General features: G+C 38.0%; 8 protein-coding genes and 1 long non-coding RNA gene across 14 annotated transcripts; 7 read left to right on the top strand and 2 right to left on the bottom strand.

The window, feature by feature from the left end:
* The first annotated feature begins 2,610 nt into the window (after window positions 1-2,610).
* LOC141830562 (sucrose transport protein SUT1-like) lies at window positions 2,611-5,468 on the top strand. Its single transcript, XM_074717969.1, has 14 exons — window positions 2,611-2,805; window positions 2,964-3,029; window positions 3,130-3,228; window positions 3,330-3,394; window positions 3,525-3,609; window positions 3,711-3,744; window positions 3,818-3,917; window positions 4,049-4,124; window positions 4,202-4,381; window positions 4,478-4,621; window positions 4,715-4,948; window positions 5,014-5,077; window positions 5,176-5,219; window positions 5,295-5,468. Exons 1-14 carry the CDS (start codon window positions 2,611-2,613, stop codon window positions 5,466-5,468), a joined length of 1,560 nt encoding a protein of 519 aa, XP_074574070.1.
* Window positions 5,469-10,522: 5,054 nt separating this feature from the next.
* Window positions 10,523-11,941, top strand: LOC141830703 (plasma membrane-associated cation-binding protein 1-like). The gene is made up of 5 exons (XM_074718120.1): window positions 10,523-10,628; window positions 10,719-10,862; window positions 10,969-11,058; window positions 11,149-11,233; window positions 11,318-11,941. Exons 2-5 carry the CDS (start codon window positions 10,752-10,754, stop codon window positions 11,680-11,682), a joined length of 651 nt encoding a protein of 216 aa, XP_074574221.1. The 5' UTR covers window positions 10,523-10,628; window positions 10,719-10,751; the 3' UTR covers window positions 11,683-11,941.
* A 7,989-nt stretch (window positions 11,942-19,930) lies between these two features.
* LOC141830828 (rho guanine nucleotide exchange factor 8-like) lies at window positions 19,931-21,920 on the top strand. 5 transcript variants are annotated; one of them, XM_074718264.1, is made up of 7 exons: window positions 19,931-20,052; window positions 20,118-20,251; window positions 20,369-20,511; window positions 20,586-20,660; window positions 20,738-21,010; window positions 21,100-21,423; window positions 21,498-21,920. In XM_074718264.1, the coding sequence occupies exons 2-7, from the start codon at window positions 20,137-20,139 to the stop codon at window positions 21,918-21,920; spliced, it is 1,353 nt and encodes a 450-aa protein (XP_074574365.1). In that variant the 5' UTR covers window positions 19,931-20,052; window positions 20,118-20,136. The 5 variants fall into 5 exon arrangements, with proteins under 5 accessions (XP_074574365.1, XP_074574369.1, XP_074574366.1 ...); XM_074718268.1 differs by having other exon boundaries at window positions 19,934-20,004; XM_074718265.1 differs by having other exon boundaries at window positions 19,946-20,040.
* Window positions 21,921-22,416: 496 nt separating this feature from the next.
* LOC141830766 (uncharacterized) lies at window positions 22,417-29,561 on the bottom strand. The gene is made up of 7 exons (XM_074718190.1): window positions 28,905-29,561; window positions 26,095-26,429; window positions 25,076-25,415; window positions 24,128-24,276; window positions 23,855-23,948; window positions 23,433-23,504; window positions 22,417-22,682 (listed from the first exon to the last, which is right to left on the bottom strand). Exons 1-7 carry the CDS (start codon window positions 29,463-29,465, stop codon window positions 22,638-22,640), a joined length of 1,596 nt encoding a protein of 531 aa, XP_074574291.1. The 5' UTR covers window positions 29,466-29,561; the 3' UTR covers window positions 22,417-22,637.
* Window positions 29,562-29,701: 140 nt separating this feature from the next.
* On the top strand, window positions 29,702-35,247 carry LOC141830407 (uncharacterized). The gene is made up of 3 exons (XM_074717840.1): window positions 29,702-30,023; window positions 31,968-32,059; window positions 34,706-35,247. The coding sequence occupies exons 1-3, from the start codon at window positions 29,871-29,873 to the stop codon at window positions 35,133-35,135; spliced, it is 675 nt and encodes a 224-aa protein (XP_074573941.1). The 5' UTR covers window positions 29,702-29,870; the 3' UTR covers window positions 35,136-35,247.
* Window positions 35,248-36,219: 972 nt separating this feature from the next.
* LOC141830406 (proline-rich receptor-like protein kinase PERK15) lies at window positions 36,220-40,275 on the bottom strand. Its single transcript, XM_074717839.1, has 8 exons — window positions 39,565-40,275; window positions 38,835-39,398; window positions 38,086-38,172; window positions 37,908-37,978; window positions 37,574-37,650; window positions 37,201-37,348; window positions 36,957-37,118; window positions 36,220-36,701 (listed from the first exon to the last, which is right to left on the bottom strand). Exons 1-8 carry the CDS (start codon window positions 40,073-40,075, stop codon window positions 36,450-36,452), a joined length of 1,872 nt encoding a protein of 623 aa, XP_074573940.1. The 5' UTR covers window positions 40,076-40,275; the 3' UTR covers window positions 36,220-36,449.
* Window positions 40,276-45,972: 5,697 nt separating this feature from the next.
* Window positions 45,973-47,236, top strand: LOC141830319 (uncharacterized). Of its 2 annotated transcripts, none has more exons than XR_012601963.1 (5): window positions 45,973-46,169; window positions 46,269-46,358; window positions 46,424-46,603; window positions 46,687-46,761; window positions 46,996-47,236. It is a non-coding gene; the product is annotated as an uncharacterized LOC141830319 (long non-coding RNA). The 2 variants fall into 2 exon arrangements; XR_012601962.1 differs by having other exon boundaries at window positions 46,684-46,761.
* Window positions 47,237-56,282: 9,046 nt separating this feature from the next.
* On the top strand, window positions 56,283-57,642 carry LOC141830990 (WRKY transcription factor 22-like). Its single transcript, XM_074718441.1, has 3 exons — window positions 56,283-56,686; window positions 56,761-56,874; window positions 56,958-57,642. The coding sequence occupies exons 1-3, from the start codon at window positions 56,283-56,285 to the stop codon at window positions 57,499-57,501; spliced, it is 1,062 nt and encodes a 353-aa protein (XP_074574542.1). The 3' UTR covers window positions 57,502-57,642.
* Window positions 57,643-64,404: 6,762 nt separating this feature from the next.
* Window positions 64,405-69,421, top strand: LOC141830939 (uncharacterized). Its single transcript, XM_074718389.1, has 2 exons — window positions 64,405-64,901; window positions 68,766-69,421. Exons 1-2 carry the CDS (start codon window positions 64,456-64,458, stop codon window positions 69,271-69,273), a joined length of 954 nt encoding a protein of 317 aa, XP_074574490.1. The 5' UTR covers window positions 64,405-64,455; the 3' UTR covers window positions 69,274-69,421.
* Window positions 69,422-69,634: the final 213 nt, after the last annotated feature.

Genomic DNA, 69,634 nt, shown 5'->3' with positions numbered 1-69,634 from the left:
AAAAACTCAAATTTATATATACTAAACAAGGTCTCTATCATTCAAGGCAAGCATAACATGTGCATGACTTCACGACTTATGGTTAGAACTAAACAAGGTCTCTACTATTTAAAGCAATTAAGCACAACATGTGGGAAGGAAAATTTGGGGAAAGGGTGGGGAAAGGGCGGAAGGTGGGAGGAAAGGACCTTTGGGAAGGAAAGGTTGGGGAAAGGGCGGAAGGTGGGATGAAAAGACGAGGAGGACAAGGGGAAAAAAACTAGGGTTCACCTGAGACGCTGGAGAAGGAGATCCCGCCAGAAAAAACCTGCCGAAAGAGGAGATTGGAGAGATCGGCAGCTGAGAGAAGGCGTGCGGTGAAAAGGGGCGCAGCGGAGAGAAGGCGTGCGGAGAGAAGGCGTGCGGTGGGTGTTTAGGGCTCGGGAGGAAGTAAAGGAAAAAAAATTAATTCGGTCGCTATTTAGCGATCGAATTTATATTTTGGTCGCTAAATTAGCGATCGAAATTTAATCGATCGCTAAATCGGTCGCTATTTCTGATTTTTTTTTTTGTGGTGGAACGAACCATTTTTAAACGGACTCCTATTTCATTTGATCGAAAAGATAACTAAGAATATAACATCTGGAACTTGAATAGTGGAATTTGTCGAGATGACAATCTTTTTTAAAAAAGTTGCCTTTTATATCCTCAATTATATATATCAACTTGAAATAATTGAATATCATATTATACGACTTGTACTTTTATTTAATTCTTAAAATATTACAAATAAGAATGAATGGTAAAATAAGCAAACCATATGTAAAAAAAACTCAAATTTATTCATATATATATATATATACTAAACAAGATCTCTATCATTCAAGGCAAGCATAACATTTGCATGACTTCACGACTTATGGTTAGAACTAAACAAGGTCTCTACTATTTAAAGCAATTAAGCACAATATGTGGGAAGGAAAATTTGGGGAAAGGGTGGGGAAAGGGCGGAAGGTGGGAGGAAAGGACCTTTGGGAAGGAAAGGCTGGGGAAAGGGCGGAAGGTGGGAGGAAACGACGAGGAGGACAATGGAAAAAAAAACTAGGGTTCACCTGAGACGTTGGAGAAGGAGATCCCGCCAGAAAAAACCTGCCAAAAGAGGAGATTGGAGAGATCGGCAGCGGAGAGAAGGCGTGCGGAGAAAAGGGGTGCAGCGGAGAGAAGGCGTGCGGCGGGTGTTTAGGGCTCGGGAGGAAGTAAAGGAAAAAAAATTAAGAAAATAAATTAGCGATCAAATTGGTTTCAGTCGCTATTTAGCGACCGAAACTCCAGTTCGATGGCTAAAATAGTGATCGAACCAAATTCGATCGCTAAATTAGCGACCGAAATAAGTTCAATCGCTACTTTAGCGACTGAAATTTGGTTCGATCGCTATTTAGCGACCGAATTAGAGTTCGGTCGCTAAACATTAACGACCGAAAAAAATGGTCGCTAAATTCTTTTCTTATCATACACTTCTAAAATTACTGGACTAATTAATTTTTGAACGCTAATTTAGCGATCGAAATATAAATTCGGTCGCTAAATACCGACCGAATTATAATTTCGATCTCAAATTTACGACCGATTAAATATCTGTCGCTAATTTAGCGACTGATTAAAGTTCGATCGTTAATTTAACGATCGATAGTAATTCGATCGCTATTTAGCGATCGAATTTATATTTTGGTCGCTAAATTAGCGATCGAAATTTAATCGGTCGTTAAATCCATCGCTGTTTCTGGATTTTTTTTTGTGGTGAAACGAACCATTTTTAAACGGACTCCTATTTCATTTGATCGAAAAGATAACTTAGAATATAACATCTGGGACTTGAATAGTGTAATTTGTTGAGATGACAATCTTTTTAAAAAAAGTTGCCTTTTATATCCTCAATTATATATATCAACTTAAAATAATTGAATATCATATTATACGACTTGTACTTTTATTTAATTCTTAAAATATTACAAATAAGAATGAATGGTAAAATAAGCAAACCATATGTAAAAAAACTCAAATTTATTCATATATATATATATATATTAAACAAGGTCTCTATCATTCAAAGCAAGCATAACATGTGCATATATGACTTCACGACTTATGGTTAGAACTAAACAAGATCTCTACGATTGATTTAAGGCAATTAAGCACAACGTGTGAGTTAATTGGGCACTCTTAATTAGTATTTTAAAAACCAAATGTGGCTGATAAAAATTTTATAATCAAGTGCTGTTTAAGAATTTTACTTATTTTTTTAAAAATAAATAAATAAATAAATGAGAGAGAATATGCATGGTTTATTTTTATTTTATTAAATTGGATTGAGGATATACAACATTTCATTGCCTACCATTTTATATGGTTCGTTTTTGGGGAGTGAACTGTAAATTTGTACACAAAAGACAGGTAACTTATATCCAACCAAAACAAATATAAAACAGATAAAATCAATTCGTTACTTGTTTTGGTTGAATTAATTAATTAATCAATTCGGTACTTATCCATTGATCACCGGCAGGCACTTCCACGCCCTTTATTTGAGTGCCTGCTAGCTCCTACGTACGCTGAGCCCATCATTGTTAGAAGATGGCCGGGGTCGGACGAAGGCGGGAGTTGGAGCTTGCAGAAGCTGCGCATGCCGGAGAAGCCCGTGACGGTGGGCCCCCGGCGGTGGCGGAGAAGCACATCAGCTTGACGAGGCTGGTCTTTGCTTGCATGGTGGCCGGCGGGGTGCAGTATGGCTGGGCACTTCAGCTTTCCTTGCTCACGCCCTATGTCCAGGTATAACATGCATGCAAGCACATTAATTATATAGATGATGAGTACTCGTACCTTTGCGAATGATCTATCGATCGCTAGGCTAGCTTTGACTATCGATCTATAAACTAAGTTAGACGTACGTACGTGTTGCTAACTCTGCAACTGCATGTTTTGGACAGACGCTGGGGCTATCACATGCTCTGTCTTCCATAGTATGGCTTTGCGGTCCTGTTGCTGGCTTCGTGGTAATTAATTAGTTTTGATTAATTTCATATAAATAAATTTCACTTCTTTTTATCTAAATTCTAGCTCGATATGAACTTAAAGTAATTTTAATTTGTGTAGGTGCAACCTATTGTAGGCCTGTGGAGTGATAGGTGTCGATCGCGATTTGGAAGGAGAAGGCCCTTCATATTTGTCGGCTGCGTGTTGATATCCATCGCCGTGAGCAACCTATATATATATTAAGCAAATACGAACTGATAATGATCGTCGTTAATTAATTGCTAATTAAGCTTTCATATGCACGCATGTCCATGTTTTAGGTGATTGTGGTAGGGTTTTCGTCAGATATTGGGCATGCACTGGGTGATACGAAAGAGCATTGCAGGTGAACTGATCAGCATTTATAATTTTCAAATATATATGCTTTAACATTAGATTTACAACGTAATTTTAGTTAATTAATTGGATTGATCAATAACATAATTAAGATGCTAATTAATTAACGCATGCTGCAGCGTTTATCATGGTCCTCGATGGCATGCAGCAGTAGTCTATTGTTTGGGATTTTGGCTATTAGATTTTTCTAATAATGCAGTTCAAGTACGTACGATTCTTTTCTAATTAATCTTAAGACTCCAACGTGAAATCCTTCCGTTGACATATATAATAATAAGATTAATATGTACAATTTTAATTTGCAGGGTCCAGCTCGAGCACTCATGGCCGATCTCTCAAGTAATATTTACTTGTTTATATGTTTTGCCAAAATATATATGTTTGTATTAAAATTGAGCGACGTGTGTGATAGGTCATCATGGACCTAACACAGCAAATGCTATATTTGCCTCATGGATGGCACTGGGAAATATCTTGGGATATTTGTCTGGTTCTAGCGGGACTTGGCACAAGTATGAACCAAACTTCATGAGTCTACTCACTTAACTTAAGCAAATTATATATCATCACTAATTAATCACAAATCAATATGTATGATACAAAAACTAATCTTTAATTCCTTTTCAAATACGTACTGTTGTAGGTGGTTTCCTTTCTTGGTGACAAACGCATGTTGTGAAGCTTGTGCAAACCTGAAAGGTGCATTTTTGGTTGCAGTGGTAGGTCTTGATCCATAAATATATAAGCATATATGATTATACCGTGAAGTTGAATTTGTATTTTTACTTTAAACCAGGTTTTACTGTTTATTAGCTTGACGGTCACTCTATTTCTCGCCAAAGAAGTTCGTCTATGTGACTTGAATACATTTGCGAGCGTAGATCAACAAAAGACAAGTTTTTTTGATGTCTTCAGGGCCTTTAAGAATTTGCCTCCTGGAATGCTTTCAGTGCTCCTTGTCACTGCCCTGACTTGGGTATGACTGGCTAAACCTATAACTCAATTATAATACATATGTACATATATACGATAGATGTGTAGATCTTAATCATGTTGCATTTTATCAATGTAGTTGTCATGGTTTCCCTTTACACTGTACAATACTGATTGGATGGGTCGCGAAATCTACTATGGCAAACCTAAAGGAACCAGTGAACAAATTGATGCTTACGATCGAGGTGTTAGAGAAGGCGCCTTCGGATTGCTCTTGAATTCTGTAAGGAACTAGTTTCTTTATTTACAAGTCTCACGATGCATGCCATATATCTTTGCCATTGATATCATCTGATGATTCCATCCATATTGTCAGGTTGTTTTGGGTGTATCATCTTTCTTGATCGCACCACTATGTCGAAAGTTGAGTGCAAAAGTAGTGTGGGCGATCAGCAATTTGACCCTGTTCGTTTGCATGGCTGCCATTTGCATCATAGGCGTTTGGTCCTCGAAAGAGTTTCATTCTTCAGCACAACTGAGACTCACTGCAGATCCAACCATTAGAGTCGTTGCTTTGGTTATCTTTACAATTCTCGGTTTTCCACTAGCTGTGAGTATCACATTTTCTAATTACCTATCACAAGTTTTTCTATTCTTATCATTCTTTCTCGATAGGTTGTATACAGTGTTCCTTTTGCGGTGACGGCACAATTAACTGCTAATGTGGAAGGCGGCCAAGGTCAGTTTGACATCATTAACTATATATATAATCATTTTCACCATGTACTTTAATATTGTTTTCCCCTTTCTGAATCAACATACATCCTTAATTCGCAGGACTTTGCGTTGGAGTTTTGAACATTTCAATCGTTATTCCTCAGGTGTGTTCCTTAGCTATTTTGAACTGTGTACAGCTTTTGGTAACTCATTGGTGCACGCTTAATTGGCTTCTGTAGGTGATCGTTGCTCTTGGAGCAGGCCCATGGGATGCTTTGTTTGGGAAGGGGAACATGCCTGCCTTCGCTTTGGCTTCTGCGATTGCTTTTGCATGCAGCATTGTCGGGCTTTTCATACTTCCAAGGCTCTCAAAGAGTGACTTTAAGACTTCAGGAGTCTCCGGGGGACACTGATCTTTAGACTGTAACTAAAGAGGAGAGGAGTCTGGTTACGTTCTAGCTAGTAGCTAGGATTATAATTAAGAAGCATTTAGCTTGTTTTTAATTTCTGCGTAGTGCGAAACTCTAACTAAGCAAGGTCTAAGATTAGGTAGACCATTGCATTCGAATCCGTTTTCTTGTTGCGGAGAGTCAAAGGAATATTTTTATCAATAATGTTGGGAATTAATTAATAGGATCGGAAGACTGCATGTGAAGGCAAATATCCAATCAAATCCCCTAATAGCGACCTAGCTAGTGAACTATTTCTATTTATGTTGGTTGTGTTGGTGGAATAGACTCTGAGTGAAGATTAATTAGGTTGATCAAGTTTGAATTGATTCAAGTTAGGATATTTGATTAATATATTAGTTAGTTGAGTAAAATATTAAGTAGGTCAAGATTGATCGAACTTGATAGTTGATCAATATGTTAAGTTTGTTGAGCAAAGAGTTAAGTAAGTTAAGATTGATCAGATACTTGATAAGATACGAAAAGTGAATCAGTTGATTTGATACTTATTGATCGAAAATTCAATTGAGAGTTGATACAAGACAGAAAGTTTAAGTAGGTCACGATTGACCGGACACTTGATGATCGAAAATCCAATAGAAAGTTAGCATGAACGTGAAATTTTAGCAAGTCAAGGTTAATCGAATATTAAATAAATATGAAATCCTAACATATCAAAGTTGATCGGATGTCAAGCAATGATAAAATCTTGATAGGTCAAGGTTAACTAGATGTTAAATAAAGAAATTAATTCTAGTAGGTTAAGGTCAACAAAATACTAAGTAAGATAAGAATTCAGCTTTTGTAAGACTAAAACATGAGTATTAGTGAATTGATATGGTGCGTATCGATATACTAATTAACTCAAAATTAAGATTTGAGATATTTTTAGAGTTTGCTATAGTAACTATGCTAAAGTGCTATGAACAATAGTTATTACATTGCCTATGAATAGTAATTTGCTATAGTATTATGAATAATAATTTAATACAATGGAGTCGACTGATTGATTTGATCGGTCAACTTATGACATTGTAGAAGTGAACAGAAGCTTCAGAAATTGATCAAAAAATGCAACTAATCATAAGTAGTCGACTAATGGAGTGTATCAGTCGACTGCTATCACTGTTCGAGCGAACAAAGAGTTCAAAACTCAACTTAGGATTCGAATAATTAGGCAACAGTCAACTGATAATTTTAGACAATAGACTGATGCTGAGGATAGATGGAGTCATTAAGCAGACAAGTCAAAGCAATGCTCAAATATTGATCAATCGACTAATGAGTAAAATCGGTCAACTGATAAGCAAAAATTAACCCAAACAACAACCCTATCAAAGAAGATTTTGAGATGTTTTGAAACAATTGATTCTTGGATGTTTCGTATGAAGTGTTATACACTTTTAGACCAACAAGAGGTATTTTTGAACAACAAGAAATATTTAAAGCAAGATTTGTATAAAGTAATTTATTTTCATTGTATTTGCTTGTATTATTTGTACAACTTAAAAAAGACTTCGTCGTATTTAATTTGGAAGATATGAAAAGGATAATGATGATAGATCACTAAGCCTCAGAGTAGTCATCTTGGGAGGTGATAAATCAAGTAAAATTTTAATATTGTACATGTGACACCGAGTTTACTTGAAATTTTCATTAGGTATCCAAACGATGAATACAAAATCTAGATAAGATAATCAGAATTATTCGTCCTCTCTAATTCACACTAGTCGGTGTTCGAAAATTCAATCCAAACTTAGCATGCACGCCCATTGAGAGAGAACTTTTACTGGCGCCTGCGTTGTCCAGATTCAGTGCCCAAGAAGCGTAATGCGTGGCATTGATCATGGTGCCGTCTTCAAGATCTGTCTTTCTTTTGATTAGTTACGGGATAAATTTTTATAAGTCGATCTGTAGAATATTAAATATTAAATTTGTTTTTATTCTACTTTACAACTGCATCACAATAATGAGTACATGCAAAAGAGTATTTTTCTAACGATATAATTAATAGTATTTACAATTCAATTTGATAAACGACCAACTAATATATCTCTAATTAATCGCTATTCGACTTGTATAAATGCAGGTCTCTTTCTTCGTCCTTTCCAGTGTTCATCCTGTTCCTATCAACTTAGTTGACAAAAACAACCGCAAGTCTTTAATTTTGCTTCTGAAACAAAAAAGCATAGCAAAATAGGCAATTTACCAACACACACTTAGTTTTGCAGATTTAACATTATATATATATATATATACGAAACTTGATATGCCTTCTCATGCGTCTAGCGTCCATGATTGAGTGTGTGTCCAAGAAAATTAGAGCATCCGGAAGTGATCCAAACTCTCTGCCCACTCAGCGTGTATATATATATGCTATGTACTTTTCTATGCGTGCAACACCCGCGATTGAGTGGGTGTTTGGTGAACTAAATCTTGCTCGTTGTTATAAAATCCCTATGTATATATTTACTTATGATTAAGCAATTTAAGATTTTTCTTTAAGGTTTAAGGATTGAGTTATAGTATTAAGTATAAAAAATTTTAAAATTAAAAAATTTTAGTTGCTCACGAGATATATGTCAGGTTGTTATCCAATATTAATTTCTTATCCCGTACATCCCACGAGCAATTTTTTTTTTAAACTTTTTTACTTAATATTAATAATTCAAATTAATCCTAAACTCTAAAGGGGAGATCTTAAATATATAGTTTAATCTAGACCTGCCCACGGGCCAGGTCCAGCCCGGACCCGGCCCGGACCCGGACCGGGTCAAACCCAGACCCGGCCCGTTGACCCGATTAGCCGGGCCAAACCGTAACCGGCCCGGCAGGCATATTTAATCTAGACCAGCCCACGGGCCAGGTCCAGCCCGGACCCGGCCCGGACCCGGACCGGGTCAAACCCAGACCCGGCCCGTTGACCCGGTTAGCCGGGCCAAACCGTAACCGGCCCGGCAGCCTGCCGGGCCGGTTAAGGTTCAAGGCCTCTTGAACCGGCGGTTCAGCCGGTTAATCGCCGGTTCAAACAGTAACTGTGGTTTGAGTTTTTTTGGGCTTTTTTGATTTTTTTTAACGGTTTTTATATTTTTTAATGTGTGTTCAATCATTTATATATAAAATATATTTAATTAAATTACAATTTAATATATTGTTGCTAGGGATCGAACCATAATATTCTGAGACACAAACACATGTACTCACCACTGTTCTATAACACCTTTTGTTTATAAAAGTAATATAATTATATATATACTATATTTATATTTATTTAATTCAAATCTATTTTAAGACGCCGTTGATGGGGAACGAACGCAATTCTCATCGGTCTTGGTCTCTTGGAATATGCACCACTAAACTATATTGACTTTTCTCTCTTTTTTTCAATATTTCTTTTATATAAATTTTAAATTTTAAATTTTTTAATATAATAATCTCGAACCGTCGTGAACCGTCGCGAACCGTGAACCGAACCGTGAACCGGCGGTTCCGAACCGTGAATCGTAATCGTCTTGGACGGTTAAGGTTAAGGGTCGACCTGCCACGAACCGTCGAACCGACGGTTCCGAACCGTCGAACCGGCAGTTCCGAACCGTGGTCGAGTCTAGTTTAATCATAAGCAAAAAAAAATTTTAAAAATAATACTATTTCTATTCTGGCCGCTCAGAATCTTCTATCGCACATTTCATGTACATACACAAATAGACGCATAGAGTAACAAAATTCTCTCTCTCTCTCTCTATATATATATATATATTATTCTATTTTAAAATTCCTTCCCGCTGTCATAAACAGAGTGAAATAAATGTGTCCTAATATTTTCATTTGAAATCTTACGTACCATTTTCTAAAATCTAACATTTTCATTTATATGATCGTTCACTCGCAGCTAAAAAAAAAAGATTTTAGAACGCAAATAGATAAGATCAACTACGGCCAACTTAACCTAGCACAGTCCAACTTACATACATATACGTATAGATAAATTAATAAGTACGAGTCAAATTAACCCCATATAAGGAAATTTGAACTAAAAAAAAATGCATAATCCAAAAAAAAAAATCAGAGGCATACTTTCATAAAAGAAAATAAAAAATAAAAACACGTTTCAATAAATTAAATTTAAATAAATAAAGGTGTTTTTTTGCTAAACTGCCCTATAAATTAAAAGAATAAAAAAAGCAAAGATCATCCTACTGGCAAACCTGGTTGGCCGAGCTACTCGATTCTTGACGACAGAGTGGAATAAAACGGTTGGCGTGACAATCGGTCTTCATCTACGGCATTAATTCGAAGCCAATCCAACTTAAATCAATTCCAGAGGTTTCACCTACTTTTATTTTTTTTATTTTTTTTAATTTTTTTAAATTTTTGTATTTTTGGGGTTGCAGCTCATAATTGTCTTCTTCTCTGCAGTGGCCTTGTCAGCCAGTCTGTCGCCCAAAGTTTGGTCTGCGTACTAATTCCCCACTGTGCCAATCTGGATTGCTTCTTTCAACCATGAATCATTCGGTATCATGATTGGGATCGATTTGTCCTGCTGCTGCGCATTCATCTTTCCATTTTATTCAATTAAATACCACGATACGAATAGATTTTACCAAACATTCTTTATATATAAAATGCTGCCACGTCATCTCCTTAGATATGATCGTACCTCGCTGTGGCATTATATTCCCACGGAAACGTGTGATCATGGCTAACACAAAATCATTAAGGGCCTATTTAGTTTAATTACCTTAACAAAATCATGCATGCCTACGTGTAAAGGATCCAGTTAGGTGTCATGTGGATGTAACATGACGCCGGTGAGGTGTCGAGCCCAGTAACAGCTCGGCCCGCCGGTTAGTCAGACTGCCATCGAACGAGGACCCCACGGACAGCTGTCTATTTGCTCGTCGTTCCACTTTTGCCCCTCCGTCAGCTGTCGTGGCCGCTGGTTATTGCGTGGTTTGGTTGGAGTTCAGGGTTATTAGTGTAAATGGGGTTGTATAATATTTTGCCTGGTATTGGTTGTGGGTTGCCTCTACTCTTTAATTTGTACATAATATATAACTGTTGCAGATCAGAGGAGGAGGAAGAAAAGAGGAAGAAGAGGCAACAGAGGAGGAAGAGCAATTAAGAGTATGTCTTGTCACCTATGATCTTTTCCTTTATTTTGTTTGTCTAATCGTTGTGCTAATTATTTTTTGTTTAATCTTTAATTTTATGAAGGGGGAAAGGATCGATCATATATTTTAGACTGAGATGGGTAGCATATGGAAATCTAAAGTTCTTCCAAGGTTCGCAAATGTTTTTGGTAATAGCAAAAAGAAAACGGCTGCAGCTGAGGCTGTCAAGTCCTTTGATGATTCAAAGGTCTTTTTCTTTTCTCCTTTGTTTTTGCGTTTCATTTTTGTTTTTGTTTTCTCCTGTTTTTGGTCAAAGTTCTTATAATTTTCTTGATATTTCTATGTGTGTTCAGGAGGAGTTTGCCAAAGAGTTTGAAGAGAAGAAGGCTGAACTCCAACCTAAAGTTATAGAAATTTATGAAGCTTCTCCAGCACCAATTAAGGTTCATAGATTTGATTAGTTATATTTACCCTGGTTCATGAAGAGCAAAATAACATTTGACATGCATATATATACATACATATACTCACAGGCTTTCGTGAAGAAACCCACAGAATCTGATCTGAAGAAGAACTCATCAGGAGTCAAGAAATTCCTTGATGAATTAGTGAAGATTGGTAATTCCTATTTGTATCATTTAATATATATATATATATAATAAAAGCTCTAGATATTAATTAATTAATCAATATGTGTTGCAGAATTCCCGGGCTCCAAGCCGGTGAGCGAGGCCGCCGTCAAGTTCGGTTCCTCATATGTCGCCGGACCGATCACCTTCATCTTCGAGGAGGTCTCCAGCCTCCTCCCGGCGGAAGAACCTCCTGCCGCGCCGGCCGAGGCCACCGATGCCTCCGCTCCCGCGGAGGAGAGCGCGAGCAAAGAGGTAACCGCCGAGGTCATCGAGGAGATCAAGAAAGAGGAGGAGGTTGTCAAGGTGGAGGAGACGCCGCCGCCTCCAGCCGCCTCCGAAACTCCCGCCCCGACCGAGCCGGCGGCCACCGATCCTCCAGCACCGGAGCCGGCCAAGGCGGAGGAGGTGCCGCCGCCGGAGCCCGCCAAAGCATGAGGTATATACAGTTACTGCATGCTCCACTTGATCAATTTCGTGCTCCCATGGCAAGGCGAACAGAGCAAGGCATCGCAATTTCTGTGTCTACGTACGTGATTGAAATTGTTATTAATTCTTTTCTTGATTTCTTCTGTACTTAAACTGTATTGGTGATGGGGATACGGAGTTCCATTTTGCTCATGCGAGCTGTGTAATATTATGAACAACTGTACTGGTGTGATTTATTATAAAATGTTCAATTGAGTTATATTTATTATATCTATTTTTTTCTCTTTGAAGATAAACATTGACTTTAAAAATGGCTACTGTACAATCATTGAGGCAACGATATTATTTGGAGATTGATTAGGGTTCCATGTGGAGGTTGCAGAGACCATTAAAAACTAAGAATTAATTTTTAGGCATTTTAGTGTTTATATTATGATAAGTTCTCAGTCAAAGTGTAGGGAAGAAGGAAAGAGGAAAAGGACGTGAGGTTAATCCAGCTCACGGCTGCCATCAGCAGAGGAAGTGTCCCACACACTTAAGAAGAGGTGATGGTTAAGTTTGAGTTGTATTTTCTTATCTCCAAAATATAAATATTTTTTTAAAAAAATAGTTTGTACTTGTGGTCAAAGGTGATAACTTTCATCTCAAGTATCCTTCAATATATATCAATTCTATAGCAATTTAAAAAAGATAAATCATAATAACTAAGTGAGCTTTTTAAATCCGAGAAATTTTATTCTTCAAAGAAGTATTCTTTTGGAGATTCCATCTCCACTTTTTTATGGTAATTTAACACTTAAGTACCAAATTAGCTAGGGACAGAGTCAAGATGGGGTGATGGATCTCCACCCTCTCAATTTTTTAATACAAGAGATGTAGAGGTATGCAGAGGTATAAAAAAGAAGAGTAAATATATGGAGGAGGTAAATAAGGAATGACTACACTGTTATCCTCCTCAACGATATATATATATAGATATCTTGCACATTTTATTTTGCGTGCTTTGTCTGCGATAGAAGATTTTGGATGTCCAAAATAGTAACAGTACTATTATTTTTTTATTTATGATTAAGTCATTTAAAAATTTTTTTCTTTAAGATTTAGGAATTGGATTATAGTATTAAGCACAAAAAAATTCAAAATGAAAAAAAAATTTAGTTGCTCAAAATAAAAATATAGTATTCGGTACACCTTATTAGCAACTAATTTTTTTTTACTTAATATTATAATTTATCTCTTAAATTCTAATGAAAAATTTTAATAGTTTAATCAACGTAAAAAAAATAAAAAATAAAAAATAATATTAGCGTAGGATCGGATGCGCAGACTATCAAAATAGAGAGAGAGGGCCGCGGTTGGCGTCATTGAATGGGGTGGGGCCTGGGACATAGACCAATAGATAGATAGATGACGATTACTCTTATGATAGAGTTTTACAGATGTTAATATGAACCAGTCAAATAAGTTATCTTCTAGTTTTTTTATAAAATTAATTTAGAAAAAAAAATTGTCCAGGAGTATCCTTTTGATAACAAATCATTAAAGAGTAATCTATATCAGTAATGATGACAATTGCTTCTCTTTTTTTTTATTTATAGCAAATATAATATTATTTTTAGTTTCTTTAAGGTTGCGTTTACGTTTGTAGGTTTGACTGAAGAAAAAAAACATATATTTATGAAGTGCTTATCTCCATTTATTTAGCTTATTATTTTGGAGGAGAGGAATTTATTGTACATCTTGAGGAAGTGATTTGAAGCTAAACCATGTTTGTCTAAATCTGGACAAACATGAGCCAATTCCCAAAATGTTAGGTATCTACAAATGACAAGGAGCTTGGGAGAGGCGAGGTGAACGGCGGTCCGCAACATGTAGAGCATTTGTATCGAGAGGAGATTGATCGACACAACACTTGTAAACTATTTGTGATTGTAAAAATCATCACAAATACTCAATTTGCCGTCATAAGTAACCATTTGATGATCGTCTAATGTAAATTTCACAATGAGAAGAGTCTATTAAGAAAATTTTTTAAGAGAGATGCATTTATTATGATATGTATATGCACTTAAATAATTAATAAATGTTATGTGAAATCATAATAAATATACATATTAATCGAGAAAGAGAGGTCAAAGAAGATTTTATTAATAATGATAAAATAGAATAAAAATTATTTAAATATACATGAATATATATCCACTTGTATGGGCTAGACTATAGCTAGTTTGATTGGCTCGTCCAATCTAACTAACTTATCTAATTTGATTGGCTGGTCTGTTGGGATGTATACCTAGAATCCTAGCTGTGTAAATAAAACATTCTGAAATGAGAATCACATTTAGTCAATACTTGCATTTAGTTTTTTATGCAAGTGTCCATTTAATCTATACTGTAGATTAACATGGTGTGCGGAGTCACACACAGAAGACCATGTTATCAGTCCCTTATAGATTATAAACAGTGTTCACAACCAAGATGGATTGGACAAACCATCGGAGTGGTTGTAGTGTAATTTTGTCTTAGTCTGTCTTGACTATAAAATTACACTAGTACACTAAGTATGTATTGAACAGGACCATCTGAGGATTGTTCGATTTATACTGACTATATAATTGAACTAAACCTCTGTTACTATAGATGTACATGCTCTTAATCCCGATATAATAACAAACACATGTACTTAGTATGTACTTCTTTGATTCATCAAAGGGTGAGATTTAGAACGATAGATCAAAAGGCCCGATGAGTTGGAAAGTAGTATTATGTACATGGTGTGTTGTTGATTATAGAAGGAAACTGTGTCCTATAATCTAGGCTGATGATGTCCCCTTGAGGAGCTCATAAGGATTATCATGTAAACCCTGCAGGTGGACCTTGTCCGCATGATAATGAGGTTGAGTGGTACTACTCTTGGATTAGAAGTTGATTAAATTCGAGTTGTCAGTAACTCATTTAATTGACGGACATACGATATCTTAAACACAGGGAGATTAATGTACTTATAGTAAGAAGGAGCTCATACAATAATATGAGATTGGTGCGGTAGTGCAATAATAACTCTCTAGTGGAATGAGTTATTATTGATGAGCTTGAGTTGGGTGTTCAGGGAGAACACAGGAAGCCCAAGTCCATCAGGAGGCCAAAACCAATTTCTCCTCTAGGTCCCTGCTGTAGCCTCTGGATAAAACCTCGTATCCACCTAAGAAAATTATATGAAATTTCGGATAAGAAATTTTAAGAATTTCTAAAATTATTTTTCTGGAGAAAAATTTTATTAAGAAATTCCGATTAAAATTTCTGTTACGAAATTATTAATTTTCTTCCGCAGAGAAAATTAATTATGATTTTACTAATCAAATCTGGATAAGATTTGATTTGATTAGAATCAAATCTGGATGAGATTTGATTTGATTAGAATCAAATCAGGATGAGATTTGATTTGATTCTTGATGAGATTTGATTTGATTAAAATCATAATTTTATTTCTTCCGCAGACAGAATTGGTAACTTCCGGAATTAATCCAAATCTCTCCGATTTGATTGAATCAAATCATGCCATGTTTATGGATCAATTATACCATAAATAAAGGATGGCTAGGCTATAAAAGAAGGGGCAAGGCTTGGCTTTGAGGAGACACAAAATCTTGTGGTGGTGGCCGAGACTCTCTCGGCAAGCCAACCCTCTTAGCCTCTTCTTCTTCTTCTTTTCTTCTTTTCGGGAGGAAAGCCTGAAAGCCATCGGAGAGGAGAATTCTGGTGGAGAATTCTGGTGGAGATATTCTCGAAGGATCGTTGCCCACACAACGTTCGAGAAAGAGGAGAGGAATACAGCAGAAGATCGAGGGGTCATCCATATCCTTCATCCGAAGAGGTATAATTTAATGTTTCCGCTTTAAATTAAATTATGCTTTTTATATTGGATCCTGTAAACCAAACACAAGAGCCCAACGATCGGGCAACTTGAGATCGTTTCGGGAAAATTTTTGTTCTGCAAGAATTTACCGGAACGGTTTTTCAAGACTTCCCCATCAGTACAAATAAGAATGAACAAATAAAAGCTAAAATATATATGTAAAATTATTCAATTTATTTTTGACCAACTCTATATTATGGAACTAAATAAGATCTGATCAAGTTTAGATTAAGAGCCGTGTAGCACAACATGTCCGTCACTTATGGTTAGAACTAATCAACTAAATACAAGGTCTGGCCTGACGATTTTAGGCAAGCACAACGTGTGTATGGTTTGATATACTATATATGTGATGCGGAGGTAACTTAACCCGGTCAACATAGGAGTTTTGTGGCAGGACTTGATCAACATAGACTCCATGTGGTGAACCGACCTGATTCATCAACTCATCGAGCTATTGAGTTGCCAAGTCAAGATGACCAAATCAATCGGACACAAGAAGTCAAAAAGATGGAATTCGGCAACGGCCCTTCCTAACGCGCCAGGAGTCGATCCACACTGGTTTCAACATCATGGTCACGTTACAATACTGGTTTCAACATCCCACCTTTCCATTGTTTTAATTATTCTCTTTATTTCTGTGGGTTTTGTGGCAATTTCAGGAATTAATAATAGTAATAGTCCTGACCGTTGCTTGTTCTTGTGGCAAAAATCCAACACTTGACAGTGGGCAAAGTTCGTCATCCCGGTCGTCACCCACCAAAAATCTAGCGAATCATGGGTTGTTGATCTTCATTAGGTGCAGGAATTTCGCAAATTATTTGTTTCCCAGGATTCCGTGGATCAGAGCAAGATGAAAATTTGATTTCCGTTGGGTACGCATTGCTCACTTGTTGGAGACAATTAACTCATCTCTCAATGGTTTTTCTTCATCGCTTTCTTCTTCTGGACTTCGAATTCTTTATTCCAAGAAGAAATTAAACTCTGATAACTTGGAAGACACAAAGATTGATTGCCCCTGTCGTCATCTTTTGTTGACGTGTTTGTTGATGCTGTTTCAGTCCTTTGAGATAAGTTCAAGCTCTTATGGGAAAGGACATATATTGCAGACTAGGTTTGTCATATATGGTTTACAGAATGGAGCTGAAGTAGGAACTTTTTCGGCAACAACTTATTTCCAATAGAACTTATTAATAGAACATAGGGATAATAAAAACTAAACTTTATTTCATTCTTGTTGCATCCCTAAACGATGCTTATATAGAAGTTTACATAATTGACCAATTCTGAATTAACGGACAAAATCTACAATTAATATTTAATTAACAATAATTAATTTAAATTAATTAGCTTCTATTACCCCCCGACAAACTTAACGGGAGATCTTTGACGTTGAGTTTGCATCTTAGTTTGCCGAAACGTTGTCCGGACAATGGCTTAGTAAAAATATCGGCAATTTGATCTTCTACTGAGATATAAGAGACAGATAATTGTTGGCTAGCCACAAGCTCTCGAACAAAGTGAAAATCAATCTCAACGTGTTTGGTACGAGCACGTTGTGGCAACAGGAGGTCGCAAAGAGGACGCCCAACGAGATCTACAGAGAAAACCGGATCAAATCCCTTGAAATCGCAGCGAAGGCAGTGGGTGGCAGCCACGGCGTTGAGGTCGCGCGGCAGCAGGTGAGATCTAGTGGAAGGCTGGTGGTGGCGGCGGAAATTGAGGTTTCCCTCGTGAACCTCTAGTCCTTCCCCCACGAGGAGTCGGCGGGGATAACACAGGCTGATTATCCGTAAGGGCGTGCGCGGCGGCGTTGAGAGAGAGAGAGAGGAGGGTTTAGGAGGAAGGGAGTCGGCGGGAATTAGGGTATCGCTCTGATACCATAATAGAACATAGGGATAATAAAAACTAAACTTTATTTCATTCTTGTTGCATCCCTAAACGATGCTTATATAGAAGTTTACATAGACCAATTCTGGATTAACGGACAAAATCTACAATTAATATTTAATTAACAATAATTAATTTAAATTAATTAGCTTCTATTACTTATTTCCACCCAGTTGAACAACTTAAAAGTCTCATGGAATCTTCAATAAGTCATTTATTGCTCATTACTTCGTTTATCTTTTGTAATATCGTCGCCTGATAAATATTTTTCTCAACTTAATGTGGACATATCTAATATATATGATCATTTTATTACCATGCTATTACCTTTGATTTTTGTAAGAGGATGTGAGTATGCTCTTAGTATGACGCATAAATTATTGCTCAAAATTCCTCGTCGGCTGTTGCGTCTTCTTGGCAGAACTTAGCCTTACATTGCCTTACATATGTTTGTTTATAGGCAATCTATTTGCATGCCTAGATTTATGATAGTCCGTGAACATGGGGCTTTCTCTCTCTCTCTCTCTTTTTTTTTTATCTCTCCAACTTTACAAGTATTCGTGAGATCAAGTTTATTAGTCTCTTCCGATTCGGACATAATTGCGGTTGGAGCACAAATTCCTATAAATCTCTTTTGACTTGGACATAATCACATATTGAGCATAATATTTAATAAACCTCTCCTGACTCAAACATAATTGTGATCGTAGTGAGAATTCCTATAAATCTCTTCCAATTCGAACATAATCACTGATTGAACTTAATATTCAATAAATCTCTATCAATTTAGACATAGTCGTGGTTGAAGTGAGAATTTCTATAAGTCTCTCTTGACTCAAACATAATCGTCATTATAAAATTTTAAGCATTTTGAAATGAAATTTATGACGAATTAAAAAAATTATTTCACTACGAAATTGATGACGAAAAAAATTTTCGTGTATAATAATAGTTCATCGTAAAATTTTACGACTAACAAATATAAATAAGTTATCAATTTTGTGACGAATTCAATTTTCGTCATAAAATTCGTTGCTACTTTGTGACGAAAACTATTTTCGTCGTAAAATTTACTAATTGATAATCTGCGATAAAAAATATTTTTTATCGTAATATCTGCGACGAAAATAGATTTTCGTCACCTATTAATGACAAAAAAGTATTCATCGTAAGTTGCCGACAAATGATATTCGTTGAAAATTGACGACGAAATAATTTGGTTGCTGATTTGGCAACGAAATAAGAAAGATTATTTTCGTCGCCAATTATGAAAGCCTATTTTCATCGTCGATTTAGCAATGAAAAATTATTTCATCATCAAAGTTTTGATATACAGTGGAATTGCGATAACTTTGTGACAAAATCATATTTACCATAAAATTCATCGTAAAAAGTAATAATTTTTCTCAACAACCACTCTGTTTTATTCTCCAATCATATTTACATAAACAATCAACCCTGAACAATACTTAATCAAAAAATATTACAAACTTGATAGAGAAGATAATAAACTGAGGGTGTTCGATCAAACAGTTCCATTATCAAAAAATATAGCTTTTGAATCAGAACACTCAAAGTGCTGGCATAATTTGCAAGCTTTTAGATCCTTCATTCTAAATGTATAACTTCTCTTTAAATATCAGGAAGATCAAGTGTTCAGTATCATTTCTGCACCTTGCTTAAAGCTCAGTGCATTTCTTCATGGAGATGGAGATGATCAACTTTTGCTGATTTTTTAAAAATTTATTTTTTTCTACTTAAACTCTGCAATTGCAAGCTAATCTAAGTCTCTAAATAAATAATAATATGCAAGCATTGCAAATGCTGCCATATAAATCTTCCTGATAGAGAAGAGTTGCAGCTTGCCATGTTCACAGGAATAAGAGTTTAAAAAACTCATTAAATATATCATCATTGACTTGCCACCTTCACTCTGTGCACGAAAGAGTGCCAGATTTCAACAGCTTCTCGCCATGATCTTAAGGGTTTGGATTCAACCAAAAGTTTCTTTCTTTCTTTTTTCGTTTAACCTATCATTACTGCTGGTTTAGATCTTTAAGGAGTTGACTCTTCCATAATCTGATAGCAACACAACAAGGAGAACAACATGAAGAACAAGTGGAACACCTCTAGTAATTCGATCGGACTGGTTTGCAGAAGACCAACATTCTCTTTTCTCATGCCAATAACTCCATCCCACGTTTGATCCTACTATAAAACAAGGTCAACTCCCACAACTTTGTCTCTCGTTCCATGTCCGGAGCCATCAAAGATCTCAGCTTGATCATGCATTCAGCAGTGTTCTGTCTTCTCCGCATCTCATGATCCAACAGAGACTGCGAATTGAGCTTAGTGATGGCTCGGTTTCTGAATAGAGGATTAAGCATAGAAAAGCATCGGCACAGCAGTGTAGCATTTGAAGCTATGATCAGCCACAGCCGAGAGTCGAGCGTAGGGCTTCCATTGGAAGGCAATCAGATTGGCTCTGCGCTTGACTGCTCATCCGACAAAAGACCGAAGTCGCGGTTTAGCAAGGAAGGAGGAGGATGGAGGAGGAGGAGGCCCCTCATCTGGTAAGTTTCTCATCTCTGGAAGGAAAAACAAAGTAACTTTGAGATCAGGATTACTATAATTTTAGTATTGATTGAAATACAGAGATGGATCTACTGAAGGAGAGATTTGCAAAGCTGCTTCTTGGGGAGGACATGTCAGGTGGTGGCAAAGGAGTCTCATCGGCTCTTGCTATTTCAAATGCAATCACAAATCTTGCTGGTGTTCTCATTTACACTTCCATCCATTTTGTTCTTAGCAACTTTTTCTTATTAGACCTTGTTTCATAGTTACAAAACTCATCGTCCAAAGGATTTTCTTGTCTCCAAATTCTCGCAGCCTCCATATTCAGTGAGCAAGGACGTTTGGAGCCCATGCCCGCGGAACGGAAAGGAAGGTGGCAGAGAGAAATCGACTGCCTATTATCGGTGGCCGATTACATTGTAGAATTTGTTCCTTCAAAGGGTGGATCCAACGTCGAGGCAAAGACGATTGCTGTCTTCCTTCTTAGCTTTAGCAGTGCATTAAAATTTTCTCATGCTTTCCTTATTCGCAGATAATGGTGACTCAACAACGCAAAGATCTCCAGATGAACATCCCCGCACTGCGCAAACTCGACGCAATGCTCATCGTAAGAATTCTTCCTCTCTGCAAACGAGTAACAAGAACAGACTTTTGGTTTTCAATCTTCTGTCCATGGGCTACCAGGGCTTTCTTGACAACTTCAAGGAGCAGAGGGAGTTCTGGTATGTTTCGAGAAATGCCGACGAAGCAGAGCAGGGCGATCATCACAGTAGAGATGATAAATGGTGGCATCCAAAGGTGGAAGTCCCTCCATATGGGCTCTCTGAGGTCTTCAGGAGGTGGCTCCAGTTTCTGAAAGAATCAGTGAACCAAGTGCTCAAGGCAGCCATGGCAATCAATGCTCAAGTTCTTATGGAGATGGATGTTCCAGAGGCCTACATAGAGTCTCTCCCAAGGGTACACACCTCACCTAATGCCTATTTAGCTTCGATCTATGCATGCAAATGTAGCTAATTATGCTGATGGATTTCTGAGCATTACCGTAGAACGGTAGAGCAAGCCTAGGAGATGCAATTTACAGGAGCATTACGGATGATTTCTTCGATCCGGAACAGTTCCTCCAAACGATGGACACTTCGACCGAGCACAAGGTCCTCGATCTCAAGAACAGGATCGAGGCCTCCATCGTCATCTGGAAGAGGAAGATGCACAACAACAAAGATGGGAAATCAGCGTGGGGCTCAGCGGTCAGCTTGGAGAAAAGGGAGCAATTTGAAGAGAGAGCTGAGACCATCTTGCATCTCATCAAGCAAAAGTTTCCTGGCATCCCTCAATCTGCTCTCGACATAAGCAAGATCCAATACAACAAAGTAAGAGACAAAGTTCTTCCATCCCTGCAACTCAAAGTGTACTTGAACACTGGTTATGAACTTTTTTTTTTCAGGATGTTGGGCAGTCAATCCTGGAGAGCTACTCGAGGATCTTAGAAAGCTTAGCTTACACGATCATGTCGAGAATCGAAGACATTCTTTACGCTGATTCCCTCGTGCAACACCAATCGACTGATGATTCAGACGGAAAGCAGTTGTTGCCGGAGGCAGGACTAGTGAGGAGACTGGATGCCAGGGAAGAAGTGGAGAAGTTAAAGGAGGTACCATCGATGATGGCGCTATCGGATTTCATGGGTTGGCATTACGTGGAGCTGGAGGCGGAACTGGAGAAGAAGAAGAAGACAGGAAACATGGAAGACAGTTTGAGCTCAGAAGAGAAGTTGAAGAAGCCCATCAACAGTATGACCAAGAAGTACTCATTCATGGAGAAGTTGGAGCACGAAGGAGGCTCGAGGAGTCCAACATCTCGGCATTAGAAAGAGCAGAAACTTGGAGCTCCAAGTGGAAGTTCAGAAGCACATTCAACTCAAACGGATAGGCCTTATTCTTCTTCTTCCTTTGTGTTGTAGATTTCGGTGGGCAACGATGCGTCTGGTGTTTTTAGTTTGCATCATGCAGCCTCTTATGTAGCTCAATGGCTGATAGCTGCTGCAATCTTTGGTGAGCATAAACCTTGTGAGATCATAATTAGTGTTTTTTTTTCGAATTTAGATTTTAAAATTTGACATCTGATTCCTTAAATAATATGCATTTTACATGCCTAACAGTCCAAGTAACAGGACAGACAAGTTGGTTCCTAGATTAGAGTATGTCTATTAATTCAAAAATGAAATAAGAGATGAAAATCAATAGAAATGGAGATAAAAACGATGACAACAAATACCTATTCATTGACCAACTGAAATATTGAGTTCTGATATCTTCAGCTACAGGTAATCAGTAATCTGCGTGCTCTGTGCTAACTAGACAAAATTGTAGGAAACTAACTAGATTGAGCGTATATGTTAAAAAGGCACTCATCGGTCTTTAGAATCCAAGACCATAATTGATGGAAAACAACAGATAAAGAAGATGTCTATTACAGTATGAATGTGATTTCCATGGAGGAGAATACACTATGAGACTAACAAAAACAAAAATAAGGTTAACCTGCAAGACAATGCGAAAAAAAGGAAAGCATTGGTCACCAATGATCAGTCCAACTTTACTTTGTCCAGTTCGCTGATCATCTCCTCAAACTGCAGGGTATATCAGAAGGTCAGCAAATCAGAGCAATTTACCAAAACATACCTTTTCTAATTGTTCTTGCCAAATCATGCTCCAATAATAAAAAATTACCAAATAGTGCCCCTCACTAACTAACTCTGTTTACTTGTTTTAACCTTCTATTCAGAAAATCTTTCCAAAATTTATTCCTGCTGATTATCTTTCTTTTCTAAAACCCATTTGTTTGAGTTCCTTTTCACATAAAATGTTACTCTCACATCTAATAATGCATAATATAGGTAAATTTCCATGTAGGTCTACTTGGCAAAGAATGGTTTGCAAGCTGGTTCTGGAATCAAACTTGCACAATGATTTTCATTAAAAATTTACATGTTTAAGTTCCTTTGCACCTAAAATGATCATTTTAGATTCTCACAATAATGGCGCATTAAGATGGGTGAATGTCCAATTTTAGAATGGATTGCAAACTGGTTTTCAGCGTCATTTTCATTCATAAACAGTTTATTTGAGTTGGTTGACAACTGAAAAAGTCATTTTTGGATCACACATGCTAATTCTGTATGAGTTTGCCCCATGCAAGCTGATTTGGTTTAGGCCGAGGGTAAACATGGGAACAAGATAGAGAAGGGCAGCATTTCTTGGGCAATGATTTGGGCAAAACCAATCAGAAGGGAGCGTTTTGATAAATTTAAACACTGTACAAGTATTTATTTGAGAGCTTTAGTGAAATTATTAATCAGATACAAGGCTAGGCAACAAACCTTTAAGATCTGACGTAAAAAGTAGTCACCATAGAGCTTTGATGGTTTGGACTCCACTACATGAATGATGTCCTGCATTGAGTTTATTAATCATAAGAAAAGGCATCAAAGCATAGGCCAGATTCCATAAGTTGCAGAAAATGGACTTGTAAAACAATTATGGAAGAAAGAAATGCAAAAGAAACCCATGACTAATAATTATAAGCATTCTGTATTCAATTTCTGATGTTTTCTTAATATACTGCATTTCTCCTCTTTATAAGGGAAAAAGGACTTGTTCCAACACTTGGTTAAGCTTTCAATTATTGCTGAACTCAAAATACTAAATAAAATATTGAAGCCAAAAACACTATGAACAAATCACACGCGCCAACCATTTATTGACAGAAAGTCAGATGCTGAGCCAATCACATGCAACTTACCTCACTGATGTAGAAGTCTATATCTGCATTAGAAATAATCTTTCCATCACTAGCAACAGAATGCATCTTGTGCTTGTACGCCATCAAGATTGTTCTGTCAGAGAAAAGCTAACTCAAAGTCAAGAAACAAATAGATAACTGAAATTCAATTAGTTGACTTACTAAAGGTTAGAAGGATTTATGGACCATGGTTAGTGCTTTGAGAAATAGATGCAGAATAGGAAGAGAACAGAAGGTTTCTCATAAAATATATAAGAATTCAAATATACATACCTCATAGTGGATTCATCCACTTCCATATATGCAGCAAGTTTCCCAATTGATATGGCCGAGTATAACTTCAAGAAACTGCGCAGACTAGATAGTGACTGTTGCTGCTTTACTTCATAGAGAAACAATTTCAACTGAAGCCTGTAAGCATCCTGCATTCGTCATTCAGAATATAAAGCCTGCAAGCTTGGCATATCTAATTAAGAGAAAGTTACTAGTTCTTGCAAGCCTATACTGATAGTCAATTAACAAAGACAACTACATAAAAAGTCAATAGTTTTGTTGAAGGAAGAAGGCCCTTATGCCTTGGTCCCACAGGGACATGCAGTGGTCTAGTATATAAATATAAATAAGTTCCTTCCCTTGAGCTTTTGGGGCTTTTGGATTAGTTAGTAATCAACTTTAACATAGTATCAGATCAGGAGGTTGGGGTTTGAACCCTACCTTGTATCAGTGAAAAATAGAAAAAGAGACCATACCATTGAGTTATGATGGATGATAGAGGATATGTTTAAATTAAGAGGCTACATGCCCATTGGCCTCACATGGACAAGAGCAGTAGTTCATTATATAAATAGATTTCTTTGCAAATAACCCAAGCTTTTGGAATAAGTGGTTAACTAATCAAATTTAATAAGTTTCATACACCACATACTGTTCAGAATTACATTTTGGCAAACAAGGATAAAACAAAAAAAAATGGTGCAGTCAAGAACTCTCTGAATTTTAAAGTTACAGTTATACATCAAGAACATGACCAAAAATACGACTAATCCATCCAGCTAAAAAATAGAACAATTAAAATTTGCTATGGACAAATGTTTTTGATATGTGAAATTAAACTGACAAAAATTTAGTGCAGCATTGATCTGAAAGTAAATTACAAAACAAAAAAAAAAAGCATCAATAAGAATAGATGAGATGATGATCCACAAAGGGAAGCATAATCACCTGGTTGTAATTTATCAGAGGCTCCTCAAGAACAGGAGCTGATGAGGTGATGAATTTTGGGCAGGCATATGTAAAGAGCTCGTCATACACAGTGTATGCTTCATCATCATACCTTAGCATCTTTGTCATCTTCTCATTGTATTTATCCTTCAATTGAATGATTACATTCTCCTCAATGATGTTGTTTTGTGGACATAAAGATAGACAAATAGCCAATAGGGCATACATCTGTTCATTTTTCTTAAGTATCTGATCATACTGTGGTGACTTCTGATGATACTGCTTGTACTTTAGAATATATAGTAGGATTTTATTGAATTCTCGTATTGCTTCAGCATACCTTTCAATAAGGCAGTAAAAAATCATAAGTGCAAGTGATAAGATGAAAACAAGCATCAGTGCATACATCAAAGCAAGTAGAAAAGAAAGACATGAATTGTAACCAATAAACATTACCACAATGTGTCAACAAATAGATGAATCACAGTTTTAACCAATTAATTTATCATGAGATTCCCCATTAATTTTCTTGCATCTAAAAGATGAATGTGAGTGCAGTAATTTGGTGATTCTAACAATAATAGTGCTAGAAAAGAAATATTATATACAGAAAAAAAATCAAATTCAATTTGTTTGAAGGGTTCCATAGACAGAGGAAAGAGATTCAAGATGATTCTCTGAATTAGAAATGAGCAAATAACAGGAAGATAATCATAAGAAAATTTTCATTTATGTGTAGCAACCATTGAGGCTGCTGAATAGTGTATACCTTGGGATCCAGGTCGATAAGGATATATTAGGGAAAGGAAAGGAAATAAGTCTTAGAAATGTTTATCCCTCAATTTGTATAATTCATTCCTTTGGAAAAGTTACTTTCATGTTTACTGACAAAAAGATAATGGTCACGCTTATAATTATAAATAAATGGCATAATATAACATAACATACAGATAACATTGTTAGTCAATAAGACCAAAGTTTCTTTTCCTCATAATAAAAAAGAAGATAAAACAGCTAACCTTCTCAGCATTAGGTTTGCAAACCCATAATGATATATGGTAGATATGTGGCTTCCGATCACAATCATGTAAACGCCTTGTTGGCTGATGTCAATAGGGGCCAAACACTTCAACCCAGTATGATAATCTCCCAAAAGGCAATGAACTCTCAGCAAACCAATCATGCTGTAATAACCAAGCATTTTGAGGACATTGCTAGTTCCACCTTCATAATCATAACCATCAGTAGCAGTGAATTGTTCCAGGCCCTCTTTCTCCCTTTCCAAGATATCAACAATAGCTGATTTCTCAACCAAAGCTTGCAAGTAATTCAATACTCCATATATATTCCATGCCTGTGAACAAGAAGTATGATGGCTGTTATTTAATAGAAATAAAATAGTGTTAGAAGTTCACAGAATAAATGCAGAGTTGTACAACTATATGAATCTTATTCCTCCATTTATCACTAAAGGTCATATACATGTTGATGATCCAAATTAGAAAAATGTTAGATTGGTGTGACCATCACTAGTGAGAAGCATTTGAAACTTTGAAATTCACAAGGGAGAAAATGATGGAACAAAACTTAAGGGAAGATGAAGCAAGGAAGCATCCTGCCTAGGATTGATAAATAAAATACTGATCTGCTCAAGCAAATTACAAAACTTAAGTGCCTCCACAATGAGGCAACTCATGAGACTAACTAAGGATGGAAAATGCAATGACATAAGCATTAAGCATGCTTCTGAAGAACACACTAGTAAGCCAAATACCCAGTTGGAGTTCTTCATGCTTATAATTTTTCAACAAGTGAATGATTTAGAGGGTTCAACAATCTCTTCAAACAACCTTGTTCTTGTAGTGCTATTTCCTAGTCATAATTTGAGAAGCTTACTCAAAAGAGATCACAAAAATAACCTGAGTGAAAGATGTTCGGAATTTTAGATAAATCACATAGAATTTAACGGGTTCATCCTGATCACATGCCCATTGGAATTCCCTTAGATATCCTAGATCAACAAACTGTAGAACCCTTAGCAATTTCTCTTGAAATTCAATTCTTTCTCAATTTCTCATAAGAAAAGATATAAATGTTATAAAAATCCCTACAAAATCCCCATTTAAAACAACTTCAAATAATGTCATTCACCTTATAGGCAGTTATTCAGACCAAGGACAAAAAAATGGTAATTGATTATCCAAACAATGGTCGTAGAATAGCACTAATTAGATATGTACAAAATTGATTATGCTTAGCATGATGATGATGCTCATGTGACCCTAAGGGCCACTGCACAACAATCTCCTCCCAAGCTCATGGTCATTTTCCCCTCTTCCAAAGGCCCCAATCAAGCACCAACAATGTGCCAGATTGAATCGCATCCACCCTAGCAAACTTGATCACCAGAGTCTTGGTTTCTGCCACCCATGTTGTCCTATCTATCATCTTCCTATTCGTTGATGAACATTAACACCCATGTTGGCTCCCCAGGGCTATGATGCAGCAGTAAGGTGCTTATGCAATTTCCCATGCATCTAAGGATCGAATCCTAACTACGACAAATTGTCGGATGAATTTCTCTCAATGGGCAGTTAACCTAAAAACATTGGACCGCTAAGTCACCCGCTGCGAGCGCTTCACAATTTATCCTTGTGGCCAATAGAAAACTTCTATGAGGCCAGACCGGTCACCCCCAAATTAGTCGGTTCAAAGGACTGGATACTTAGTGCTGACTAAAAACAAAGGTGAACATTAACACAATGTGGTTCAATACCTAGTGCGTGGGATATTAAAGAAGCCCTCCAACAAATATAGATAGTTTGGTACCATGGTAGCTGTCATCAAAGTCTATCTCCACTGTAAATCTCAATATTTTCTCAAATAAGAACCATATATGTACCCTTCAGAAACAAGTAAGCTCAACATTTCAACACTACTAGCCATCCCGACTATTTATGAGGAGGTAAATCATGCAGTTGGTCATGACGGAGGAGGGCATTGTCCATCTCCCGACGAAAACAGAGCCATCCCGCTTTGAACATACAATAGACATTGTCATCTTCAAGGAGTCACATCATGTGACATGAGAACACAAAGTCCACAATTCATTAAGTTGAATCTTTTAAAAATTCATTTGTTTTCTGTCACATAATCTGAAGAATCTTTTGGGATTTGATCTGAAGATATCGTACCAAGATTTCTTGTACTATCTAATGAATTATTATGTAAGAAGATTCACAAGTCAACCACAACTAGTTCGTAGAAATAAAAATTGAAATATGTATCTGTATAAAAGGTTCACTAATACTATCATTGAGAATATTTTGATATGACTCAATTTCATTTTGCCCTACTCGAATTGGATGAGCGGAAGGGAGGTCCACGAGTTGGAGGAGAATGTTGCAAATAGCCTAAAACGCATCCAGACCATGTGCATGAATCAGCATTGTTTAGGTAACGACAATCATTTTGGGTGCTTAGTTCCACACTGGTAGGACAATCATTTTGGGTGCTTAGTCTTTGATCCACACTATTAGGACAAACACAAATTAATTAGAGCATGTAGTTTGTGTACAAATTAATTAGTGCATATGGTTTTCCTAACTCGGAAGAGATATGAAGCCCTAATAGTGCCTGCGGAGATTATGCCTGCTTTAATACTAGAACGAATTATGTTGTATTCTTTATTTTTATTATTTTATTTGTTCTGAATTCATTGTGAAAGCATACTGAAATTTCTTCTCAGTTCGTTTAACATCAAAGACTAAGCAGGTTAGAAAAGCATTTTAAAAAGTAAAAAATAATATAGTCGCTCCATGATACGAACCTGATCATACTGCCGCAGAAACTGCAACTCCTCCTCGGTCTTGTTCTTAAGTTTGGCTCGGTACTGGCAATATGATTGGAACTGGTAGACGAACTCATCCACCATATCCCACAGCCACTGGTTCGGCAGCTGCATGCTAACGACCCCATGGAGCACCACGCCGAAGAGACTGCAATAGTTGTCCCACGACTCCACTCGCTGCTGCCCCGTGGGTGCGAGCCGGGCGTAGACGTGGCGGAACCACATCTCACGGTAAAGGAGACAAAATACATGGTCGTTGTCGACGTAGGGGGCGATGGCCTCCACGGAGGGCCAGGGGTTCTCGCGGAACATGCGGTCGCTAAGCCTCTGGAAGCTCCCCTCGTACATCTGGTGGATCTCGTACACATTCTTCTCGCGGATGTGGCGATACAGGTGGACAACGAAAGTCTTCACGGAATCCGGCACGAAGTTAGGGTCGTAGCTGATCTCGGCGGCGGCCCCTCCTCCCTGGCCGGAGGAAGGAGGCCGGGCGTACCTAGAGTCAAGCGAACCATCGTCGTAGTCGTAGGAGCTCGCCATGCTTGCGATCGGTGGGCGGGTTAGGGTTTGCTGTGCTTCGGTTAATTAGAGGTGGCAGGAAATGGAAGGAGAGCCGATACAGTCTACGAGAAGGCAGGGGGACAGGAAAACTCAGTTAGGGTTTGTATAGGCGAGGGGCTAATTTGAACCGTTGATTTTGGAGATCAGGTGATTGATTAGAAAATTCTGATTTATAGGGTCCTTTATGCAATTCAACGACAAAAATGTTGCCCGGCTGCTGGGGACGCTCGCAGTCGCATCTATTGGCGATTTTCGGTCTTCGTCCCCAATCTTGTGGGTTACTCTGCTTTTTCGATCGATTCGAGTAGAGAACGTGAAAAATCAAGCCTTTCCTCCGCTAGTTCCGTCACCATTCCGCTCATCCATTGCTCTGCTTCTTAATCAATGTTGAAGCTGTGGAAATGGTATCAGAACTGCCTCGCCGTTCACCCGGTGAAGACTCAGGTGGTTAGCTCCGGTATCCTCTGGGGCTTGGGAGACATCGGAGCCCAGGTGGTTACTCAGAGGACCCTGAGGGATAAATCGCATAACAAAAAGGTAAGTTGATCATCGTTTTTTCTCTTCTTTTGCCCTTGCCCTTTTTGCATTGCGATCTTGGCATGGTGTTGGTTGCTATGATTACTTTCTCTTTTGAAACTTGTTGATATGTGGGTATTGTGAGTTTTTTCTTGGTATTGTTGACCTTTATCGCTTGCAGTTGGGTTTACGATAAAGGGTTTGTTCGGATCTTGAGTTAATTTTGTCTTCAATTGTGATCGAGTTTGTATATGATGAAGTGCCCAATGTTGGTGTGGTTGATTTAGATCGTCTCTAATGGGAGAATAGTTATTTTATTGAGGTAAACAAGGTTACAGTATTGGAGATTGGGTGAATGAGTAATGAGATTAAATTCCTTGTTAAGTTAGATTGGCCTGATTGTTCTGTAATTCCTTTTTACTTGGGTGTCTTCTGAGAACCTTAATAATAGCTAGAACCTTTGTCTTGGCTTTGCATACTCCATCCAATGAGAAAGGGAGAATCTTTATGGTGCTTAAGAACTAGTGTAAAACATTTTGGCCATATCATCAATGCAAACGAGAAGTTTAATTTTTAAAAGTTTTAGATTTTGTGATAACTTATTTTGGAAGATCCTGTTATTTAGGAGGATGAGTTAGTTAAGGTAGTCTTTAGTGGTAATTATCTTATTAACAGTGTAAGATAATTTTGGTAAAAATTTAATTTATTTTGGATTTTTTGTAGTTTGTAGTTTGATTTATTTACTAGTTTGATTGAGTCTTTTTAGATATACAACCATTTATTCCCTTGAATTTTTTAATTTTGTTTGGATTAAAATCTTTCAAAGGGATCCCAATTCCCTCATCGTCTCTTGCTTAATAAATTTTTTCTTCATGAATTTCATTCCCGATGTTAGATTGTTTATTTCTCTCGGTGAGATTGCTTATTCTTGTGCAACATTAATTTAGTATTAAAGTTCTGTGTGAACTCACCCAGTTGATGTTGCTTCACCATGCTCTCTCACAATCCTTGCAAGTTGACACATTGCCCAATGCATCCCTCTGATTGCACTCCTTGCCTGCTCATTGGAGTCTTGTAAAGGGGACTCAATCCACACGTGTTAATCATCTTTCGCTTAATAAATTTACTCTTTGTGAGTTCATGAGACTATTTATCCTTGTGTTGCATCAATCATCTTTAAAATCTGAAGACATATGCTTAATTAAGAATAGCTGATTCTTGAATCTACAATGTTTTTCCCAATTAAAATGAAGCTGATTGTCTTTATATACAAGTATAGCACTCTCTAATCTGTTTCATTTTTCTAATGTAAACAATTGAAAAAGAATAGACTAAAGTTCCTTTGTCAATGACTACCTCTATTAGAAAAAGTTTAAAATATTATTAATTCTGACTCAATTAATAATTGAGTAATATTTGTATAATGAAGAACCTTTTATATTCACATTCCCTTATAATTTATAAGCTATCATTCATGAAACTTAATCATATAAAAGATACTAGTCCTTGTATTTGACATTCACTATTCTTGAGGCTTTAGAAACATAGTAGAATTGTCTGTGAGATCACATGAAGATATCTGATGCAAACATCTAAGATGTGAATATTTTCTAGTATTATTGAAGAGTTTTTATCTTTATCCGCTTCACAAGTGTTAAAATTGGTGCCAAACAAAACCTTGGCCTCCTTCAAATTTCTCAAGGGAAATGATTATGCTAACAGGAAGAGTGGATAGAATATCAATATTTTGGTATACTAATAGCTTATTCTATTCCCTGCGACAGACAAGTAAACTTGTTACTTGAGCCTACTGTTGCTGATCAACTGATTGCATCAAATTACCAATGATACTTTGATAAAAGCTTATTACAAGGAGAAGAAATTGATATTGGGGACTATCTTCACCTATGTCCAAGTTGACTAGTGCAGCCTGGTTCATAATTGGGGCATCTGTATATTTTGCAGGAAGAAAACAAGGAGGTCAAAATAGACTGGAGAAGAGTGGCTATCACAAGCATGTTTGGATTTGCATTTGTGGGGCCAGTTGGCCACTACTGGTAAGGATTTATGAAATCATCTGGTTACATTTGCTTTGAGTTCATTTTTATCATTCATGTTCTATTCACTTATTCTCATCAATAGACAACTACTGGGATAATTGAGGGAAGTGTTAGAGTTTATATATTTATATATGTTATGATATATAGGTTTAGTCCCACATGTGATATTGTGTTATTAGGTGTTAAAGGAGACTATATTTTGTGAATCTAATTCAATCTCTTTTAATTGACACATATACAATTTTATCCATCTCACTGTTAGAATACATGTTTAATTAGAATTATGGTCTCCCTACTCGTGTTTCCTACACAAACATACAGCAGCAACATAAATACAGTTCATATAAAAAATTTACACTGTTTCCTTTGACGGAAGAAAAGCAGGAAGGAAATAAAGTGACAAAAAATTTCTAAGTTGCATTGTCCCTCTGTTTCCTTTGATAGAAAATGCTGGAGGGAAAACATTTTTGTCCACAATTTTCATTTATATTGCATCCGTCTGGTTGTAGGCAGAAAACTCACTTTCCTATGGAATGGAGCTCAAATCCTAGTTTTCAAAAATTCAATTGTTTTCAAATTTATTTGATTTATGGTTTATTTTTAAAAAAAAACTTTGGCAAATGAAGTGTTGAAAATTTTTTCTCCCTCTTTCTTTCTGTCAAAAAAAAATTTTCAGTTGAAAAATATTTTACAATTTTTTCCTTTGATTTTTTCCCTACTTTCTTTTCCTAGTTGTTTGTAAGAAAGAGCCTTAAATGATAAATCTATTGACTATCTCTAATTGACCGGTTTTTCCTAAATCGGGAAGTGCACGCAACGGCCAACCTGACGCCCAACATCCTTTGATTGCGCTCCCCACTTGGAGGAAAATCTTTGCGCCGTAGTTGTCGAACCGCAAGTGCCTCGGTGACAACTTGGATGTTCTACCGTGGCACCATTGCCCCGGGGACAAAAACAGAGCCTTAAAGCTTGAATATAAGGGGGTTGTTTGCTCTACTTAGTTAATTGACAATGAGAAAGCATAACAAAGTAGCACTTTTAAAAGGGAGTCTATGTAGTCTTTTAGTGGTGTGAAGTAGAGGATCTTAGGCAGACAAGATATTCTACCACCCGCGGGCAGTTATTTTAGCAACAATCAAAAACTATCCTAGTATTATTACACGTAGATAATCTCCTCCAGCTATGGGTATTCCTTGCCTAAGAGAACTCTCAGCTGGAGTTAAGCTTATTCTGAGTTATATATGTTGATGCATAACAAACATGTTGGGAACAAATCTCCAATTGCATAATCTGGTTTATTGAATCCAATCTTTTAATAGCAAAAATGAATGGAATGAATATATATATGCTTGATAGTCTTTATCAAACTAAAACTTAGGGGAGTTTGCCATTGAGACTTCTTGTCTTGTTTCTTATGAGTTGAGGACTGGGCTCAAAGAGCATATAGATGGGTGAGATCTCTATATAGGAAGGCAGATCTTCCTATATCAACTCAAACTGACATTCTGGCGTCTCGTCAACGAGTACATTATACCTTGGATGTTTGCAAAAGGGCATCATTTGTACTAATTTCAGAATGTGGTGATTTCAGAAAAAAAAATTTCTCATTCCAATTAAATCAATGATCAAAGAGGATCAACAGTTAATAATCAAGGGATAATGGACAGTGATTACTTGGAGGAAGAGTATGATGGAGAGCAATTACTTAGATGTAGATTTTGTAGATGCGCCTTCTTTCCCATTTGTGGTTGGTTATCTGGCTAGTTCAAATCAGGGACCAATCTCTTTTAACAAAATTTTTTTGGTCCAAACATTTATTTTCTTTGAACAAACATAGCTATGGAACTATTAGCCTTATCTATCCCAAAAAAAGTATCCTTGTAAAGTAAACTAAGATGAGTATTATTATCCAAAAACAAGGTTCCTTATAAAAAATTTATTTCCTTTCATAATGATACCTGGGTATGCCATACAATTCCATAGGCTATACAGTAGCAACTGCTGCTAATGTTTTTTGTGCCATTTTATTTTCTTTTATTTTTTATGATAAAACTTGTTATAGTGACATTTTCCTTCAGTTTAGATAACATTATATGTGTATAATGCTTAATTAAGGAGATGGAGCAGTGTTCAGATGTTTTTTGAACTTTGTAGTGAATTCCAACATTGTATGGTTTCTTTAGTTTAGGGATGAAGATCTTGCAATATGAAATCGACACTTTAGGCTACTTAATAACTTAACTTTGTCATATGCAAGATAAAAGGGAAACATTATGATTCAAAAAGATATAATAACTACAACACAAAACAATTTATCATATGATTTCCCCTTTATAATAATATGTTTATCTAGCCAAGAAGAGGGATGGTAAAAAGTATCACCCGGTGTTTAGGAAGCAAAATTAGTTTTGCAGTTTATACAAATTTAGCTCAGAATACAGCCTTTGAACCATTTAAGTACTCTCTTTTTTGACTTGGGACTTTCTTATCAAACATATTCCAACTTTTCTTTCTTAAAATTAATTGTGCAGTCTGTACTAATTTAGCTTGGAATATACTCCTTGAACCATTCAAGTATTTCTCTTTTTTGGCTTGGACATTCTTATCAAACATATTCCAACTTCTCTTTCTTGCTTTTCCCAGGTATGAATACTTGGACCGTTCCATGCGAAGGCTTCAACTGCAACCAAAGTCATTCAAGTTTGTAACAGCAAAAGTTGCCGCAGATGGGCTAATCTTCGGACCACTCGATCTTCTAATCTTTTTCTCTTATATTGGCTTCGCCTCGGGCAGGAGCGTAGAGCAAGTGAAGGAAGACGTGAAAAGAGATTTCCTCCCGGCTCTTATTGTTGGAGGAACAGTCTGGCCTGCTGTCCAAGTTGCAAATTTTAGATATGTTCCTGTCCGATACCAACTCCTTTATGTAAATTTTTTTTGCTTGTTAGACAGCTCTTTCTTGTCTTGGATTGAGCAACAAGGGGATGCTCCTTGGAAGCAGTGGTTTTCATCCTTCCATAACTTGGAAAGATCACAAGAGCCAGAATTGATCTCTCAGTCCAATGAGAAAATGTAACTCCAGACTTCTGGTAAACATCTCATCCTTTCCATGAATTGGAAAATACTGTTGCACATTGCGTGACCAATTACTGTTTTTTTTTGTGATTTCATTAACCAGTAGTAATTGGCATCAACCTCTCTTTTTCATAATCCCAGATCTCTACCTCAAGCGTAAAGCTCAAGCTTGTCTTCCGGATTTTTTATGGTGCTGTCTTCTGACATATTTTTTTCTTCCCTACTATCTACGGGTTAATCTGCAGGTCGAGCGATTTGACAAGAGATAAATTCAATCGAACAAAAATTAAAACAACGTTATTTTATCATCAAGATTTAGGAATGGCAAGTGAAACTACTCCATATACTGCTCAAAGAAAAAAAGGAGTTTTAGTTTATATATGATGATTATGATTGCCTTAAGTACGTACATAATCTAGCTTAAGGATATTATTTCTCCTTAAGTACGTAATTCTAAGGATCGTAAAAAAATAAATATTTTTTTCTATAGTCTAGCAGAATTTAGACTGTGCTACGTATTTTTGAATCAGTAGGGAGTTATTTCAGAATTCTAGTGCAGGTTACAAGACCATAATTTAGAGGCGAAGATGGAAATCCAAGGTGGCACTAAAATTCTCTGATAGATTTGTCTTTATCCTTAAGGTGAGTTATCTTTCTTCCACTAAATTTGACAAAGATGTCAATTTTAATCTACAAATGTAATATACTTTTTAAATATGAAAATTAGTGCTAAAGAAATTTTTAATCCAATCTACAAAAGTCTGTTTGGACCAAACGAAACATAGACGTAGATGGTCATCAATTGAGCTGTAGCAGTGTAGCATAAGCTTTTAAGAACAAACTCACATGAGAGCCACTAGCTTTTTCTTCGTTACCAGCTTTACAAAATTCCTAGACAAACTCACATGGGAGCCACTATTTTCCTTCCTAATCAGTTGAACAAAATTCCCAAGCCCCATAAAACTAGCATGATAATTTATTTATTATTATTTTTTACTTTCAAAGCAAGCTCAACTCAATTATATTTTGTCAAAAAGACATTTGAAAAAAAGGAGAAAGTAATCGAGTTTCAGGAAAATATGTACTGATGAATAAAAGAAATTTCACCATGTATTTCATTTATATTAAGAAAATACAAAAAGGGGCATTGTAAGCTTTCCCACATCCAAAGAATAAGTTAGCCATTCACCAGTATGTTGAGGAAAAGTGCAACGAAATGGAAAGCCTAAACAGAAACTATATTGCATTATATGAAAAATCTGGATCAATAAGGTTGAGCTTTACAGTGACTCAATAGCCAAAAGTTCATCACAAACTACCGACCCTGATAGCTTGGCTGACCTTCACCACTTGACGATGATGGATTCTGGCCATATCCGATACTCTGTTCAGTGTTTTCATACTCTCGAGTTCCGAATGCCATTTTCCTAAACTTCTTCATGTCCTCATTATACTGGATAGAATCATAGTCTGAGCTGCCGTATGAACTGAAAAACCTACTATGGCCTGGTCGAACACCTTCATTCAAATCTTCAAGAGACATGTCTCCTTCCAATGCGCGGACAATCTGTTTTGTTTCACTCGAGTTAGTGAACACCAAGTAACCTTTGTATATTCATGAAGGTTGAGATGAATATCCAAAAGTATATGATTATAAGATAGGAGGTGAACAACTGCAATTAGGTGCCAAAATTGTTTAAAGTGTGTGAACTTTCATGAAACAAACTGCAGAGTTGAATATATAGATGTTACAACTGACATATGGTATGTATTGTATAATCTACGCGAAGAAGACCAAATATAAGGTAGAAGGAAATAGCACCTGACTAATTCTTGGTCGTCGTTTTGCGGAGTGGCGCACACAAGCTGCAGCACAAGCAATCATGCAAGCCATCTCACTAGGATTGAAGTTCTTTCCCAAGTTTGGATCAACAAGAGCATCATAGTTGCCATCCTCCAGAGCTCGAGTAAGCAATGGCCTTGCCTGTAGTTACCAGAAAGAATAAGAGTGGAGCATGGATAATAAACAAAAAATGCATAGGTAACAAGGAGTGCAGAATGCTAACCCAGTCAACTAAACTATCATCCATGAAACTTTGGGATGAATCAACAGGTCGCCTACCAGTGATTAGCTCCAGTAGCATGACACCAAATGAAAAGACATCTGATTTATCAGTGAGTTTGCCTGACGATGCGTATTCAGGGGCCAGATAACTGAAAGAATACATGGTTATTAATGAGTTGGAAGTCAATTGTATAGTAAGAAACTTCATTGAAAATGAAAGTAAGATCCTGGACAAAGATGTGAAACTAGGCATATCCTAATGCATAAACTAAAATCACTATTGGTCAAGGTTGTAATTACAGGAACCATCTATCCAATACAAATTGCACACATTTAAGGTAAGGAAATTGCAATGAGGAAAAAGTGCAGTATACCCAAATGTTCCCATAACTCTCGTCGAGACATGAGTGTCATTCTCAGAAGCTAACTTTGCAAGCCCAAAATCAGCAACCTGTAGTAATAAGAGTGGGGTAAACAAAAATCCTATTTAAACTGGATGCAGTGTTGCGGAGATGTTTCTCTGCACGATAACTGACAAATGACACCACTAATCTTTTGACTTTGAAGAAAATTTTAGTGGGATTCTAGTCTGGACGGAGATAGTGTAGAGAAAATTGACAAATTACACCAATATTCCTTTGACTTTGAAGAAAATTTTAGTGGGATTCTAGTCTGGATGGAGACACACTAAAAATGATGTGTATGTACCTTCGCTTCAAATTTATAATCAAGAAGAATATTGGCTGCTTTAATATCACGGTGAATAATCTTAGGGTTGCCTGCAGATAAGTTTAATATTTGTTAGAAACAAGGTCAACAAGCTCAATTAGGAAGATTAACTCAACTATGAGAACTTCAACAAGGAAAAAAGAAAAGAAAAACTAACAGTCTTCATGCAGATATGCCAACCCCTTTGCAGAACCCAATGCAATTTTCAGTCGTGTAGGCCATTCCATAGTTGGCCGATCTTTACCTGCAAAATCAACCACCTTTCAGATAAAAGGATGTAAAACTAGAAACTCAAAATTGATTAAACTAAAAATGGGACAGTATGAAATACATTGTTGTATATAACTACTCTGAAATAAGTCCTCTAGAATAGCAGGGTTACGGTCAACAGATCTAGATAAATATAAGCATCTGCAATAAATTATCAATTAGCAAGAAATTATGATCTCTAATTTTAGGCAGCTCATCGTATTCAGCTTGTCTAGAATAATACTTCTTTTTTTTTTTTTTGGTATGAAGAATAATACAAGTTAATTTAGAGGCAACAAGAAATTGATTTAGTAATCATGTTATAAGCACTAAGATGAAAGGAAAGGACTCCCTACTAGTCCCTTTTAACTGAGTGCATGTATTAAGAGATCTAGAAGCTTTCTTATATAACACTAGACATTATCGTAGTCATAAACTAGCATGAAAATAACCAAGAAATATATATTTTATAAAAAGAAGCATGTTTAGTAAAAGGCTATCTCATCTACTGTTTCTTATTGACATATTATATAATCCGATGCAATGAACCTTATTGTACTGATGTACTACGTATAACCTACAGAACAAAAGAGAAAAAACAAAACACAGCAAACCATCTTGACAAATTTTGCCAAATAACATGACCTGATGGCTTACCGTGTAAATGGAACTCCAATGTATAGTTAGGCACGAATTCATAAACAAGAAGCCTCTTGCCACCAGAAATGCAGTATCCGACCAATGAAACAAGATGCTTGTGATGCACACGACTAATGATTTCAACTTCTGCATGGAATTCTCGCTCCCCTTGTCCACTCCCTGCTTTCAATTGTTTAACTGCCACTTCCTTTCCGTTAGGAAGTACTCCTCGGTGAACATAACCAAACCCACCTTGTCCAAGGAGATTCGCTTCAGAGAAACCATCAGTTGCCCTAGCCAGTTCTTCATAGGTGAAGGTACTTTTAGAGAAACCAAGGGCAACACCAGGAGATGGTGGAGCTACTGGAACTGGAACATCCGAGCCAGAATAATTTGACCCAGAACCTCCACTGCTACTTTTGATAGGTGGAGGTGGAGGGGGTGGAGGTCGAAAATGACTTGGAGGATGTGGAGGACGCAATGTAAGCGGTGGTGCTAGTGGTGGAGGTCCTGAAGGCACTTTGATGACATGATCTCCAGGGGCTGGAGCATTCTGTTGCCAATATCCGCCATAACGATCATCTAAAAAACACCGGCATAAACATAGAATTAGATCATAGCGTAATCCATAGAATTTCCCGAAGATCCACTAAGAAGACAGAATTTTCAATCTCCCTATATTTTACCAACTTAAAAAGTAGAAAAAGGGCATCTTTTCCAGGAATTGGCGGCATTAACTAGATCTAACCTTTCCTCTGAGGCGGTGGAGGAGGAGCTCCGTAGGAATGGGGCGGCGGCCGTCGCTTTTTTCTCCAACAACAGAAGCAGACCACGCTTAGCAGCAACAGGATCACCACCCCACCCACTGCAACGCCAACCACGAGCGACTTCGAGCCAGAATTCGAAGATGGCGGCGTTGAGCCAGAATCCGAAGATGGCGGCGTTGACCCAGAATCCGAAGATGACCCCGGAGGCGGAGGGGAAGAAATAGTCCCCGGAGGCGGAGGTGACCCACCGGAGGGAGGCGACGGAGGCGGAACGGTAGGGCTCGCCGGCTGTGAAGGAGTGGAAGAGGGAGGCGGCGAGGTGGAGGGCGAAGGAGGGGGAGGGGTCGGGCTGGCGGGGGTAGGGGAGGGAGGCGGAGAGGACGGTATGGTGGGAGACGGAGGAGAGGCAGGGGGCGGAGCAGCGGGCGTGGATGGTGGCGAGGCGGTCCCGTTGGGCGGCGACGGAGACGGGTTCGGCGGAGGGCTAGCCATCGCCTGAAGCCAACTATGTGGATCTCAGACGCGTTCCTCTTCGCTTTCTTTGTCTCTTCCTTTCTCTTTGTAGTGGAAGTCTGGAAGAGGAGCAGAGGCCACGAGGGCCCACCATCTCCGAGAGCGAGACACAGTCCACGGTACAAGTTCCACTTTCCAGCTCTCGGAGTCGGAGCGGGAAGCCTTCAGGCAAGGAAAATCTGGACCCTGTCTGTCCTCGAGGCGCGAAGGAAGGAATGGAATAAAAATGAGGGAAAAAATCGAAATTAAAAAACGTAAAAAAAAAGTTTTAAAGAAAAAAGGGGGAGGGGCCCACGAGGTTCGAATCCTGGGGTTTTAAAGAAAAAAGGGGAGGGGCTTCTTCCTCCCCGTTTGAACCGTTCGCCATGCCTCTCTGTCTTTCCGCGTGACAGCGAATAGCTCCAGTCCCGTGCTTGCTTTGAACTGCGGATTCGAGAAAAATCTAACTCTCTGAAGTGGACGGATCGGGTTTCCTTCACAAACCTGACTCGAAAGATAATCAACCGAAGTGTCTTTGTTTGCTTCGGGAGGAAAGAGGCAAAAAACAGCCATGCAACAGCAGAGCAGAGGGGGATCGGCTTGTCAGGAAGTTTGTTTGAATAACTTAATTGAGTGTTTGTTGATTACGACCCAAATCTGAGGAGAGGAGAGGAGAGGAGAGTGCACTGGCAATTATGTGACTTGAAGAAAGGATAAGAACAGCTTGGCAGTTCCCATGTTTGGGGGCCAAGTCTGCTTTTGACGAGACACCACCTCTACCCTACTTCAATTTGTGAGGAAATTTTCCTGTTTATGTATATTAAGCACTGAGTCAAGTGCTGAAAAGCCTGGCAGTCCATTGTTGATCCGTGCGTGGTCCAGTCCAATCTTGTTCACTTGTGCCCTTGGGGAGAAATTTCACTTGTGATTGGTTAACTTGTTCAAAAGTTGTTGGTTAGACACAATATGAACTCAGACTACATAGATTGACAACTAGATTAGCTGACTATGAGCGTCGTTAGATGACCTACTGTTCCCTGATGGTTTCCATCGACTACTTGCAGGTACAGAGAATCCAATCATCGTATCGTCTATGATTAGGTGCTCTGCTTTTATTATTGTCTAGGAGCATCTTAACTGCTCGTCAACTGCTCATCAACCACTCTAATGCTACAGATTGGCCGTGGCTGTCAACACAGATTCTGTTTTATCGACGTCTGACTGCAAGATCATGTTTTAAACTCTGGCGCGCAGGTCTAACCGAAAAGCTCCAGGGCGTGTGATCTGACGCGCTTCCGGGTGTGGCTCCGACACTTCAGCCACGGCCAGGATTTTCAAACGCCTGCTGCCTTAGTTTGGACGCCACTCGTTCTTGTCCGGCAATTACGGCCATCACTGGTCTCATCCACGTGGACGTCACTCGTAGTCAAAGCATGAAGGTCGACGTCCTTGTTATTAAATTCTGCCGCCGTAGATTTGATTCGATTTGTTATGTTGATGGGGTAGTTTGACTTTAAAACGACAGCTGCATGCGCCGGGCTCCTGCTTCGTCCCCTGCAGATGGCACAAAGCCAGCGTCTATGAGTCTGTTTGGGTTGACTCCCGACGGGCTGGAGAGTCAACTCGGGCCGGCAGTGTGGACACGCGTTTTGGGCCGAGTCTATGAGATGTAGAGATGAGTTGTAACTCGGTGACTTGTAAGGCTAGAACTTGGACAAACATACACTTCATGGATGAGTTCCTGGTCACGGTTACTGCTTCTAATTAGTTTAGATTGTGGCACTACTTTGAAAGAATATCGACGCGAGCAACTTAATGATCTGCAACTTACAAGATGATTGAAATATCAAATAACAGGTATTACTCCAGAGCATTAGCTAAAACTTTAATATATGATACAATAAGAAATAAAGGTAGCGTTTCATGAAGAGATAAAACTGCCTGATCCTAAACATTCCGACTAATAGTGTTCAAAGATGATGATCCTCTTATATTCTGAACTCATATTTTGCCCTTAATTGGAAGATTCATAGTTGATGCCAGATGAAACATCAGTAATCATGACAGATGAAACAGAAGGTCCCTTCTCACACTATGGCTTGATTCAGAAGCTCATAATTATTGCAGAACTAGATCTTGTAGGACTTAGGAATTATTGATGCTGATCCAAACCCTTGTTTAGCTATCTGCTAGCATGTTCTCTTCTCTGTCGATTCAGGAAAGCAGCAGCCTTCCAGACAAGGTCATGGAATTGGCACAACATATATGATTGGACGTTTGGTATTAGTTTCTGTTTCGGCTGGATGCCGTAGACGGTTAAACTATCAGTCAAGAATATGCCACCTCAATCGTTGGTGGTCCCGCCGACGAGAAGAATATGAGGAAGAAAAAAACTGAACGAACGGACTAGTAGGGCTTTGAAGATTTTCGACGGACTACTCCGACGCTCAAGTCAGTCCAGAAAAGTAGCAAGAAGGAAGGAGAAGTAGTGCTTGAAGAATCTGGAATTCAAGAGAGCGTTTTCATACATGTGCTGGAGTTTATATACTCACTGAGGGAGATATCTGTGCGGAGGCACGAGGTGGTTGCGGAGATAGATTCTGTACATCCCTGACAAGTGAGCAGACATGATAACATTTAAGGGACAAGGTCTGCAGACCTAATAACCGTCCTATGATTCGGGCATGCGGATCATTCTTGTCTTTTAGTTGAGAATGGAAAATCGAGATGATAGAAGTCTGGCAACCTAGTAACTATCCCTCTCTCGTGGCAGGGTTCGCACGCTTGAGTGTCTTGCTAGTAGGTGTTGCTAGGCTACCTTTAGATAGGGAGGTACCAGGGAAGGACAACGTCGGAGTGGCATAGTGATCAGGTTTGTCGAGACAGAGTCGATCGAGACCGGAAAAGAGATTGAACAGCTGAGCCGCTTAGAGCCGAGAGCAATGGCGGACGGGCGAGGTTGAGACTGAGCATATGAATGAGTGAGTAAAGTAGCCGAGTCTGTATTCGAGCGATCGAGATAGTTGGGCTCATGGTCGGGTAACTGAGTGGCTGAGACAGCCGAGTGTCGAGTGGCTGGGTGGCCGAGACAGTCGAGTGCCGAGTGGTCGAATAAAATCACAATTGAATCAGTCATATGGGGTTTGACCGTTGACCCATTGACCTGTCAGACTGGACTGATTATTGACTTCCATTTTATCACGTCAGGCCTCTAAAGATCCACCGTATCAGTTCCTATACCTGATGGAATTGACACTGTACTCATCGATCCAGTGAAGTCTAGTTTTATTGTTATCCAGCCAGTACTTTGTGTATGCTTTATTTCTTCTAGGAATTATTGAGTTCATTGACAACTCTGCTACAGCAGCAGGGCCTTCCTGCGTCCTGTGACACAATTCTTCCATAAGAAGGGCAGAGCAATGCAGGAAGATTTACTGTGTTTCTGCATTAACAAATGGGCAGGAATTGGAGGAATAGAATGATATTGTTGTGGGAGGATCTGGGGCTACATTGGTTGTGATTCTGTGGGCACCAAAAGGTTCGAAGACAATGCTGAGTGGTGCCTTCCAGCTGCTATTGGTGGTGTTGAGGGGCTCATTATCCTTGTTTCTCTGTTTTCTTCTTCTTCTTCTTTTCAGCAAATTCCACCGAGAACTGGTGATCAGCACTTTTGATGAACGCAGTGGTTGTGCATCCTTCAAATTGAAGAGCAAAAGTAAGCAGATTTGTATACACGATGCCAACTCTGACAATTTAAAGCTTCTCTTCTTTCATCGGCTGCATTATAAAGGTAGAATACTCAATATTGTGTTTCTTTTGAGATAGAAACAAAAGAAAGAAAGAAGAGTTAATGTTGGAAATTTGGTTTTGAACTTTCAGAGATAATTCAAGTGGATTCCTTCAGATAAATCTGAAAATTGATCAAAAAATTAAAATTTACAATTTGAACAAATAATTTTAAAATATTATAATTTCAAATAAAGTCAATTCTGAAAAATTTATATTATATTTGATGTTGTTAGGATTTAATTGGTTCCGTGCCTAGATCCTACGAGGGCTTCGGTGTGGAGCACTAACTAAGCATGTATGCATTGGACACTTTAAGGCATGCACATTTTGCACTGATATGACATGATATGGAAATCAAGTGGGCTCATTGTGAATCAATGATATGGTTTAATCTGGCTTATCAAATTAAGATGAACGGATCAGGTTTATTAGATGAGAGGACATAAGTGTTGGTACAATCGATCTCTGATCAAAGTTGATCAAGTTTAAGTTAAATTTGATATTTAATTAATATGTTAGATGAATATCAAATAGTTAAAATTAATCGAATACTTGACAGTCTATCAATATATTAGTTAGCAATAGTAAAGTCCAAGTGAATTATAGTTGATTAGACATTTGATAAAATACAATAAAAAGTTAGCAAGAGAAAAGTTTAAATCAGTCACAATTGACCGAACATGTGGTGATTAAAAGTCAAATAGAGAGTTGACAAAAGGAATATCATGGTTGATTGGACACTTGACATGCGAAGGAAAATCCAAGTGAGTCTTGGAGGATCGGACACTTGACATGAGAAAATGAAGTCCAAGTGGATTATGAAGGATTGGACACTTGACATGTGGATGGAAGTCCTAGCAAGTCAAGAATAATCGGATGTTAAGTGCGTGAAGTTCGGACATGTCACGGTTGATTAAATGTTGGGCAACGAAAAGTCCAAGTACGTCACATTTGATCAAATGTTGGGCATAGGAAGTCATGGTAGGTTGAGGTCAATCGGATACCAAGGAAGATGAATTTTCACCTTTGGAAAGGTTGAAATAGGGTCAGCAGTCGACTAATAAGAAGTGGCAGTCAACTGGTAAACCCTAAATCCCGAATTCGGATTTGAAAATTAAAAGGGGGTTTACTGCTTGATCAGTCGATTACTATATATTAGCAATCGACTAGTAAGCAACAGTCGACTAATGATAATGGACAGTCAATTAATGTCGATCGGTAAATAAGCAAAAGTAATCGATTCGATTGATAACATCAATCAATTGATAATGGATACTAGTTGATTGATGTCGATAAAAAATCGAACAGAAGCAAATAGATTCAACTGCGGGATTTGACTGATTAGAAAATAGTAGACTGATAGTAATGAACAGTCAACTAATGTTGGGATGGATGGAGCCGTTGAGCTAACAAATCATAACAACGCTCGAATCTACAATGAATTAGCCGATTGATGGGTAAAATCAATCAACTGATAGGCGGAACTCAGTCCGACATCAACCCTATAAAAAGAGAATTTTGAGGAAGATCGAGAAATCAGTTCTTAAAAGGTTGAAAACGAAGTGTTGTTGTATTTTCTACCACCAAGAGACATTCCAAAACGATAAAAGAGCAAGCAAAGTCAAGATCATTATGTAAAATTATTTTTGCTTTTTATTTGTATTGCTTGTATTTATTATGAAATCAGATTGTAAGAGACTTCTCCACCTTCGAAAAATATCTGAGAATGAATAGAAAGATAGTGGGATAGTCGTTAGAACTAGATCTTGAATGTAGTCTCACCTTGGGAGGTGGTGAACCATATAAAACTATTGATGTGATTGAATCTATTCACTCCCCCTTCTTCCCCCATCCGACTAGCTTATAACAATCCTAACAATAAGTGCTCCTTTGGATGATTCAATCTCATCCATTGAATTTAATGAAGGACTCAGATGTGTTATGAAGGGACATAGTGTAAAATACCTAAACTCTAAGGGTTTATTGGTAAATAACCTAAATGGGTTAAAGGGTAATAGGTTTTGGATTCAAGCCCGATAACTAACCAACCCGTTAAGAAACTGATAAAAGTCGAAACCTCCTCCTCCTTCGCGATCTGGTCACTCTGCTTCGCCTCTGTTCGCTCGTCTCCGACGCACGCGTGCCACGATCTCTCCATCGCCGGTGCCGATCGAAGCTGGAGGAAGCCGGCGATTGGAGCTAGGGTTGGTGAGGGCTGGATCTCGCCGGAAGTCCCTCGGATCGGGGCGTGGGGCAGCTCTGGGCGAAGGGGCCGGAAACGAAGAGGAGGAAAAGAGGAGGATCGGTAAGTCGAGATCTGGGATTTTGTAGGGTTTCTTGTAGAGATTTCGTTGTTTCGCTGAGGGATTTCGGATTTGCAAAGTTGGATTTGCCGGATTTTCAGGTTTGGATTGTGGATCGGGAATTGACCCTGTTGGATTTGGGTTGCTGCCGTGAAGAAGAGGAACGGCGGTGAACCAGAGGAAGAGGAACGGTAAGCCGATCTTGAATCTTTAGGGTTTCTTGAGTCTAGATCTTGATTGTTTCTCCTTTCCACAGTTCATTGAGGGGTTTCTTTCACTCGATCCTGCCGTATTCTGTTCCGTCTGTGGATTTCGGAGGAGAATCGAAGCTGAGATCTAAGCCCTTGAACTAAGCTGATCTGTTTGGTTGGTTTTGGCTGTAAGGAAGGAGAACAGAAAGAGGGTTAAGTCAAGAGGATCTAGGGCTTCAATCAAGGTGAGGTTCTACTATTGAATCTGATCGGTTGTTGATGGTGCATTTTAGTGAGTGTGAGTTAATGAATGTGCCCTGTTCAGTAGGTTTTGTGGGATTTGACTGGTGAAGAGAAGGTGGACTCAAATTGGGAATCAGAGCCTTCTAGAAATAAATCTGAGGTAAGAATCTTATTGATTCTAATTGATTATTAGGAATGAGAAATGAAATGGTAGAGTTGTTCAGTTTATGTTGAGAGTGATGATCAGTAGCTAAGTACTGTGTTGTTGGATTTGTGGTTTTAGTGGTTGATTTGGAACAGATCCTAGAGGGAAGGGTTTAGATCTAAGTTGATTTAATTATTTATTAGTCTTTGATTAATGTTGTAATTAGGGATATTATTTACCCTATTGCAGGACCTTGACTTATTGGTCCTATTACGTGGAGTTATATTTTCTGGGGGTTCTATCGTTGATAGACGTCTGATCAGGTGGGTACCCTGTACTTGGTCAATACAGGTTCTCTACGGTGCATGTTTCTTCCTGTTGTTTTCTACCATGTTGAAACTGTTGATACTTAGTTTATTTACCTCGTTGACATCTGTTGATACTCGATGCTTGATACTTATTGTTGACCTTTATGATGATCAGTATTTATACTATCCTGTTCACATGTTAGAGACATGGTTGATATCTTATACCGTTGATACTTGACACATGTTGGTTGACCTTAGGATTACCTACCTATTGTTAGAATAAATCTTAACTGTTGTAATCCTGACCGATGATGTCCTTTAGAGATTCATGTTGAACATGCTATATGATTGTAGCTATTACATGTTGGGATGATCACCATACATTCATACAGTTGTAGTTGTTGTTGTTGGTGGATCTTACCTGCACTGTGTTGAGGTGCCACATAGGTAAGAGGTTTGCACTATAGTTGGGTGCACCAGGACTGACTCTCTAGCCTCCTGCCACACTGCCCCTCCCCACTTATCTATAGTGGTCAGTTGTCGGAGCTGGCAGCATGTCATGTCTGGCCCCCAGTTTACTGAGCTCTGGGAGAGTGACTGGGACGACGAGTGCGGACAGTGACGGATATTTTGGTTGCTATGGTTGCTGCGTATTTACATGCACCGTTGGTAGATTGATATAGATATTTATTTTACCTTCGTCATATGCTTACGATTGATGCACTTGCTTGCTATGACTGTTGCACTTGTATGACATTACATACATGATACATGTAGATTTTTTTATTTGTTGCACAGTATGACCTATTCTGGATTACCATACTGATATACCTTGTTGTATAGTAGGATTTATTCCTATTCTATTCTGTTGATATACCATGATTATTACCATGATCCATGCTGATACCTGTTAGTGGTAGTTTGTTTCTTACTCAGTCTATTTCTGCTTACTTCAGTTGATTCTTATATTATTCCTGCTGTTGTACTTTACATGCACTTCTTTCTGTACCCACTGAGTATTTAAATGCTCACTACCCAGACCCTGGGGTTGTATTGATTTCTCCCCAGGTAACAGATAGATTACTTGGAGCTTGGAGAGGTTGCCTGGTCGTATCCATCTCACCTCCGGAGGTTTTCTATTGGTTGTGTTTGGAGTTTTCGTTATTTCGATACGGTTTATAGTGTATTTGGTTATGGACTTGTACATGGACTATATTGTGTTGGTTGGTATTCGTAGTATTCATCGTTCGGATTTACGATGTTTTTCTGTTTCGTCGATTTTGCTTATTGTGGACATTTTGCATGTGATGCATTAGTGATTACGACCGTGTAGGCCTTATTTTGCATGGATATGTGTATGTGTGATGTGTTAAGGACGTGTAGTCCTTATTCCAGCCGCCTGTGGGTGTGTATGCATATTTGTATTAGGGAATTGCCACAGTTACTGGGGAGATGCTGCCGAAATTTTTCGGACGGCCTTCCCGGGGCGTGACACATAGTGTTCCTTCAAATGAGATTTTATCTGAGTCGTTAATTTCAAAATGGATGAATCCAAATTAGATGAATTCAAATGAACGGACAATGTATTCCTTGGGATGGGATGCAATCTGGATCGCCTAATTCAAATTGGACGGATCTGATATGATTGAACTCAAAAATTCCTCTAACCATTCGTATGGTATAAATAAGGTCCCCTTCTTTGCAAATTTATTCATTCAAATCAAAATACATGTATAAAACATTCCATACTTGTATTCTAGAGAGTTCAGAAGCATTTTTGATTTGGAGTTTTTGTGATTACAATATGTCTATCACAATATAAAATTATTATATTTTGAGAAATAATTATCATATTATGTGCGGAGTAAATTCATCTTAAAGAAATAAAGTCTAACTCTATCCTCGACTTTGTCTAAATAAATTAAACCATCATTCTGCCCATGTTCAAATTGCATCATCTTCGTCAGCTTCAATAGTTAATACATCAATCTAGTAAATCTAGTAGAGCCTTTAAAACAATGATTTATATATCTCTAACAACTTGTTTATATTATCCCTTGATTTAAATGCTCAAACCCAAGTTCATAGTGGATAACTTTTCTCAATTTATATATTCTTTTTATTTGTCCATAGTTGATTATGCGAGAATAAATTGGAGTTATAGTATGGATGCCACATTATCGACCAAATGAACAGTTTGAAAGATGTTGGGTTTTAATGTAAAATCTGGATGTTAAGCAATATTAGATAAAAATAAAAAGATAATTATAAATTTAAGAAAAATTTTAAATATTCTACCCAATTAAATTGATGTATTAATCTAAGAAAGAATAAAGAAAGAGTAAAAGATATATCACCATATAAATGTAACAGGAAAATTAGTAACTGATCAAAACAAGGATGATGTATAATAAAATAATATATTAAACACAGAATATGGTTAGATGCATCCGAATATATGGTTTAAGCAGAAACTGAGAATGCCTACACAATGCTCAGATAATCTTCTTCTTGATAAAGCCAAGAATTTAAAGGAAAGAACCAGTGCTTAAAGCTAGAGACGAAGGAACGAATGAATTACACAAAAAGTTAAAATATTTTTATCGTTTATATATGAAAGGTTGGATTCTAAATTTATTAGTGGATTATTTTTTGCTTTATTTTTCATCCATTTAAAATTGGATGGGATTGACTTTCCTTTCCTCTACGCAATTGTTGATAAAATTTAATATAAATATTAATATGTCAGTGGGACAATGAGTTGACATATTTTAATTAATTAGTGGTGAAATTCATATTTAATATATTTGAATAATGGGTATGTAGTTGAGTTAATGGAGGAGAATAATAGGATAATAATTGTATTATGGAGTTAGTGGCTAATGTTGAGGAGTTAGTGGATTAGTGAGTAAGTTATGTATTAGCCTAGGTGACTTGTTTATCAAAGAAATGCATTGAAAATTTTTTATTTTATCCTTTTTGTCGACCCTCGATCTTTTATTATTGTGTAAAATTTTTTTATTATTTTTTTTAACAGTAGTATCAGAGTCAAATTTAGAGGAGAGTCATGACTGTTAAGACCCGTGTGAACTAGAGGGGGGTGAATAACTCCGATCACTTCTCATCTTGAACTTATGCTCGTCGTTTGAATGCGCAGCGGAAACCTTGATTCAAACGTGACTTCACATGCATAATTCTTGGATTTTACTTGGTATCCGCTTCCTTGAGGCGACTAATTCAAGGGTCCACTCTGTGCTATCTACCTCTACTATGAACTCTTCCTTTTCGGATACTTTTGGGAGGCGGAGAAGTCTCTCACAAGATAGTTCTTACAAAAACATAACAATACAACAAGAAATAGGAATACAAATACAAATTAAAGCAAAAACACCTTTATAAATAAGATTTTGCTTTGGATGATTTCTTGTTGCTTGAAATAGCCTCTTGTTGGTATGGAAATACAACAACACTTCATTCTCAAACCCTCAAGAATTGGTACCTTCTCCTACAAATAAAATCTTACTTATACAGTTGATGTTAGAGTTGATTTCTGCCTATCAGTCGACTGATATCCTTTACCAGACGACTAATATGGTCAACGATCAAATAACGACTTCTGAACCTTTTGAAATCTATCTGATTTTGTCAATTTTCAAATATCAGTCGACTAATTAGAAACTCAGTCGACTGAACTTCCAATCAGTCGACTGATTTTCCAATCAGTCGAATTGATTTGTTTCTATATACTTTTAAAACAGTATCAGTCGACTGATTAATCTGATCGGTCGACTGATACCCTAATCAGTCGATTGATTACCCTGATCAGTTGAGTCGACTTACTTCTGTTCAGTTTTGATCCAAATTAGTTGACTAATACACATAATCAGTCGAATTGATTTGAGTAAAAAGATACATCTTTGAACGAGCTTCGTTTTGCACCAAAGATCGTCCCGTTCCGATATTCGAGTCAAAAGTTATGACCTTTGAAAGTTTGTTATGTCGTTTCCAACTTCCTTTGCATGACATTCGGTCATCCTTGACCTATCAAGACGTCCCGTTGCCTAGCATATGATCAACCTTGATCTGTCAGGACTTCATATCACCAAGTGTCCGATCAACCTTGATCCACTTGGACTTTCCTCTTACCAACTTCCTTATCGGACTTCCGATCACCAAGTGTTCGATCAACCTTGATCCACTTGGACTCTCCATCTCGTGCCAAGTGTCTGGTCAATCTTGATCCACTTGGACTTTCCTCTTGCCAACTTCCTTATTGAACTTCCGATCACCAAGTGTTCGGTCAACTTTGACCCACTTGGACTTTCCATCTCGTGCCTGCCAAGTGTTTGGTCCTCTCCATGACCTACTTGGACTTCTCATCTCATGCCAAGTGTCTGGTCCTCCATGACCCACTTGGACTTCTCATCTCGTGCCAAGTGTCCGATCCTCCATGACCCATTTGGACTTTCTACCATCAAGTATTTGATCAACCTGACCTATTTGACACCTAATCAATATATTGATCAAACATCAAAATCCAACTCAAGTCAAACCAAGCTTGGTCAACCTTGACCCGAGGTTAATTGCACCCAACAATGACTTCTGAAAATTTTGTACAACTAGTCATTCCTCAAATTGATAGTCACTATGACTATTGGAGCATGATCATGGAGAGTTGCTTAAGGTCCAAAGAATATTGGACGGTCGTGATTTCTGAAGTAGCAGAACTGACAGAAAGTGTTACGCTAACAGATGCATAGAAGATGGAGCATGAAGTGTTGAAATTGAAGGATCTTAAAGCAAAGAATTATATCTTCCAAACTATTAATCGCTGAATCTTGGAAACTATTCTCTACAAGCATACTGCCAAAGATATTTGAGATTCTATGAAGAAGAAATACCAAGGTACGATAAGGGCTAATAGACAATAGCTTCAAGCACTTCATTTAGAGTTTGAAATGCTCAGAATGAAATCAGAGGAATAATCAGAGGAATCAATTACAGATTATTTTTTGAGAATGATAATAATCGTCAACAAAATATGGATTCTTGGTGACAAGACAGAGGATGTTCTCATTATTGAGAAAATTTTTCGATCTATAATATCAAAATTTAATTTTGTTATCTGCTCTATCGAAAAAGTCAATGGTATAAGTCTACTTTTAATTGATGAATTATAAAGTTCATTGTTGGTTCATGAGTAAAAAATCAATCAACATGAAAAAGAGGAGTAGACATTGTGGGCTTTATCAAAAAATTATTCTACAAATGATTAGGAGTGATAGAGGGTGAGGAAGGAATACATGTCGAAATATAGGAAGTAGAAACAACAATGATTTGCTATTGTTTTCAGACCAAGGTGATGATCCACTTATACAATTTGCTTTGTTTTCAGACTCTCATAGCTTTTGAAGTGGCTATCAAAGAACCAAAATGGAGAAAGACTATGGATGATGAAATTATAGCAATTGAAAAAAAATAATACATGAGAGTTATGTGATCTTCCTAAAGGGCAAAAGCCAATTGGTGTAACGTGGGTTTACGAGACAAAGCTAAAGCAAAATAGTGAGATCGACAAGTACAAGACAAGATTGGTAGCAAAGGGCTATAAGCAAGAATTTGGTGTTGATTATAAAAAAGTTTTTGCTCCTATGGAAAAACATTATACAATTAGATTGGTGATAGCGATGGTGACCCAAAACTCATGGCCTATCTTTCAATTGGATGTAAAATTAGCACTCCTCTATGGAGATTTGAAAGAAGAGGTACTTTCGATCAACCTCGTAGTTATATAAAATTTGATAATGAGTATATAATTTGTAGATTAAAGAAAACTCTATATGGATTAAAACAAGCCCCACAAGCTTGGTATAATCGTATAGAAACTTATTTTGAAGGAAGGATTTCAAAAATATCCTTATGAACATAATCTTTTCACTAAGATTGAAGATGGAGGAAAAATATTGATAGTTTGTTTATATGTAGATGATTTAATTTACATTGAAAATAGTACATCTATGTTTGAAAATTTTAAAAACTCCATGACGATAGAATTTGAGATGTCTGATCTTGGTATGATGCATTATTTCTTTGGCATTGAAGTGGTGCAAACTTTGTTGGAATTTTTATTTCTCAAAGAAGGTATGTGCAAGAAATTCTAGATATGTTTCAGTTAAAAGATTGCAATCTTGTAAATACTCCATCTAAGTTTGTAGTGAAGCTATACAAAGACATTGGAGGAAAGAAAGTTGATGCCACACTTTACAAATAGATAGTGGGAAGTAAAATATATTTGACATCAACAAGACCTGATATAATACATGTTGTAAGTATGATTAGTAGCTACATGAATTTTGCTACAAAAATGCACCTCTTAATTGCAAAGAGAAGTTTTTGGTACTTTCAAGGTACTAAAGAATTTGTGTTGTTCTATAAAAAGGGAGAAAAATTAGATCTATGTGGTTTTGTAAATAGTGATTATGTTGGAGATCTAGAAGATTGAAAAAGTACATCTAGGTATGTTTTCATGTTTAGGACGAGAGTTGTTTCATGGTTCTCAAAGAAACAATCTATTGTTACATTATCATCCATTGAAATTGAATTTGTTGTTGTAACATTTTGAGATTGCTAAGCTATTTGGCTAAAGAAATTCTTATAGATTTCAAAGATAATGAACCTACTCAGATTTATTATAACAATAGTTCAACAACAAAGCTTTTCAAAAATTTAGTGCTACATGGTCAAAGTAAACACGTAGATGTGAAATGTCATTTCTCGAAGAATCTCACAAATAATGAAATTATTAATCTTATTTACTACAAGAGTACGTGACAATCGAATTATTAATATACTAACAAAATCTCTCAAATTTCTTGCATTTCAAAAGCTTAGAAAGCTATTTATACTAACAAAATCTCTCATTTTTACATACCACATACTTAATCTAAATTCGATCTTAATCCGTTTAATGAATGATTTTAATTTCAAATTCTCACATGACCCATTTATAAATAGGTTGATTCATTTGCGACTTAGTTAATTAAACTAATTAAGCATGACATATCCATTAAATAAATAACATTCTAATTACTTTTGATTATATAAATAACACATTAGTTGAAAGTAACTGATTATTTAACTAGATATCACCGTATCTATAGGCATAAGATCTATTATTGTCGCATGCATACTAGTTATACCATAGTTGATGCCTTATCTCAAAATCTCTATCACCAAGGACTCTCTTATATGATATATTTTGTTATCCACTTTTAAACAAATACTTAGGGTTTCAATTAGGTTTAAACTAACCGATCAAAGACTACTAAGACTCCTTACTAGCCAAAGCTTCATCCAACTAACATCTTGGTAGAAAACATTCTTCTATCCCAAAGGAAGAATAATCTTGATTAACAACACATCAACAATGACCATCATCTATTAGTGTTGATCTACAAGCTAGTACCTTCTTCAATCTCTAAAATTATTCATCGATTTAGGAGAACCTTTCTTTGGTTATATTAGAGAGATTTTTGCTCAAGTGTGAAGTGTTTAGCTCAAAATCTTAGGCTAAGAAATTTGGAGGTTAAATTTTCATATGCCCTCCATCATTTTTTTAACCCTTATTTTCTTGAATTGCTCCTTAAATTTTAAATTCATTTATCTCCTTCTCCAAATTTAACTTTTGGATCGAAATAACCCTTAATTATTTAACCCTAACTCTCTTTGTTATCGTCTATCAAACAGTCCAATTGTGACTTCTAAAATGCCAACACAAAGGGTAAAAGCAAAAAAAATTTTTTTAACAATTGATGAAACTTGAAGTTTTAATGTTGTGTTAAAAATCTTAAATAATGATAACTCTAACCCTAAAGCCTTCTTAGTTTACTCCACCTCCCTAGTCGTTTGGCTGGGATTATGGGTTATGGAGGCATGAATCATGGTGTGATGGTGAGGCAATGTAGGAATTGCGAATCATGTCTTATTGCGTTCTATAACTACAAGAGTGTTATGAAGGATTGTAATAAGAGTGGAAGTGCTTGATAAATCGAGCTTCACATAGGAGCTCAACACATTGGAGGGGGGAGCTCGGGCCGGGGAGCACGAAGTAGAGAGCTTGAGAAGCTTGAAGTAGAGAGGTCGAGGAGTTTAAGGTGGAGAATTCAAGGATCTTGGAGTAAAGAGCTCGTGAAGCTCGGAGTGGAGAGCTTGAGGGAGCTCGTTCTTAACAGAGATGGTGACTATGAATCTCCATAAGTGTCCAAATATCGATATGTCAATCTAGCGAAAGAGATCCAACTGACTTTCTATGAACTAACATCTTTATATGTATTTATAAGAGAATTGAATCAAAATAAAATCACATATGCATGACCTACTGACTTATAGCAAAACCGATATTATAGGATATCAACATTCAATTTTTTTTGAAAAATATTAGTTTTAATAAGAACTAAAGATATTTAAAAAGTTTTAAAAAAAATATTAGATGAAAAAGACATTAGAAAAAAGAATAATTAACTTTTGAAGCTTTTTCTCTCCTCTAAATTTTATTGCAACCTTTTAATTATATTATATGAATTATAAATATTATATATTAACGAGTTCGAATTAAATTTGATTAATTTTATATGAGTTATTTCAATTCGAATTAAATTTATTTAATTTTTAAATGAATCATTTTCGAATTAAATTTGAATCATCTAGGAACTATTTAATTTTATTATGAGTTAAATTTAAAAATTAAAATTTAAATCAAACTCAAATTTAAGAAAAATAAATCGAGGTTAAGCTCGAATATCTTACCGATTAGATTTCACCCTTGATTGTACCCTACCCTTACCTTTGTCATGTAAAGAAAGTCACGGGCCAAGTGGGAGAAAAATCCAAAGCCGGTTTTCCAAAAAAAGAAAACAAGAAAAAAAAAAGAAGGAAAACAACCGCTTTTTGTGTGGATCCCACGTATCGCCCTCCACACGAACTGGTCCCTTCCTCCAAACAGACCGCTTTCATTCTTACCGTATATAAAGATCGTATCACGCTTCCTCTTCCCTCTTTGTCAGAGCGACAGATAAAGAGCAAAAAAAAGTCAGCGCTGCTCGCCCGCCTTCTCTCTTCCCCTTTTCCGACGTCTTCCTCCTTTCGGTCAACGCCGCCATCTCGCTTTGCACGCGGCGGAAGCATGACTAAATAGCCAATAGCTTGAGCGAGGTGATTAATTGCTGTGCGATGTGGTCATCCTCGCCGTGGGTGGCTGCTGAAGAAGAGTGGGATCTTGGCGCGGTGGTGCGGGGTCGCCGTTTGCAGTCGACGCCGAGGAGCGAAACCGCTTGGCTTCCTTCCCCAACGACACTGGACGACGAGGCGGCGGAGGAGGCAGCGGCAGAGGCTGGTAAAGGTGTCTTCTTTTCGGATTTCCCGGATCTGCTACAGAGACGGGATGGATTCCAGGAGCTGGAGGAGCTTTACAAGCCTTTCTTTTTTCCCGAAATCCAGCAGCAGCCGCTACGGCGGTTAGGAAGTCCTTCGGCATCGTGGGTTTCCCCTGCTTACGCTTCCACCTCCGTCGTGGAGTTTCCGCAGCCTCAGAAAGCCCACCGGCCGCCGCCTCATTTCCCTCGTTCCAGAAGGAGGTTGATGTAGCTCCTCTTCCAATCTGCAGATTAAAAGAGCGAACTCTGATCTAGAAATTGAATTTTCATTCCAGGAAGAACCAGCAAAAGAAGGTGGTATGCCACGTTCCAGCCGACGGGCTCTCAGCCGACGTGTGGGCGTGGCGAAAGTACGGCCAAAAGCCCATCAAGGGTTCTCCTTATCCTCGGTAAATGATATAAGCTTTCTCTGTATCGAATATGGCTTCGAAACGAGCAAGAAAGAAGCTAATTTTGCGTGTTGGGGATACAGGGGATACTACCGTTGCAGCAGCTCCAAGTGTTGCCTCGCGCGAAAGCAGGTGGAGAGAAGCCGAGTTGACCCGGCCATGTTCATCATCACCTACACCGCCGAGCACAACCACCCTGTGCCCACTCATCGCAACTCCCTCGCCGGAAGCAGCCGCCACAAATTCCCTTCCACTGCCCCTGCATCCGCTTCCGCGGACAACGGCGCGCAGCCTCCTTCCGCCAACCACTCATCCAACCCCCCGTCGTTGGGTCTCTCCCCCACCACCCCGCTCACGGCCCCCATGGAGGACGAAATCCTCCGCCTCCGCTCAGAGGACGGAGACGCCGGAGACGAAGCGGAGGACGACGAGGAAGAGGACGAAATGCTACTGGACGTGGAGGACATGCACGTCATGGGCGAAGACGACTTGCTGTTCTTGGGCGGAGCTACCTCACCTGAGGCGGAGGCCTTGCTCGACGACGGAGGCGCGTCTGCAGATCACCGTTTCCCCCTACCATGGACGCCGCACAGCAGCAACGCGGCCGCGTCAGCCGGCGGCATCTGATGTCCCTCCTCTGTTCCTTCTTTACCCGGCAAACAGCTGACACAGCAGTCGCAGAGCCAGGAAGAGAGAGAAACGAAGAGGGAGGAAGGCACCATCTTGTCCATTCATTTTCTCTCTCAGACAAGGATTTTGAGAGCTGTATAGTTCATGAGAAATTATTAAATGAAATCAAGTTACAGATATGCATTCATTTTTTTTTCTTTGTAACTTTCCGCGATCATCTTCCTTCCTCAAGCTCCTTTGCCTTCCGATCTCTTCTAAGAATTCAATACTCTATTTGCATTGACTTCTTACTTTAAAAAAAGAGAGATAATCAAGTCAAGTCTACGCCTTTGTTTGTGCTCCAAGAACCACGCAATGCTTTAGGATTGCTAAACAATCTTATCAGGGGTCTTGTCATCTTCCAATCTAATCTTAATCTACTGCCTCCTCTCTTCTTTCAGTTAACCAATCATCAAAGCAACATTATTTAAAGCCGGTTCCTATCAAACCTAATCACACTTGTCCATCCTCGAGATCCAACAGCAATACTTTTCCTCAATCGAGATGTAATTAAGTCCCTGCAGCAGCATCTACAGAACAGAGGTGTACTAAACAATTCATCAATGACCATAACCGATGTGAGATTCCTTCCAATCCCAAGATGATGAGCCACAAACAGATGACTAACTTATCTTCGAGATCTTCAGTCGTCCCAGTTTAAAATAATCACACGGGGATAAGTTCTCTGCAATAAAGATTGACTTAGAAAAAGTAGCACTGGCGTTAGAAGGTGTCTATGCGCTGCGCATGCCACAGGCCACAGGGAACGGCTACATCAAATTGTTAATGGCCTTTTTGGCATGTGTTTCTGCTTGGAGTTGCCCTCCTCACGAAGCACGCATCCACCACAAGAAGAAAGAGCCTTCCGGGACTCTGCTTGTGAATAAAGAACCAGAATTCTAATGAAACTGATCGCCATCACATTGATTCTTCTTCTTTCACTGTTCTATTTTATGGCTTGGAGAATTATGTGAGAATCGATGGGATGAAGATGGATCGCCCACGTAGAAAGAGACAAAGGATGCGCCATCGTATGCTATAGATGGAGAAGCAAACAAACAATAAACAATAGTGCAAAATCTGGGGCACATGAAGCCTTCTTCGACCAAAGGGAATGCATTGAGTAGTTGAATATACGTGTGTCCATCGTTCTCCTTGATTTGATTTTATTAGAGATACTGTGGGAGATATTTAAAATTTATAGAATTAAAATTGCTGAATATAATATTCAGATTTATATGTCCAGATGACCTATCGTGCTAGAGATTATGGGGTAGCCAAACTGGAGTTCTTGATAGCCAAACTGAGCAGCGTTCTTGATCTCATGATAGACTTTCTGAGAGCCCAATCCTGAGTAAGGTTAAGAGCATCCGCAACGCTCGTGGCGTTATAACGCCTTTAACAGGGGTCTACTAGGGTCCACTACCACGTGGTCGACAGTGGTGGTCGACCAGTGATCGACCACGTGTGGTGGTCGACCAGTGGTCGATCACCATATGGTGGTCGACCAGTGGTCGACCGAAGTGGTCGACCACACCCTTGGTGGTCGACCACGTGGTCGATCACACCCTTGGTGGTCGACCACGTGGTCGATCACCATATGGTGGTCGACCAGTGGTCGACCACCACTCACACTATCTACCCTCTATCAACGCGTTAATATTAAAAAAATAAAAATAAAAAACACGGGCCCACTTATTAACGCGTTCAGAACTCTGAACGCGTTCAATACCTCACTCCTCCCTCACTCTTCCACGTCCTTCCTTCGCTCCTCCACGTCTGCTATTAATGCCCGATTAACAGCGCGTTGCGGATGCTCTAAGGGATGCCTGTCTGAGTGGCTTGAGTACCTGAGAGCATAGGTGGTCTGAGTCTGAATGGGATGAGAATCATGAGTGAGCCTTATGAGACTAATCCACTACCCAAGTGAGTCAGAGTTGGCATCGGAATTCGGCCAAATTCCGGCCGGAGACCGACCGAGGAAGGACCGCTGTCCATACCTTATGAGACTTAATCCACCGCTACCGCTTTGCGGTCCTTCCTCGGTCGGTCTCCAGCCGAAATTTGGCCGGATTTCGACCGCGATTTGGCCGAAATCGGCCGCTCGGCACTGGCAGCCGATTTTCGATCAAATTCATCGGATTTCGGCCACTATCCAGCCGAAATCCGATGCCAGGCGGTGAGCCCGTGAGTCGCGCTTCCATCTTGCCCGGGGCGGCGACTAACGGTGGCCGGACGGCGAAGCGGTAGCGGCGGCAGTGGCGAGGGGTCGGAGGAGTGCGCACGGGTCGCGCAGGATACGGGCCGCAGCGTAGCAAATTCGTGTGTGTATATATATATATATATATATATATATAAGTTTAGATTGCGTAGGTATAGAGCTGTTAAATGGGCCAACCCATGACGGGGGCGGGCTAACCCATGGCGGGCCGACCCACCAACTTGGCGGGTTGGGAAATCTCCAATCCAACCCAACTTAAGGCGGACCGCGGGTTAAGCAGGTCAACCCGCGGGCCTGTTAAAAATAAAAAAATATTAAAAATTTTAAGTTAGAATTATAATTTAAATTGATTAAGTTGAAATTTTTAAGTTTGAATTATAATTTTTAAACTTGAATTGTAATTTAAATGGATCGAACCTACTAATTCATTGAGTTTTCTACTTTAATTTTAAATTTTAAAATAAATAAATAAACTTTCTCAACCCGCGGGCCAACCCAAGCCCGCGCAGGCCAACCCACGCGGGTCGCAGGCCAACTCATCTGAACCCATCTTAAAATGGATTGATAAAATTTCAACCCAACCCACCTAAATTATTTGACGGGGTGGGCCAATCCGGCAGGCCTAACCCAACTTGACGGCTATACGTAGGTATGCCAATTCGAGTTTAAAAAATATCAATCTGAATCTAAATTCAACTTGAAATCTTAAATCACAAACCCGTATAACCCCGACTAACTAAAAAAATCAAAATTACTCAATTTTTTTGATTTTTTTTTATAATTTTTATTTTTATCTCAATATTTTATCATTGTCATACTAATATTATATAAAAATATTAGTTTTTTAAAATAAAATTTGATTTAACCCCTAAAAAAATCTCCTAAATCCTAAATATGGGCGAACTTGAACTCGACCCGAATTTAATCCAATCTAAAATCCCCAACCCGAATTCGAAAACTCACAACCCTAACATGATTTTTTTGAGTTGGGTCGGATTCATTTTGACACCTCTGGAATTGCAGATTAGATGAGCCAAGCCCATAAACCCATTGAATTTTTAATTTTAATTTTAAATTTTTTTTAAAAAAATTTCAATCCATTAGTCAATCCAAGCCCATCACAGACCTACACTCACGTGGGTCATCGACACAAAAGAGTCAGCCCGTTAGGATCTATTTTAAAATATGTTGATAAAATTTTAACCCAATTCGACAGACTTAAACCTAACTCAACTTGATGACTATCAAACACTATGACGAACAAAACTTGTACTAAAAGAAGGTTGATGGAAGTTTTCACACTTCTTATTTTCTACTACGAGCTCTACGACATTAAATTTGCTCATTAATGACTGAATAAAAAAATGATAGATCCGCTACCTTAACGGCTCCCCTAGAGCCGATCCCATGGATATGAAAGAAGATTCATGTGAGTACACATATGTTAGGCGCATAGCGGAATCGATCTCAGATCATCAGTTCATCACCTCCTGAAATCGACCCCTGACTATTACGCCAGCAATTCCATTCGTCTACCATCTATGCTAGTATCTCATCGTACATGTTAACAATATCAAATATTGTGATTCAACGTGGGACTAAACTCTTACTATATATTAGAATCCATTTTTACATTTATTTTCATTCACATTTTCTAACCGATTGTCTATTAATAAATCTGGACCATAACTTATAAATAGTTAGAAGTCGATTTTTAAAATATTTAATCTATTTAAAATTTGAACATTGATTCTTTTATTATTTCTTTGAATAGTTTACTAATGCACCTCATTCGTAAGACATGCCTACGTCTATTTCCTCTAATACTCAGGTGACATCAAACTGGATTCGATTTACCCCTCTTTGAATTGTTAGGAAGTTCTTTCGATTTAACTGAGAAAAATCTGAGTCCTATTAGGAATCACTCAAATAAAAAACATAAAACAAAATCATGTATGAATTAGTCGTTTTCTAACATCCATCCACGCCTTTAGGAGTGTCAAAAGTATGATTTTACCATTGAATCATCTATTATTCTCTTTTGCAATTCTACTATGTTATAACTAATTCAATTATGTTCCGAGGGCAATCATCTACTATTCAAGCTTAGAAATAAGTAAACGCATGCACTTTGCTTTGTTTCATGTAGACACATCAATTTGAGCAAATTAATAGGAACGGATAATCAAGTTAGTTTAGCCAATTTAGGCGAACTTGTTAGTCTTGTTGTTCGGGCAAGCTACTTGGTCTAGTTGGTTCGAATGAGACAGTTGGTCTAGTTAGATTGGATGTGCCTAGCACTTTGCTTTGTTTCATGTAGACACATCAATTTGAGCAAATTAATAGGACCGGATAATCAAGTTAGTTTAGTCAATTTAGGCGAACTTGTTAGTCTTGTTGTTCGGGCAAGCTACTTGGTCTAGTTGGTTCGAATGAGACAGTTGGTCTAGTTAGATTGGATGTGCCTAGCCGTTTGCTCAATTCTATTGTGTATTGTATAAGTCAATTGGTTTGGTATGTCAAGCGATCCGATCATTTGGATCAATTTTTTTGAACTAAGTGGGCTAGACAAGTTGATCAATTCAAGCGAGTCAATTTGTCAAGGTGAGCTATTAAACCAAATGAGTTGATTAGGTTAAGTACCTGTTCCGGCTAAACACCGCGGATGTCGTACCTGTTGCAAAGCTTCCTGGACAACTCGATAAATAAGTTGGTTGAGATCTTCTTGCGTTAAGTTATTATCTCGTCACGGCTCCTTTCTTCAATGAGATCGCGATTGTCGATAGTTCTTCTAGTGTTAACCATCATATCGTCTTAGCTCAATTTTCTTATAGACCACGTCAATTTATTCTGGCTAAAGATTGCAGATAGTTAAGCCACCAGTCAACGAACAATTCGATGTGTGTGACTTCCTAACAGAGCTCGAGGGAGAAGACAACGGGAACCTAAAATGCACTTTAACAAGAGATTAGATTGGTACTGAGGAGTCCTGATAGGCTACTCCGACACAGTTAGAATTGATTCCAGAGGAGGAAATTGTAGTCAAAAGAAGAAGATGAATAGTATGTGATCTTTTGGAGAGGAGTCTTGTTAAAGCGTTTATACACTCACTTGAGAAGCATCTCCACGCCGACTCGAGGAGATCTCGGTGGTTGGGTTTGAGGAGAGTAGGTCTGACATTGTTTGACATCAAGCATAGACATGTGACATCTAGGGGACCAGATTTGATAACCTCATAACTGCCCTGATTATTTTGCAACAATCATTGAATATCCTGCTTCTATTTGACACATTATGTGCCAATATAAGAACGTTCGAGGGAGGCTGAGTCTGACATCCTTGTAATCGCACTCCTTTTATGCCCTTTGTCTGTTACATTCTTTAGGAGTTTGTGTGGCCTACGAATCAGGCACAAATTATGAGGTCTAATGCGGGGAGGTTGAGTGGTTGAGATGTTGAGCTACCGAGTGATCGAGAGGCTGAGCTGTCGAGTGTCCAAGTTGCCGAGTGGCCGAGTAGCCTAGTGGCAAAGAGGCCGAGTGATGGAGTTGTCGAGTCGCTGAAGAGACTGAGCTGTCAAGTGGCTGAGAGACCGAGCTATCGAGTGGCCGAGAGACTGAGCTACCACGTGGCAAAGTAGTGTAGTGGCCGAGAGATTGAGTTGTCGAGTGACCGAGCTGTAGAGTGGTAGAGTAGCTTAGTGGTCGAGAGACTGAGCTGCGCCGAGTGGTCGAGCTACTGAGTCTCAAAATGATAGTCTATTCTGTGTTGACTATTGACTTTTGCCGTAACACATCAGTCTATCTCTTGACCACCAATGCCACATAAGATCGAATCTGCCACATTAGTATCCTAAGTAGATTAATCGTCCAATTGAGTAGAGTGAGCTTGTCCAATAAAATAGATTGGATAAACATATCTAATTAATTTAAATTATATAATTAACCTCACTTTGAAATATATATTTTTTGCATATCAAATATATAAAAATATTTTTAATGATACAGTAAAACAGTAAAAATAATATATTTTCCATATAGTTTAATAGACATTTTTTTTGAACAATAAATATAACTTCTCTCGGTGGGCAACAAAACCATCTTTCAAATACTCTCCAAATGCTAACCATCGACATTTCATCACAATATATTCGTTATAAAAAAAATCTTAAAATTATACATTGACATAATATAATAAATATTAAATTTAAATTTATGCACAGGACTGTGCATATATTATTTTATATATTGAACAATATTTACAAAATATTAGAGTGGCTACTGGATGCCCCCGGGGCATAGGTGAGTTAGTTACAACGCAGCAGACTTGTAGAAGAGGACAAGAGTTCGAATTCTGGCGAAGCCAGGCAATACCCTCCTGCGTCGTAATCAACTGCACTTTCTCGATTTACCTCCTCACAGATGGTCGTAGGACCGACGGATTTTTTTCAACGGATTTTTTTTTTGGGAAAAAAAATAATCACGGAAGTTGACTTGGCGGAAGCTTCTGAAATCAAAGTCTTATTTTCTAAAATCCTTTATCTGAATCATTTTCGGAAATTCAAAAAATAATCTAAATTAAAATTTTCTATTTGGGGAGTGGCCCCCGGTCACCTCACTCGTCCCCACTGAGGTCATTATTCGTACTCTTTCGAGTAATATCTCGAATCCTATTCCTATCTCTTCGCTAAAATGGATCTGTTCCCGATGGCTTTCCTTCTCCCTCTCACCGATACAGCCTCACACCCTGCCGTCAAACCCCAATACTTCGGTCGGACGATCGCCGGCAATTGTGGTCCCCGCAAGAGAACAACGGCCTCCTGCTCTGCTCGTGGTCCGGTCAAGGACGATGTCAGGGAGAGGGTGATTAGGGTTTGCGATCCTCTGCGCGGCGGCGCCGGCCTTGTCCTGTCTCCGATTCCGAACCTTCCGCTCCTCGGCAGCGCTTCGCCTTCTTCGCTCCCGTCTCCTTCCCTCAAGCCGCAGCAGCAGAGGGACGAGGAGGAGGAGGAGGAGGAGGAGGAGGAGGAGGAGGAGGAGAAGCAGCGGTATTATGTTAACATGGGATATGCAATTCGTTCCTTGAGGGAGGACTTTACTGATATCTTCCAGAGGGAACCCAACTTCGATATTTATAGGTTCAAGATCCCTCTCCCTTCTTGTTTTTGGTTTATGGAAAATGATTTTTATAGTAATTAAGTAATTGATTTATGGGAATTAATTTGTCTTTGTAAGAACCGCTCGAAAGCTTATTTTGTAGATAAATCACAACATGTAAAGACTGCGTGCCGACTATTTAAAGCTAATTTGGAGCTCGTTTGGGGTAAGTTTGTTGAAGGTAGGCCTAATTGAGTAGGTGTGGTTCGGTTGAGGTGGATTTAGCTGACCTAGATGGACGAAGTTTGGAATGAAGTAGTTTAGAAGAATGTTTATGATTTGGTTGAACTGGAGGCTGAGCAACGAGGGGAGAATTATTTAAGGCGTATGGGGAACAGCTGAAATGAATAATGCAAGGTGGAAAAAGATGGAGGTGGATCAGAAGTAGACCGAAGTGGAGATGGGTGACAAGTTGGTAATCCCTTTAACCTCTAGGATTAGTGTAGCAAAATAGTGGATGAAATCCTCACTTTTATAGGCTTTAGAGTCAATGCCCATCATGGTTAGGGCATTAGGTTAATCCATCCTTGGGACCATGACCTTGACCAAACTTCTCCATTTGTTGCGTCTAAAACACACACATTTAGCCCTATTCATACTATTAATTATCCATCATGGACACATGTCAACATCTTGTGAAGGTATCGAAAGACAATTCCAAGTAGAGGTGTCAATAGGTCATACTTATGCCAAGCACAACCCAAGCTTGGGTCCTTGCTTGGACCTAAGCCCACCTTGGCTTGCCAAGAGGCATGTCGAGTTTTGCCCAACCCAACTCTTTTCAAACAATGCTTGGTTTAGACACTCCAAGACCAATTAATTTTTTCTAGTGTTAAAACTTTTAGCGAATAGTTTGATGGATTCATTCATTGAACATTGCCTGAAAGACTAGTAATCTAATGCGCAATACTCATCCTTTTTCAATCGGGCTTGGAACCGACTTTGGCGGGTTTAACTAATACTTTAAAATTATTAAAAAGTTAATAAAAAATTATTTTTAAAAAAAATTAAAATACTAATATTATTAATTTTTATTAACTATACTAATACATAAATTTTTATTACAATAGATTCTTTCTCAGGACTCTGTATTGGCGGGAGTTCGTGCACCGAGTTGTCATTTTTTTATATTAATAGATAAATTTTAAATTTGTTTTAAAAAAGATTAAAATTGAACTATACTTGAAGTAGGCCAAGCTCAACTCGCGAGTCATATCATGCTCAAAACTGGATTGTGCTTAGCTCGTGGACTGCTTGCTAAACCCATTGATGGTGTTGGGCCTTCAGACCTGATTGGGGCCACAAGTGACCTACCTCATTTGGCACCTCTAGTTCTAGGCACTCATCCCATTGTTTAACATTTAGATGGTAGGAATCACCAAGACTTTTGGAATTAAAATAATATTAAAATTGAAAATAAAATTATACTGTATATATATATACATACATGCATACATACATACATACATACATATGCTTGTATCCATATATGCATACATATGTATTATATATATACCAATTGTATGCCTATTCAATTTCACAAACATATAGAAATGGAAACATTTCATAAACCAAGAAGATCAAAATCACAACAAAGTATAAAATCGAATAATTCAGTCATATATCGAAATTGCCAGAAAATACATAGCAAATTGATAATTAGTGTCATGAAAAAATATAGATTAAATAACTAGTGTCACATTATAATCAAATGAACCAATAATTTTCTATTTTTTAGACTTGCCTAGACTACCTAGGTGCTTTGCTTGGGCTGCCCAGGTTGTCTAGGCAGTCCACCTAGGATACTTTTGAAAGGGCCACCTAAGAGGAGTTCCCTAACCACTAGGTGAAGCAGTCCCTTATTGCATCTATCTAGGTGGCTACTTAGAATGCCATTTAGAACAATACGTCTAAGGGGTCTATGGAAATAATAGGAAATCCATCGATTTGCTTAACCAATCATGTGTCACTTCCCCATTCATTGTTGCCTAAATACACTAATTGAGCTTTGTTCACAATTACCAATCATCCACATGTGCCAACATCTTAGTGATTCGTGGAGTAGGTATTTTTGGCCATATCAACTTCCTTATTCTCCATTCTTCCATCTCTGAATTTCATTTGTATTAGTAGCTAAGTGAGATTAAATGTGACCTGTGAAATCAATGATGATATCAGTGGTTCTGATATTTTTTCCTATATAACTACATTCTGCCGATTCACATTATAGGAATTTGTTCAGCACACAAAACAAGAACTATAGTTTAAAATTCTATAATGAAGTCAATATGCCTAATTTTGGATGACGAAATTGAATATACAACTCTCCTATCTGAGGATTTCTGGAGTATAAACCCAGAACTCAATAATGAATCTATATTCTGAGAAGGTAAAAAGATATGGACTAGTAAATGAGAACTCATATCTTAGTGATTCAATTTGAGATAGCAAAAATTTAGGCAATCCATTAGAAGTAATTTCACAGTTTGAGATCTTTCAAAGGAAATGATGTTGAAGTCAGATATATCTTAGGAGAACTGGAACTTGAGTGCGAATTAGATTTGAATATCTCACATTCCTGGCTCAATGATGGATCACCAAAAATTAAATTTAGTCTATCTAGATAGAGGCCGTGGCTAGAATGCTCATGCTACTACCAAGATTTCAGAGCCTCTAGACTATGTGAAAAGGCTATACAATATCCTTGGAAATTCTTCTGCTAAGAACATTGGAACCCTCAGAAACCAAGGAGTTTCTGACTAAGCAGATCGATCAGTTCCACTTTAGAAAGCTCTTCAGTTTTCTGCTGTTGAAGTTTATAAATGGACTTGTCTTCCCCATAAGGAAAGTGCATGATGAAGTTTTAATACAAACTTTGCATGAAGTGAAAGATCCATTTGAAGTAGGGTCTTAGTGCAACAAAAATAGACCATTTTAAAATAAATTGGTGCAATAAATAAACCAGACCATGATCTACATATTTATTGGCAATTTCTCCAACTGAAGATCATTATTCATGACAGCATTAAGATGGTCAATATTTATTCAGTTATATCGTGCATAATTTTGGCATGTCCGGTTTCATAAAGTGACCTAAGTGAGAAATAACCTTTTCACTGTCGAAGGACTTTCAATCAATGTCAAATATTCAACTATTATATAGGTTTATGATATTTGAGTTGCACGTGCTGCATCATTTCAGTGTTCTAAGGTTGGGGTACCAAAGCTGGCAACTAGTCACCAATGGTTTAGATGCTCCCAGAAATAGATATGGAAATAAATTGGTCATATAGCAATTTTACTTCTTCCAAAATTTGACATCAAGCTGAGGTATTTCCCAACAAAGAGGACAATGAGTTAAAACTAGATGTGTCTCACCGATAACACTTGTGCCCTTCCACATGAGACCATCTTCTGATGATATGATTTTTAGAAAAACATATTATTCTGTCTCTTCATCATCTCAATGTCAATCAGAACACATGTTTCTCTTTAGTTTTAGTGTCTACCACTAACAATCCAATGTTGTGAGTAGCAATGTCAACTCTTGAGCACAATTTCATCGTTTTACTATGCTGCTTTAGAATACATTAGATTTTTTGTGTATGCCATATTGCCTCTCCAGAAGAATGCTCGCTGTCAATCAATCATAAATATTTTATATTTCTTATCTGACAATATGTTTGGTTTATAGCAGCACGATACGTTGGGTAATTAGCTTACACTGCTTCAAACATTGTTGAATGTTACTGTATCCAATTATGATTTGTAAAACCAGCATACGTGCTGCATAATTTATAACTACTAATTATCCTGGCTAAGATACATGTTTTGTTTTGGTTCAGGGATGATATTGTCTTCAAAGATCCTTTGAACTCCTTTGTTGGGATAGACAATTACAAACGTATATTCTGGGCACTCAGATTCACTGGAAGTATTTTCTTCCGAGCTATAAGTATTAATATCGTGAGCATATGGCAGCCTGTAGAGAATATAATAATGATTCGCTGGATTGTTCATGGTGTTCCTAGGGTGCCTTGGGAGAGCCATGGCCGGTTTGATGGGAACTCCGAATACAAACTCGACAAGAACGGAAAGATCTATGAGCATCGCGTAGACAATGTTGCTCATAATACACCAACCAAGTTCAAGGTATTACCAGTGGAGGAGCTGATTCAATTGCTTGGTTGCCCATCGACACCAAAGCCAACATATTTTGAGTCATCACTGCCCAATGCCATTTCTTGCCTGCCATTTTTGTTTAGATTCTCGTGGATCAGATGCTACTTGGTACTCTACCTAATTATTGCATATAGACGTGCTGCAAAGGACTGCGAACTCTCTGTACGCTAATATTACACTTATCAGTTGACTGTATCGTGAATTTGATTTTGTATAGTATAGAATAACGCTTTATGTGTATATGTTCTTAGAATTGTTGTTGCATATTCTGATAGAAATGTAGCATGGAAATTAATAATCAGACGTTGCTTAAAAGTTTTGATGTCGATGTTAGCATGTTCATTAGAAGGCTATCGGTTCATGAGAGATTGGTTTTTTCTTGTCCTGGCCAAGTCTGACATGGTACGATCTATACTGTGCCAAACCGGACCGGACCGGACCATAGCGAATTGCCCGACGAGTTGGACACCTCTAATTCCTCTAAACTCTTATATGATTACTATAATCAGTTTCCTCCTAACCTTAGAAAGCA

Source organism: Curcuma longa, chromosome 6 (assembly GCF_044706935.1).
Source record: "Curcuma longa cultivar G26 ecotype Majalengka, Jawa Barat chromosome 6, ITB_CL_G26_1.1, whole genome shotgun sequence".
Taxonomy (NCBI): Eukaryota; Viridiplantae; Streptophyta; class Magnoliopsida; order Zingiberales; family Zingiberaceae; genus Curcuma; species Curcuma longa.
Note: the sequence above shows the minus strand (reverse complement) of the source record. Positions and strands in the feature narration are given on the sequence as shown.

Bases quoted from the DNA above. Each gene is read 5' to 3' on its own strand.
- LOC141830562 (XM_074717969.1), top strand. From the start codon at position 2,611: ATGGCCGGGGTCGGACGAAGGCGGGAGTTGGAGCTTGCAGAAGCTGCG. The intron at 3,745-3,817 runs GTAATATTTACT...CGTGTGTGATAG, and splicing joins ACTCATGGCCGATCTCTCAA to GTCATCATGGACCTAACACA. The intron at 3,918-4,048 runs GTATGAACCAAA...GTACTGTTGTAG, and splicing joins TCTAGCGGGACTTGGCACAA to GTGGTTTCCTTTCTTGGTGA.
- LOC141830703 (XM_074718120.1), top strand. From the start codon at position 10,752: ATGGGTAGCATATGGAAATCTAAAGTTCTTCCAAGGTTCGCAAATGTT. The intron at 10,863-10,968 runs GTCTTTTTCTTT...ATGTGTGTTCAG, and splicing joins AGTCCTTTGATGATTCAAAG to GAGGAGTTTGCCAAAGAGTT. The intron at 11,059-11,148 runs GTTCATAGATTT...ATATACTCACAG, and splicing joins CTTCTCCAGCACCAATTAAG to GCTTTCGTGAAGAAACCCAC.
- LOC141830828 (XM_074718264.1), top strand. From the start codon at position 20,137: ATGGATCTACTGAAGGAGAGATTTGCAAAGCTGCTTCTTGGGGAGGAC. The intron at 20,252-20,368 runs GTGTTCTCATTT...AAATTCTCGCAG, and splicing joins TGCAATCACAAATCTTGCTG to CCTCCATATTCAGTGAGCAA. The intron at 21,011-21,099 runs GTACACACCTCA...GCATTACCGTAG, and splicing joins ACATAGAGTCTCTCCCAAGG to AACGGTAGAGCAAGCCTAGG.
- LOC141830766 (XM_074718190.1), bottom strand. From the start codon at position 29,465: ATGGCGAGCTCCTACGACTACGACGATGGTTCGCTTGACTCTAGGTAC. The intron at 24,277-25,075 runs GTGATTATGCTT...TGACGAATGCAG, and splicing joins CTCTGATAAATTACAACCAG to GATGCTTACAGGCTTCAGTT. The intron at 22,683-23,432 runs GTTTGTTGCCTA...TATACCCTGCAG, and splicing joins TTTTACGTCAGATCTTAAAG to TTTGAGGAGATGATCAGCGA.
- LOC141830407 (XM_074717840.1), top strand. From the start codon at position 29,871: ATGTTGAAGCTGTGGAAATGGTATCAGAACTGCCTCGCCGTTCACCCG. The intron at 30,024-31,967 runs GTAAGTTGATCA...TATATTTTGCAG, and splicing joins ATAAATCGCATAACAAAAAG to GAAGAAAACAAGGAGGTCAA. The intron at 32,060-34,705 runs GTAAGGATTTAT...TGCTTTTCCCAG, and splicing joins GGGCCAGTTGGCCACTACTG to GTATGAATACTTGGACCGTT.
- LOC141830406 (XM_074717839.1), bottom strand. From the start codon at position 40,075: ATGGCTAGCCCTCCGCCGAACCCGTCTCCGTCGCCGCCCAACGGGACC. The intron at 39,399-39,564 runs GTTAGATCTAGT...GGTGTTTTTTAG, and splicing joins TCCACCGCCTCAGAGGAAAG to ATGATCGTTATGGCGGATAT. The intron at 37,349-37,573 runs GTATACTGCACT...GTATTCTTTCAG, and splicing joins AGAGTTATGGGAACATTTGG to TTATCTGGCCCCTGAATACG.
- LOC141830990 (XM_074718441.1), top strand. From the start codon at position 56,283: ATGTGGTCATCCTCGCCGTGGGTGGCTGCTGAAGAAGAGTGGGATCTT. The intron at 56,687-56,760 runs GTTGATGTAGCT...TTTTCATTCCAG, and splicing joins TTCCCTCGTTCCAGAAGGAG to GAAGAACCAGCAAAAGAAGG. The intron at 56,875-56,957 runs GTAAATGATATA...TTGGGGATACAG, and splicing joins AAGGGTTCTCCTTATCCTCG to GGGATACTACCGTTGCAGCA.
- LOC141830939 (XM_074718389.1), top strand. From the start codon at position 64,456: ATGGATCTGTTCCCGATGGCTTTCCTTCTCCCTCTCACCGATACAGCC. The intron at 64,902-68,765 runs GTTCAAGATCCC...GTTTTGGTTCAG, and splicing joins CCCAACTTCGATATTTATAG to GGATGATATTGTCTTCAAAG.